The sequence below is a fragment of the Centrocercus urophasianus genome, unplaced genomic scaffold (genome assembly GCF_019232065.1).
Source record: "Centrocercus urophasianus isolate 14NV4802_14NV808 unplaced genomic scaffold, USGS_Curo_1.0 seq_13, whole genome shotgun sequence".
In the NCBI taxonomy this organism is placed as follows: domain Eukaryota; kingdom Metazoa; phylum Chordata; class Aves; order Galliformes; family Phasianidae; genus Centrocercus; species Centrocercus urophasianus.
In genome coordinates, this window is record NW_024884475.1 from 52,266,310 (window position 1) to 52,329,483 (window position 63,174).

Here is a 63,174-nt window from a genome sequence, read left to right on the forward strand (position 1 = left end):
AGCACAGCAGGCAACACATCAGCTGCACTGATGCCACAGAACGCAAGCCAATATACTGACTGACTTTCATCTTACATTAAAATGCTGAGCACTGCATTGTTGCTGAAGAGTGCATCTCCTGTTCTGTCCCCTCCCTTCTTCAGCAGGAGCAGTAACACTTTAAAAAGGGCAGGACAACTAGCGGGAACAGCTAGGATTTTAGTTGTCACTGCTAAATCTGACAGGGATCACAGAGCAGAGCCCTCAATTTCATCTACATTATTCACTCACGCTGTATTAATTCATTCCTACCGTCTTTTACTGCTTTGGCTAACATATGTGAGTATCATATTGCACATTGCAAAGCCAAGTTTGCTTCAGACTGCAACTGCATGGAATTCGGAGAAAAGCAAGAAAAAGAGTTGGTCACTTATTCTTCTGCTAATGGCATGTCCAGGAATTGGGCATAATTAGTTCAGGGTGCCATACAGCAAAGTATTGCTGTCTCCCTGCACCACATGCATAAGTAAACCACATTTGCTTAAGTAAACTCAAACGCACAGTAGATAACTGAAGCTTTTCCCCAACCTCCCTCTTGCTTGTTCAATTTCTGAACTCTTAAGTTTTATTTCTTTTTGGAATGCCACTGCTAATGTAAAGGAAATTAAATATCAACATTTCTTTCAGCACTTTTTAATCATACACTTTGTGGCTAGAACTTACGCCGTTAGTGAATGCACATTAAACCTTAAGAGTACAACGCAGCCCTGGGAGTTCAAGAAACCAAAATAAAATAACCAGTCTTTGTCCCACTATTATTTTACGGCTACCTAGAGTGTTAGGAAACAGAAAATTAATACTGATTAATGTGTTCCTCTGATTTATTTTCAACGCAAGAATGAGCTAACAAATTGAAAACTAAATTAATTTTGATAGGAATTAAAGCTATTCCATCCAAGTTTAAACCTAAAGACAGCCAAAGTCATGTGTTAGAAAGAGATAAAGAAAAACACAGCATCTCTAAACCCACCACTTCCTCAGTTTCACGAGAGGAATGTAGATCTGCCTTGAGTCCAGCTTCCTTCAGGAGGAAAAGCAGATGACTCCTAGCAAGTCCTCAGCATTTTTCTGCTTGAGTTTAAAACCATGTAGACAGTAACCCTGCTTTAAAGTGAAACTGTGGTCCTAGAGGAAATATGAGTACAGATAGGAAATATTAGGAAGATTTATTAGGAAAAAATATTACTAAAGATTCCTTCTCAGGGAGAGTGGTTAGGTATTGGCACAGGCTGCACAGGGAGGCTATAGGGTCTGTCCCTGTAGGTGTTCAAGGAAAGGGAAGATGTGATACTAAGGGACATGGGTTGGTGGGCACTGTTCAGGTAGGTGGACAATTGGACTAGATATTTTAGTGGTCTTTTTCAACCTTAATGATTCTAGACACCTCAGAAAGAGCAACAGCACATTCCAGAAAATAAAAAAAATATCCAATGCTGATCAGAATTCTGGGTACTTCTCAGATTGCATTGGTATTTGGTGGGCTTTCAGAGCAAGGCTCTCCAAACTCTCACCAGCTGCATGTTTACTTCCTCAGTCCAACATAACTGTTGTATTGACATAAGATTCTGCCTTGACAGTTCACCCTACTGCTTGAACTGGTTAACATTATAAGCCAAAACAGCTTCTCTTTCTCATAGGAATCAAGTAATTCAGTTTTGTTCAAACACCAGTTAACAATTTAGAAGAGGGACACCATCATAGGCCTACCAGCTCAAAAAAAAAAGAAACAAACTTACGCTGCTGTCTTATGGAAATACACACCTAAGATGTGTTGGAAGAAGTGTTTCACAATGGGATGAGCAGTCCTACAACATGATTGTATTTGCTGTACACAAAGCAGCAAGAATTGTGGGAACCTGCAATATGAAGTAAGCTATGCATCAAAAGAGTGCCAACAAGTTTTTTGCTACTTCAAGGTGTAAATCAGTAAAAAAACAAAGATGCAGATGGTAAAGTAAGCTCAGATTTGTTATTTTGTGGGCGTGAAAGATACCAGCATGGATTCTTATTGAGAACCTAGAAGTTAAAAAGCAACTAAGAGGAGGAATTGTTCAGGGTTTGATTCTATTTGAAGGTATTCTCCTACAATAACTTTCTTGCTAAACTCACCCATCCTTAGAGCACAAACTTTTTTTTAATCACATGTATTACCGCAAAAATATTTAGCACAACTCTGCTTTCCCCACATCCTCTTATTAAGTAATTTGCATCTGAGTCACAATTTCTATCAGTTCTGAAACAAATTCCTCACATCTTACTGGCTTATTTTTTAAACTGTGAGGGGTTATAATAACACTAGAGTACGATGAACGAACATACACCACACCAGACCTAAACTCCATTATCATGGGGTTTATAACAGGTTTCTTTCCATACCTCCTTCTCCTTTATTATGATTTCAGTGTCAGCACCAAGTGTCAGTTGTCTGACCCTCAACTTACCCATTGCATGATCCCTCTAATACTGACTTCCTATTCAGTTTACAAGGAAAGGATGTAGCATCATCCCAGCACTTTATATTAATGCCTCTGCATGATACTCAAATGACAAACAGTGCATCTCTTATCTGAACCTGGTGGAAGGCTGAGTTTACTTTTGTAATTCAGGATGTTATCTACTAAACCTAGCAACACTGAACACAACAGCACAACTCTTCAAGGTCTCTGGGAAATGGGTATTAGTTCATTCCAAATACTGACCCACAGGAAGAGTGACAAACAGAGGAGCCTAAGGCCAGCTGGTTAATTTTACTGGGGTTTGATTCCTAGAAAAGTAGTGCATGTCACCCCCACAGCTGGGAACTGAGGCAGTGATCCACAGCTTCCCCCTGCAAGCCCTGGAGGCTCTAGTGATAAATGCCTAGTTCCATTTGTCAGTCCAAGATCTCAGTGAGGCCTGGGCAAACTTTTCTTAAAACCCTCAGTCATACCCAAGTTCCCCCATCTAAAGCTGCAGGAACATCTGCACTTAAAGTCATCCTGTTTTTTTGCTAGGTGAATTCAGTGCTCCTCTTTTTTCCATCAAAGAAGGTTCCAAATGTAACACAGAAGCCTAGACAACCTCTAAAAGCATATTTTTCTTTCCACTGTAACTGAGATATACCACCTTCCCAGCTCTCCCTGCAGGGCCAAAACGTATGTTACTGATTCATTACGGGACCGAAACAAAATAGCTTTGCTTAGCAGAGCTTTGTATTCTGCAGGATAAAGCAGAGAACAGGTAGGACTCAAAGGTCACAGAAGACATTTATTTCTAAGAAAGGAAGGTTATAAACAAGGTGTATGCTATCTATAACACCTTATTTCCTCATTCACAGCTGAATTCTTCCTCATGAGAAAATTTAGCAGGGACATTACTGTTGCGACTATGGTGAAAGCACAATAAATCCAATTGGACATTCCACTCAAGGGAGAGATCCAGGGGGGGAATGGTAGAAATTGCCAGCAGAAACAGAACTAGTTTTATGTAGACCACCCTGAAATAACTTCCCCACTTGCTGATTATGTTGTTGAGAATTGGCCAAGAATTTTGTAAGAAGTACCTAAAGTTAACTCAGAAGATCATACTCCAGAACACAAACGGCCCAAACTACAAACATTGTGCTTCAGCAGCTCAGCAACTGTTTAATTATGAAGGAAGCATGCTACTTATTCATCTTCATTAAGATTATGAAAGTCTTGACCTTTCATTTTCTACTCATGACAATGCAGCCTCAGTGTAATCAACAGTTCTTAATTGATTCCATCAAGAAAAAATAAGACTCCTCACATAAGAGATTTTGAAAGGCACAAAAATCATGTAACCATAGAATCGTTGACAGGGGCCCTGAAGGGCCATCTAGTCCAACTCCTCTACAATGAATGGGGAAACCCACAGCTCCAGAGGCTCCATCAGAGCCCCTCCAGCCTGAGTTTGAGTGACTTTAGGGATGGAGCATCTACCGACTCTCTGGTCCATCTGTGCCAGTGCCTATGAAGAGACTAACAGAACAGTCATTCTTGTTTCCCAAGAATAGCCAGCCCAAGAGCAAGTTGCCAAACTCCAACTCTTTAGATGCCTCCCTGCCAAGTCAAGAGAGCCTGTTTCAGCCCTTCATGGAAAAGCTAAGCATGGAAGATGTTAGCAGTACCATGTTGTTGATGGACTCTGCTATGAAGCAATCGCACAGAATAAGCAAAGAAGAGATTGGAGATATGAAATGTAACTGGTGGGATCACAGTAGGGTAGCACTGAAGAAGCTGACACTGAACCAGAGAGCTGTTTGTGGTAACAGAAGAAAAAATTAATGCAAACCTTCATTGACATTTCATGAGAGCAATTGGTAGCCATCAACCACATACAGACTATAAATGGGGAACTGACCACCTTCAGCCAAAAGAAAGAATAAAATCCATTAGGTCTCCTGCACATTAAGAATTAGAAACCTATACAAATAAACTATTTCTTCAACAGGCAGTGTCAGCAGCAACACTCTGAACTGCTAGTCTGCTCTGACAGCAATGAGAAATGGCAGCTACTCAAAAGACATAACCTTGACAGAACTGCAAAAAAGGCCCAAATCTGCACGCAGAGATCACCATCTGGCTGTGTGTGAGGTACACGTGGGAAACCAAAAGGTAGAGTTCTGAGGCTCTTCTGTTGGTGTAAGCCTGCAGGAACTCAATTGGAGTGGTCAGTAGAAAACCCATGAAAGATAACTGACCTTATCTTAATCTAGAGAATCTCAAAGTTATTGAGAGACAAACAGGATTAGTATTAATTTTAACAGCATTTATTAGTCTAGATTCTTCCCTTTTCCTGTGAAAATATGTTCAGATACATCTGTGTTAAAATACAGATGAGACTCCCCATAAATCCACATACACTGTGTTGAACTTCGTGATGAGCAGCAATTGAAATAAACAGTGGAGAATGGCAGAAAACAGAAGAACAGATTTGACTGGAGCCTCTAATTAACTGCTGATTCCTTCCTTCCTCCTATGCTTTAATTTCATTCCTTCAATCAGTCTAATTTTTTTCCAAATTATTCACTAGGTAAAGAAATACTTCATTCAGAAGTTAAAGTAGTGCTGATATTCTACAACAAGACAAAAGTGTTGAAACTTGCTCCAGTAAGTTCTTGATTGCTCTGATGTACGCTGCAAATACTAGAATCTCACATTAATGTGGTTTCCATTTGCAGAGTTTGCTTGAATCTAATTTAACACAAACACTTCATATAATAGTGTATGTGCTTGCTAAGAAGATCATATCTATCTTCAGTATCTTTCCAACTCCCAGTGCCTGTCTATTCGTTAATCTAGATTCTTGTTCAACTCAGTATGTTACCCATTTTGATTCTCCTAGGAGCACTGTTAATCCTCCTTCCAAAGGAGGGCATACACTTCAGATTAACTTTTGTAGGAATTCACTATGAAATGCTCACAAGCAGCCAAGGGACTTCCCAGGCTTGACGCTCGCAGATCAAATATCCTATGATTTGTTTGGTGAGACTGTTCTGAATGTTGTCCTGTCATTTACGGATCAAGTCAAACATTTAATCACAACCTCTCACATGCAAAGCTGCCGCCACTTCCTCCTTCAAATCCCTCCCTAAATGCATTTCCTTTGAAAGGCTTCCAGTACTCCTCTGCTCACCAACAACATCTGCACCCACTTTATGGTAAAGCAGTATCAGTGACTTGTGCTTAAAGTAGACTTTATGCTAACTGTAGCAGGGCCCAGTCTTCCATCTGTTTGGAGAGCATGCACTTGTCTTGAGATCATCCCCTTCCTTCTTAACAAAGCAACCAGAAACTGACACAATCCAGAATCAAATCTCGATGGCAGAACCTGTGGCCAGGTCCTGCCAGTTGGACTGCTGAAGAAAACAGCCCCCACATTTCCCTAAGAGTTTCTTAAACAAAGGAAAGAAAGTAATCTCTATTGCAATAAGAATATTTGAAAGCCTCACACAAGGAGTATTTGCAAATCTTGTGAAACAGAAAAAACAAAAATAATTAACTTTATTATGCTTCCTATTCACCAAGAAATATTTCTTCCAATTGCTTAGGGCCCATCAACATCAACTGTTGTATGAAGACCAGGTTCTTGAACTCGTTTAATTACAGTCACTTTATCCTTTCAGAGCACATTTATCTCTGTCCCCCCTCTGCTAAGCACCATGGAATTACAGTTGCTTGCTGTGGCTGGCCTGCCATTGCACTCTAACACCTGATTACCATTGACATACACAAAAATATCAATTATTACAGAGCGCGTTCTTCCTTTCACTACACGGACTTTCAGCTTCCTCAGACCCTCAGCCTCACTCCCTACATACCCACCTACCTCTCACACAGCTGGTTTTGAAACAGGCTTATGCTTTGCTTCCTGTTGCTGCTGTCACTGGACAGTAGCTGCTATGCCTGCAAGTGGGATTTGCTTGCAAGAGTGGCAGCACCAGCACTAGAGACAGTGACAAAGGAATGTATCTTTCCTAAAATGATACCCTAAAATTGTGCATTTGATTTAGGTGCACAGTATAGTACATCTGTGATGTAGGAGTCCATAAATGCACAGCAAGTTTGGTCTGACCAGAAATTCAGCTACTTACGCAGCACTGAAATTCCAGAGTAGTGTATATGTAGATGCCCAAATAAATGGCCTCTTTCTGTAAGGCTGAAAACTGCATTTACTAAATATGGAAATAGGGTATCTAAAAATAGCCACACAAGCATGAACATATTAGCCTTATTCTATAAAATGGGGGCAAGAAAATGGCAGCAACACACATCTTGCAAATAATTCTATAAAGTATCCCTTCTCTTGCCCAAAGAATCCTTGAGCAAAACAAAACCAGAAAGTACTCATGAAAATTCCCTTAGTGGAACATGAGAAAGGCACAGAAAAGATCGCTAGTGATAAGCAAGCAGCCTGTGGATGAATAGCCACTCACATTGCCAAAGGACAATAAAAATCCTGCATTGTTTTGCTAATTTTCACACTCTTCTTTTTATGGCAGAAATCATCATAGGACAGCAGAAGACAATACTACCTAATGGCAAGCGCTCAAGGAATCCCAAGCAGCAGCAGAGCGTGATAAAGCTACACAGCATCTGGAGTCTGCTACAGCAACAAGCAAATATAAAAACATAAATGGAGTTTACATTTGATCTTCATTTTTGGAAGTTCTTCAACACTGCTCCAGCAAAAGCTTTTTCAACACCTTAGTTTCAAACTGGAATCACCATTAAGCCTATCAGGTTTCTGCCCAGGCACAAAAAAATAAAAAGACAAATTCCCAGGAGCATTTCTAATTTCTCTGCTTAATTACATCCTTCAATTTTAATTTCGTTTTACCCTGCAATTTTTTTTTAACAATCTGTTTAAGGCATATTACTGAGCAGGCTAAAACCATTCACATTCAGAAATACAGATGATTTCGTTATCCAAATCCCAGCAGTCAATATTCTAGATCAGAGAAGAAAAATCCTGGTTCAGAAATTTGTACAAGACTGAAAGGCAATGCGTGTTTTTTTGGTTTTTTTTTTTTTTAAGAGCTCAAGTCGGTCTCCCAAATTACTGTAAACTGTGAGTTACTGTTTCACTCAACAAAACAGTCTTGAACATATTTTTTTTCCTCAAATTTCCCTTCTGAATGCCTACAAAAAATGTGCTACGGCTCAGTTAAAAGTATCCCTTTCTTTCTTTCCTTAGGTTTACTTATTCGGTGTGCAGCAGCATCCCCCAGCGGCCATTCTGCTTCTGCAACGAAGACGGGAATCCGGGGTTTCCAGCTTCTCCAAAACCACCGGTTTTTGCAGCAAAGAATCATAGAATTGTAGAATCATTTGAGTTGGAAGGGACCCTTAAAAGCCATCTGGTCCAACTCCCCTGCAATGAACAGGGACACCCACAGCTCCATCAGATTCTCAGAGCCCCTTCAGCTTGATCCAGGGTGTCTCCAGGGATAGAGCCTCCATCATCTCTCCGGGCAACCTGTGCCAGTACTTCACCATACTTAGAAAAAAACATCCTTACATCCAACCTAAATATCTCCTCTTTTAGTAAGGAGGACTCTGGCTCAGATATAGTTACAATAATACACAGCAGCACTTCCCTCTGAACAGAGGCTGCCATCTGAACTCCAAAAGGCAGCATGAACATCATTCTTTCTGGCAGCTGCTGAGGAAGGCAGGGTAAACTTCGCCAAATGGCCCTTCCCAAAAATCCTCGGTGGGAAAATATTCTCCAAACCTCAAATCATGTATCAGGTCTAATTCTGCACTAACTTATAGTAGGGTAATGCTATAGAATTTCTGACTTCAGTAGGAATGGAAAAGCTTTATAAGCTTTTAATAAATAAGTAATAACAAATAATAAAATAAAATAATAAATAACTCTATAAGCAATTTATAACCAAGAACCTATTTGCTCTACCAAAATAAAAGGTTTGGATGAAATTATGGAGGTACTACAGATAATTTCTAGACAGCCAACAACTTATAAGGATCTAGGGACATACTTCAGTACTTCCAGTAGATAGATTAGAGAGAATTTCATACAAAAATTATACACACTGTCAACATTTGGGCTCTAACCATCAGTTATCAGGCCAGAGGTTGGGCTCAATGGTGTGAGCAGAACCACACACCACCTTTTCAACACTCACAGAAAGGACACAGTCCCAAGTTGCTCAGCACCCACCAAGTTATCTTTGGCCATATCCAGAACCAGGCACAGCAAAAAAGACATGACAATTGCTACTCAGGGCAGCCTAAGCACCCATTTAGCTCCTCTCGAAGAGAAGATGAAATGTCAAGGCATGTGTTTGAACACTTTCTGACTCTAAACAAGTTTGTTGTTATTTCAAAACCAATTTGCCCACCTAATTCATTCAAAATTTTGATCACTGTATCTGTGCTTCCATTACTACTGAGCTTTGTTCTTCACCAAGTGTGCAGCTGCAGCAGTAAGAAAAGCAGCAAAGTAACATCCAATTTAAGCAGGAATCTTCTGCAATAGATACACCCGAGTCTTTCCTTTTTTGTTTCATACCTGTTTTGATCTTTGCTTCAGTATAATTTCTACAGCAAGCAGTAACAAAGCTGGTATTTATTTATTGAGTACTCCCTGTGTGATTGACATTTCCAACACCCTCAAGGAGACACAGGCCCTGCCTCAAGGGCCTTGCAGCCTGGAAAAACAACACAGTTTGGATTCACTGACCACACAAGAGCCCAGCATGTCAACCTTAAACAGTTCACCATCTACAACTAAATGTTTTTTAGACGATGAAGGGGCAGAAAGCCTGAGTATAAGAATAGTATTTTGGTGACGAAAAAGAAGAAAGGCAAAGTTGAATATCTAAAGGATCAAATCCTCAAAGGAAGTGAATGATACATTAATACGGAAAATTCAAAAAGTTAAAACACATATTAAAGTAACGTGGCTCCTGTATATGTGAAATGACAATGCTTACTGCTATTTTCAGGGGAAAACTCATGTTCCCATTTGTGTTTGTCCAGCTCTCTTAATATGTTTACTCAGGACATATAAAAATAAAATTTTGTGTTCAGACTTCTTAGGTGCTCACAGAACTCAAAGGGAAACAGGCCCTTCATATCCCTTCTCTCTCCACTCTGCATACATATAGGGGTTTTGATTCCGAGACAACTGTGGGGTGCTAAAAACAAACAAGAACAACAGAAGTTGTCACAGCTATTGGAAGCAACAGCACAAAACATTTCACGAGGACTAAATTTAACCCCCATCACCCTGTTCAAGCCTAGCTCAGAGCTGGAAAGAAAGCAGCAGCACGCAGTCACACATCTGTAGCTTCCTTAACAGTTCCAAACTCTCCACAGTGAATGGGAGTTCCCAGTTCCAGAAACCTTCAATCACACAATGTTAATCTCTTGTAAACATAACTGTCTCTTACATACAATCCAATCAGGAGAATACCTGTCCAGTTGATTTTTCTATACTTTTCCGTCATTAATAACTACACTTGGATTTACGCATCCTTAAGCCAGAGGGCACTTAAACACAAGATAAGCTTCAGGCACATTTCTGAAGCAGAATACTTGCTTAAATGTGAAAGTAAATACAAGAAAACAGCTGTTTTTGGGGTCGATCAGATAAGCAAACAAATGTCTTTCTGACATCAAGCAAAAAAGGAGGTTAACAGGAGCCGTAAAATCATCTGGTTACATTTCAGGTGTTACCAGTTCTTTTATCACTTATTCTTACTTCCATATTCTACAACTGCCCAAAGAGCTAACAAAAATACTCCTAAAACTGAAATCATCCAGTTAGATTTCCAAATGATGTCAATCTAGAGCTGCTTTCTTCTCAGGTAGAAAATAATGCACCAGCAAATGCTCATCTCCTTCTAGACACGTCCCAGGGCTGGGATCTCAGTTACAACTAAAGGTACATCCAACAAGGTCCAAATACACAACTTAGGATAGAATGTAGCTTGGGGAAAGGTGAAGCATGTGAGCTTGTAGCTCTGTTCTTAATATTTTAGACATCTATTTGCTTCAGGAAAGGCTGGAACTTGAACTTTATGCACTGGAAGAGCAAGCAAGAGCAGAAATAAGAAAGTGCTGGACCAGGCACAGCCTTTGCAACTGACTCAGGTCCAACAGCCAGAGACAGAGGCACTTCTGTAGCTGATTCTCAGTCACAGCTTCACCAGAAACAAACTGGCAGCACAGAAGATTAAAAGCAGGGACATCTCACCACAGCTAAAGAAATGGCAGTCTGCTCCTCTTAACTCAGAGCAAGCATCTACTAAAAATAGTTTCATAGACTGTACCACATGGTCTTATAAAACAATTTTCCTTTGTTCCTACAGGTGTGACCTGCTTCAGCACTACTTCCAGTGCAAGGTGAAACCACACAGCATAAGCTGCTCTTAGAAGATAGCAAAGACCCATTTTCACTTCTATTCAAAGCAAAAGCATCACACCACAAGTAAACTGATCTTTGGACATGAAAACTTGCAGTTTATGTTAGAAAAATATGATGCGCTTCAAAGCAAATCACTGACTTTTACTATTTTATGTCGCTGGATAGTAAACTCTGCAGCATTAGCAAAAGATGTACTTAAAAGCAGCATTTACTCCACTCCTTCCTTATTAAGAGAATTTGAAACTATAGTGCCACTGCTTATTTCAACAGAAGTTGAACATAAAAATACAGAGTTAATTTACTTCTGTGCCATGTTACACATGGATTCAGAGGCAACTGGTGGGAAGAAGTTAAAATAGGTGATAAGCCATAGTTAAAACAGTTACAAGATCAAGACTAGTAAGGCTGTCAAAACAAATAAACACTACAGGTTGTTTCAAATGGGCAGTTTACATATCTGAAAAGATTTAAACAAGTATGCCTTTCTACATTAATACTCTTAGTTATTTTTTGCTGGGCAACGACACTGTTACTTTTAGTTTTTCCTCATATATATAGCATCATAGTTCTTGACTGCAATGTTGTACAATCACTTTCTACTGTTGCAATATGAAAGCTTTCTACTAATTCCATTTCTTCACAGTGGAAGCTAAGTAATTTTTTTTTTTTTTAAAGTAATTTTAACCTGGGTTGAAAATCGTGGACATTTACTCACTAATAAATGTGACCTTAAATAAGTAGCATTTAACAGAATACCATGATTATACAACCATACTGAAAGAATAAATTGCTTACAGTTACTGAAAGGTATATATATATATTTTTTTCTTACTCACATAGAATGCTATGGCTCTATCCATAGTTAGCCCCACAGCAGAGGATGAGGCAGTCAGCACAGGATCTCACCTTGGTCAACTAGAGTACATTATATTTAATGGCTATGACATGTTTTCCAAATATTGCCAACACATCTTGTGAAAGGAATTTTTCAATTAGCTGCAGAGGGCAGCAGTCTCCTCAGATAAGTATACAGGCAATTTCAGCTTCTTACGTTGTTTCAAATGTACACAGAAAACTAGAGTTTCTAAAACATCACTGCGAAGTCACAGAGGTTTATAGTATTAAGCTGCTAATTCACAGCATGGTGCTTTTAAGTTTTAATTGTGCTTGAATGGTTTAATTATCTTTTACTTCACTCTGAATGGTTTGTTCTACAGTTCACATGAGCCTACATTACTGCCCCCATTCACACAAGAACCCCTTTGAAGCCAGTGGTATTACCATGTGACTGAGCTGCTCAAGACCTGCAGTGTACACACACAGTGGTGCTTGTGCAGTCATGTGCTGCAAGGGAGGAACCATCTTTTGACTTGAGTCTGTGCGTTTCACAGCACCCAGGTCAAGATACAGAAGGGATCAGTAACAGACATCCAGAAAAATCAACCACTTTTAGACATCAGTTTACGTATTTCCACCACATTGCTCTTTTAGAAGTAATAGCAAGATAAGCCATGGATGAAGTAGCACATCTGGAGCCACCAGAGAAATAAGTGAATTGCAATGATTTAAGATGAGTCATTGTTCCACCTTAATGGAAAACCTATAAAATATCAAACTGCCAGAGAGCAACAGATCTTTCAGGGGTTTATTAGTTTTACAGGTCTTATAAAAATTACCAGAAAGACATAAAACTTAAATAGCTCAAAACTGAAAAGCTTTCATGAGCTTAAGCTCAGCCTGTTCAGATCACAGCATAGCTACACCTCTGCAGCTGTTATGTGGCACACTAGCTGCAAAAATACACCAGACTCTCTTGCTTTTGGTTAGCTGCCTTCTAAGCCCACACAAAATCTTGTACGTAGAATTCCCCTTATAAAAAACCATGAAAATATTTAGAACTCCATATATAGTTGACTTGCAGGTTCTCTCTTAGCCACAGCATGTCTGGTGATCTCTAAGTATTGATGTTGAGGACTGAACCGTGAAGCCGATGAAAACACTGAGGATTATTACAGTAGAAACAGATACATTTATTTTCCCATGCTGCATACTCAAGAGGCTTACCAGGCATAATTGCCAGTCAGGAGAATCTAGTTAAGTAAGAATTTATGTCACACTTCCTGATTTGAAAAGATATTGTAAAAAATCAAAGACTAGACATGAAACACTGGAGCCTCATTATTATGTTACAAGATGGAATAACAGCTCTGACATTTAGTCTTGTGACCTCTCAGACTAAATCTGTAAATATATGCCATATCCAGGACTTACCAGATACAGCAGTTCACAGAGCTCATAGCCAGAGAAAAACTAGGTTGTGTATCACATACAGTCACCCTAGGATGATATAATCAGACTGTTGTTGATGCTAATGTAGTCACAGCTATCTGGACAACTACCAAGCTACTAGCAGTGACAGTCCCCTTTACTGAGTAGTCTACATAATAAGTAAAGGTATTTACTGCATAGAATGCACAGCTAAGTCCCTTGAGAGATGGTGGAAACACAGGCTGACAGATTCCATTGCTTTCTCAGCCTTTTCCATTGCAGGTACAAGCACCCAGAATAAAAATAATTAAGCACTGTTCAGATCTTGTGTAGGTAACCTGAAAATGTCAAATGCATCAGAAAAACAGCGGAAAGCCCCACTCTCTACTAAGCCTAAAATAATAAGTTATTTTGGAGTCTCAAGGTGACACAAGGAGATGGTGGCTGGCCAATCACACTCCATTAACCATAAGCCAAACCCAACTACATACCCAGAAGCAGGAGACATTAAGAGACAGCTGTAGATTCCAAAAGAATGTTTTTTCTCCTGCCTACCATCAGCTGAAGAGAGATTGAGCATATCCGGAATAGTAAAGAAAAGAGCCTCATGAAAAGTAAATCTTCACAAGGAAGTTAAGCTGTATCACAACTGATTTCCCTCTCTCTGTTAAGTTTTAGACCTTTGAATAATTAGAAATTTATTAGTGAATGAGAGTGACTGGCAGTAATATATTAATAATTAAGACAACAAAAACTCCTGAATTTAGCATTCTACTTCTGGCAAACTAGAAAGGACTTAACTGAATTTTGTTAAAGGTCAACAATGTCTTCAGTTTGGTTTAAAGTGATTATGTTTTCAGGTTTTTCCTCCTTGTAAACGTAAGTTCTGCTTTCTAAGTTTGGACATTTAATAACCTAATTTATCTAGATCATGTAAATGCCACACACTTTCACAATCCAAAAAATAAAGAACTCCTCTTCATAATACCAAAATCAAAATAAAACTACTAGAAACCAAAGCAAGATAGAAAGTACTTCAATAGAAACAGCAAACTCCTTAGCTACAACAAATGAGAACAAACCCAAACGCAACGCGAAGAAAAAAAAAAAAAAAAAAAAAAAAAAAAAAACCACCCAGTTACTCACCATTGAAAAACCTCAGATAGACAGAAATCTCCAACAAAAAGTACCCCTACTTCCATTGCTAACCCTTAAATGAGGTCTGGGAAGGGGTGGATCCTGGCTCCTCCCCTTCCAGTTACTCAGGTACATTGCATACACCTGGGCTTTCCCGGATTGGCCCTGCCTTCCCACCAAGTGCTCACTCACTGGTTCAGGCTGAGACTTAGCATTTCTGCTTCTGTAATTAAGCCTCACTAGCTGGCCAAAAGAACATGTAATCCTTTCTTATCCGTGACATAAAGTTTCCAAACTGAAATGAAATTACTCTGATTACTGCATAAAGATGCTTAGGTCTGCTGAACCTAATCTTTAAACACAGTAGTTCACATATCAGTGAACAATTATTGATTTGATTGATTTCTATTGTTTTAAATGGAGGATAAGAGTTCTGCAGACATTCATATGCACATCAAGGGAATTTCAGAGCAATACAGTGGAAAATCATAGAATCATAGAATCATAGAATCATAGAATCACCAAGGTTGGAAAAGACCTAAAAGATCACCCAGTCCAACCATTCACCTATTCCCAATAGCTCCCACTAAACCATGTCCCTCAGCACAACATCCAGCCTTTCCTTGAACACCCCCAGGGTCGGTGACTCTGCCACCTCCCTGGGCAGTCCATTCCAGTGCCTGACCACCCTTTCTGAAAAGTAATACTTCCTCATGTCCAGCCTGAATCTCCCCTGCCGTAGCTTGAAACCATTCCCTCTGGTCCTATCACTAATGACACGAGAGAAGAGGCCGACCCCCAGCTCACTATAACCTCCCTTCAGGAAGTTATAGAGAGCAATGAGGTCTCCCCTGAGCCTCCTCTTCTCCAGGCTGAACATTCCCAGCTCCTTCAGCCTCTCCTCATATGGCCTGTGTTCCAGACCCCTCACCAACTTTGTTGCCCTCCTTTGAACACGTTCCAGGGCCTCAATATCTTTCTTGCAGTGAGGGGCCCAAAACTGGACACAGTGCTCGAGGTGCGGCCTCACTAGTGCTGAATATAGGGGAACAATCACCTCTCTGCTCCTGCTTGCAACACTGTTTCTGATGCAAGCAATGTGCAATGCATATCTGTAGGAGAACTGTTGAATCACGGCTTGAACGTCTGATTGATCATCTGAGGCAAGCACTGTCAGCCAAGGAAACACAGGTGAAGGCAATTCAGCTCTGTGACCGGAAAGGGTGGAGCCTGGCTGCACCTCTCCTTGACCCCATTTAAGGGCTGACTGCTGCTGGGGAAGGCTCATTTTTTGGGGGTAGTTCTGTTTAGGCTCTTTTCTGTGAGCCTAGGTTGCAGGTGAGCATTTTTTTTTTTTGTTAGCAATTACCTATTTCCACCATGATAACCTTCTTGGTTATGTCTTATAGACTACCAGCCTGACTATACTGCTTTGTGTATTTGTTGACTGCGCAATATCACAGAACCACTAATTGTAAAGTTGGTTACTGTTTTGCCTTATTTTTGCACAAGTGGGTAGAACTTGCTTGGCCTTTTTCTTACTCCCTAGAAGCATGAAGAATTTGTGGTTTCTATAAGCTTGTTATTAAGCTAAGCAGAAGTAACAGTCTCAGTGAGACAGTTTGCATGTTATTTGCTATGTGATAGTATTTATTGCATGCATTAGTACTCAGTCCTTGCTAATGCATTTAGTTTAATTATAAATGAGCAAAAATAAAATTACTGGATTTGAGTTTACGGTAGACTTCCATTAGGGATTTTGTTCTAGCTGCTAATACATCTGGAATGAATAGCTTTAACCACTGTGCAATTGTTTGGGGGAAAAAAAAGAAATTGAATTATGTGAAAGGATTGCAAAAGCATTCAAATCTATGGGGAAAATCCAGTTGTCCCTTTTTCTAGCATGCTGTATTAGCACAATGATATATATCCCCTTATGCTTGATCAGACACTAAAATATTAAAGCAGTTACTGCAGTTTTTTGCCTAGACTGTGGTATCAAATATGTTTATGGTCTCACAGTGTAATTAGCTGCTTAGAGAAACAAGTCTTTGGAAAGGGAACACCTTTGTTAAAATACAGTTTTCCACATCCCAAAGCTCAGCAGTAGTACGATGAAGCACTCATGCACCTTTCAAAATGCTACTGAGAATGAAAAAACAAAGTAGCTGTCTTCATCTTTGAAGAATTTTGCTATAGTATATTTAATACAAATACTTTCTGGGGATGGAGGATGGTTTCTAGAGAACAGGACTGAGAACAGGGAATCTTGTTCACCCTATCACAGCAATGTAGCCTTGGGAGGATCTTCAAGAGTTTGTTTGAATCAAAGCTGGATGGCAATGGGGCTCTCCCTGCTTATGTCTAACATGCTTAGAGCCTTTCAGGTATGGGAACATCACACCATTTCCATGTCACCCAATCTTCTAGTATCTGAAGGCAAAAGATTTTTAATAATCACCTGCTTTTTGCTGCATTCTGAGCCCAATATTTCTTGCTGTATGTCATTAAAATGTAGAAAGAAAACTATTTTCAGAGTCAGATTCAACATGGCTGGAGTTCTAATGGAGATCTGTACTAGACACCTCTGCACAATGTTCCAGGTGTGCAGGCTGAGCAACTTTCCAACTGCTTCAAATAGTTTCTCCAATATTTAAGGATGCCTTGCATTGCCTTGCACGCTTTCCAATCCCTGGAGGCACTCAGGTCCAGAGTGGATGGGGCTGTGGACAGCCTGATCTGGTGGGGGGGCAAAGAGGGCAGGAGAGTGGGGCTGGGTGGTCCTAAAGGTACCTTCAGTCTTAAACCGCTCTCTGATTCTGTGATTCTATGGCTTGAACAAGTAACAGGTCTGGATTAGAAGTGTAGCGTACTGGCAAAGTAATTAACCAGCTATTTAAGGGCAAACATGGATAATAAAACTAGTAGGAAAAACAGGGCACATGTGGGGGCTGAGTTGTCCAGCACTTGTAACGAGTAAAGGTGAGTCAATGCTTTTGGCCTCAATCTTTAAGATGGCTACTGTGACCAGCAGAATGTAAGGCCCCCTTTGTAGCCCAAACACAAGAGTTTGAGTAGTGGCTGTGGCAGAGGCAGGTGGTTCAGTGTGTCACTGACTGTGGGGAGTGCGGAACTGGATGGAGCTCGTTTGGCAGCAGCGTGCAGGGGAGGCTCACCAACGTGTTCAGTTTAGAAAACAGAGTCAATAGTTTCTACGGAGAAGCTTCGTCTCGCCGGGGCCGACCTTCAGCACACCGGCGCCAGGCGGGATCAGGGCGGCCGCTGCGCGCGGAGGCCCCACCAGGGAGCGCTGTGGGCGGAGGCGTGACCGGCCGGGAGCGGCGCTCGGGCCCGGGGTGTCCGCTGCCTTCCGCCCGCTGGTGTCCCCCGGCGGCGGTGGGAGCGGAGGAGGAGCGGCTCGGAGCGAGGAAGCGCCGCCAGAAGCCATGTCTGCGCCCACCGGGCTGCCGCCTCGGCCCGCCGGTGCCGTCGCCGCTTACCCGGGCGGGCCCGTTGGCTCTCGGGAGGCCGCGGCCCCTCAGAGCGCTGCGCCGCACTGCCAGAACGGTGAGAGGCCTGCGCGGGGCCTAGCGCGGCGGGCGGGGTGGGCCCGCGGGGGCTGCGGTGCTCGAGGCGGGGTCGGGCGGGCTGCGGGATGGGGGGCTCCGGCGGGCCGCTCATCGGGGTCTGCAGTCGAGCGGGGCCGGGCCGGGCCGGGCCGGGCCGAGCGTGTCTTTGCTGGGCTGGGGCCAAAACGCGGGGCGAACTTGGGAGGAAATGCGGAGTCTGCTGGGCTCGGGGAGCAGCGGTGGGGAGGGCGTGCGTTTCTTCTGCTCCTCTCATGGTTAAATGTGTTCGAGTTCGTGGGGATTTTTTTTTTATTTTTAAGTCACTTATGTCATAAACCGGCTTTTTTGCGCTTTTTTTTTTTTTTTTTTTTTTTTTTGGTGTGTGTGTACAGGCTTTGTTCTGCACAAGCTAGTGTGTGGGGTAACGACCTACAAAATTTTGGCTTGTGAATGTGCCTCGTGTCTGAAGGGTTGCTGGGTGATAGGTTTCTCGAGTAGGCTTTGAGTAACTTGGCAGATCAGACAGAAGGCAGCGTGATGAGTGATGAGGAAGGTAGTTAAATTGTACCCGTTAGGGAGAAACCGCTGCTACAGATGCTTTTGCCGACCTTTAATATTGTAATGCTGAGACTTGTCAAAATTATGTAGAAAATTCCATCCTCGATGGCTTTTAATAAAAGCACAATGTTATGAGGACTTGGATACCTATCAGCAGTGAGCTGGAAGTGTTTCTTAGAAACAAACAGAAACCGACGTTGTTCATTCTTGTGTTTTTGTCCAAATGAAACAGCAATTTTAAATAACTCTCCATAGTGCTTATTATTTTAATTAATTAGTTCTATGTTGTAGTCATCTTCTGTCAGTCAAATAAATGTTTTTGGTTTTTTAATTCTGAGAAGTTTATATTATTCAGTAATTGTTTCATCTTTATTGTGTAACTCGCTAACTACTCCTATTACCTTTGCTCCATGTATATATAGACCTCTGAATTTGTCACTTCATGTATTTTAGCACCAGCAGCCTGAAATTCCTAAATTAGTCTATGAGTCTTTTAAGTACTACTTTTCTGAAGTTACATAATGTAACACAAGACTTGAAGCTACTTTTTATAACTGTAATAGAAGGAATAGTGAGGGGGAATAGTAACAGAAGACTGTACTAGAATTTTCTATTCTATCAAATAGAAACTGAATTTCACAAAGATTAATTTGGAATTTGATGTTACATTAGTTAAATGTAAATTACTTCAGTGAATGTAGTTAGTTCTATATTGGCTGTAAAACTGATGTTGTGTGTCCTTGCAGGTGTTTGGAGTGTTCTTTGTGTTTTAATTTCGTAACACCTGGATTTTTTCAGGTTAAGCTTTTGAAATTACTTGCAACTGATGAAAGCAGGGCTGATTTTTTTGCAGAAAGAAGCTCACTGCATGGACAGCAGTAGCAAAACGGATGATCCACTTTGTTTTTAATAGGATTTGCCCAATCGAGTAACCACGTTGATTTGAGACATTTGGGGACAATGATTTTAGCAGAACTTCAGTTTAAAAATGAAAAAAAAAAAAAAAAAAAAACCAACCCCTACTTTATTATTTTTTTCTTCTCAGTGTTCTCAATGTGATTCTATTATTAAATTCAGTGTTTAAAAAAGAAAGAGGATCTTGCTTGGCCTCTTGTTCTTCCATCAGGGGCTTTAAGATACAGTTCTTCTGCATGAAGTGTTGCAGGCTCAAAATTATAGTAGTTTTGCAGGTGGCTTTATACATAACAGGAGAATGACTCTGAATGTCAGCTTAAGAAAGTATTGCTTGTTAAATCAGTATGAAAAAGCAATATATTTGTTCCAGTAGCCATTGTTAACAGCTTAATGTATTGACATTTCTAATGCTGAGTGGATGGCTATGCTGAATTCCCTTGCTTCTCTAGAAGATCTTTGTTTATTATTATCTGCAAGTAGTTGGTAAACAAACAAACAAACAAAAAAAAACTCCAACAAACGAAACTACATTTGGTATCTCTGCCAGCGTTTTGGGATTATCAGTTTAATTATCAGGTCATTTAGCATTGTTTTGCATCCCTCTTCAGGTTTTTTGGGTAGTTACAATTATATTGGAAGAAGGGCATAAAGATATGAAATTCCTGTATTTGTTGCAGAAATGGGAAACTGATCAATTCCATCATTGAGCTGCTGTGAGAGCCCAGCAGGACTCAGTGTGCTGGGTGGTGTGTTGGCAGTGAAGGACATGCAGAGCTGAACTAGGCAGGGCAGTGCTGCCCCTTGTCCCTCTTGTAAGAGACACCCGAGGGAGCTGTGCTGCCTGCTCTCTGCAGGTGTGTAAAGAGATGGTAAAAGTTGCAGGAAGCTTGGCTGGAAAGGCAGCTTGTGTTCAAAGTCTGTATATTACACATGCTTGGCAGAAGGCTGAATTATTCAGGTAAGAAAATGTGTGTGTGAAATACAAGGGAACAGCATTAGATAAGCAGGCTAATTTTACCAGTTGACTTGGCTGTTGGTGTTAGTATAGATGGGACAGTTTTTTGTTTTTCGTGTGGCAGCACTTTTTTTCTCTGAAAAAGTGCTAAGGCTTTTGGCATCCAGCTGTTAATGCACATGTGCTTACATGTTACAGTGTTATGAGGTACAGATTTGTCTATGGCAGGAGAGATTCCCTGCTTGCTGTTGTAGAGATGGCATGTTAGCTGTACACTTGCAATGTGCAGGTAAGGCTTTCACTCCCCATACAGAATTTTCAAAAGGAAGTTGTCAGGTGTTTGGGGAGGAAGGTGCACTGCCTGAAGCACCAGCACAGGGACGTGCAATTATCCTGATTTCAAAATGACAGCAAAAGTATACCCAGATTTTCTGTGTTGAAAATGGCTCAATTATCTAGTCATCATTAAAAGCTTCAGCTACTAATTGCGCTGCAAGTTACATTCTATTCATGTTCTTTATGATCAAATGAATATAAAGCTCATTTCAGATGATGGGGATAATCTTAAAATAACAACATACTTTCAGAGGCTAAGGGTTTTGAAATCCAAAGGATCATTGATATCTTTCTGGAGTTTGTGGGATTTTCCTGTGTGCTCTTGTGTCGTTTTGTACTTGTAATAGCTGTTTCCGTTTACAAGTGTGAATAAAGATGACTTGGGCATTCTGTGATGTGGAAACTGGTATTTTGTACTGGTAATTCAATCACATCTGTGTTTTTTAAACTAGAGCTAGAGACTTCAAGGCTTTACAAGATGATTTGATATGCAACTGTTTATTTCAAGTGAGGTGCTCCTAAACCAGTTTCTAAATTACACCTGCACAGTTGATTTATTCAGCATACCACAACACAGTAAAACAAATGCGTAGAATGTGCTTCTGGAACAGCTTTCCTTGCCACCTTAAGTAGCATACCTGCTGAAAGCAGAAAGCCTTCAGGTAAATTATTTGTATATTTTTGAGTTTGCTTTGCTGTTCGAGTTCCTGTAAGCATAGTCTGTAGTTGTCAGTGGATTACTAACTGGAAAATCATTCTCTCTAAAGGAGGATAAACTACAGAACATTATAAGGTAGCTTCCACTTCGTGATAACAGTGAATCAGAAGCGCACAACTACATGCTCTTCAAAACTGTTTGTCATTTTGTTGTGTATTTAAAGCTCCAATGCTTTCTCCCCTAGGGCGTCCTGTTTCTTTACCCGGCACTCTTACATTACTGTTGTTTGTTAGCTGCTTCTACTCAGAGTTTTGGGTTATCATTTATGAAAAGGCATTTCTAATTTGATCAGAAAGTACTTTTGGATGTTATGTTCCTTGCTTACAGGATTCTGTTAACAAGTCATTATTACAGTTTCCCTGCAACCTAGTGGGAAAACACATGGATGTTACTTTGACAGCGGTGACTTCACAACTTCATTCTTCAAGAGGAGGATACATGGGAGAAGTAATACTCGCATGTTGACACAGTGAAAATAGGGAAGCAATAAGATGAATTTCTCATTTCTTGTCTGCTGTTGAATGGCACAGTATGTCACAGTTCACCAAATGCTGGGAAATAACGTCGTGCAGTGTGATATAAGCAGCAGGGCATGGCAATTTTAAGAAAGGAAATAATCCAGGGAAATGCAGGCGTGGTTCACTAGAAAACAGAAGTTAGGGGTTGGGAAAAGAAACTGAGAGAGACTTTGATATTTAGCATTGATCAATTTGAATAATAAGTAAATTTGGACCTACTTAATATTTGGTGTGTCACCATGAGCCCTTGCTGGATTGGTATGTAATTAATCTCTAATGCTGCAGAGCTGTTTGCTGGGACAGCTGAAACACTCTGATGTCAACACCTCCTCTACCTGATATAAATACCAGGCAATAAACAGAGGTGACTTGTCAGCTAATCTATGTTTTCATAAAAATGATGGTTTCTGTAAATACCAAAAAAAAAAAAAAAAAAAAAAAATGTATTAAGGAAAAAAATAACTGCTCTGAAGCACTTTATCTTGATCACCATATTGGGAATTTATTGAGACAAGTAGCCATGTTCTTGTATATTAGCATATACATCTGGCTGCAGCTTTTTGTTTTCCATAGTCAGTTTCTTGAAGGCATATTGTTGTATTCAAATAGTGAAATACTGGTTTAGGGCTTGCTGTTGCTCATTATTTACTTAAATATTTTCTTAAAGTGATCAAAATACAAATGTGATACCTAGGGATTTTGAAGTGGAAGCACCTTTTTTTTTTTTTTATAATGGAAGAGATCCATTTTTCTGGTTCTTCTGTGTGTATGCGAATGATTTTAGATGTGGTATTTTACATGCATTGTACTTGGTTCATTCATTTTGTACTGCTGATGGACATTATCTTAAATGTATGGAGAGAAAACAAGACGAAATGAGTTGCTTATTAGCTACAAAAAGCACAGAGTACATTCGCACTGCTAGCAGATGCACCGTTAATACATGAGATGCTTTCTCTTCATTTCAGGTCCTGTGCAGAGTCAAATGCAGTTCCCTGCTGGCTACGGCTCACATCCTCCGAACTACAGTGCACCCTCAGGACACTATTCCCAAGTGCCCAATAAAGCTGTTTCATCACCTTTGGATAATCAATATAGAGCCAGTTATCAGTCTCCTTACTATTCAGCACCAGCACAAAATGTTATGACGCCACTCATGGGAACCAATGTGTTGAATACACGGGAATCACAGCAGTTCTACAACAAAACTCCTCCCCGTACAGTGGGGTTGACTGAAGGACCCGTTCAAGGAGCAATACCATCTGGATCCTACTTGCATACGAGTGCTCAGCAGTCATATTCTGCATATGGTGATCACTACAACACTTCAGTCAGCTCTTCAGTTGCATCTCAGGGATTTCCCCTTAATTCTGATCATTACGCCATGCCCGTGGTTTCTAGTGCCATGTATCCTAATGTTTCCTATCCTGCAGCTACTAGCAGCATGTATGGGCAGGCATTTACCTCTCAGAGCCTTCCTGCAGCTGGACAGTTCAAGGAGACAAATACATTTTCTAGCCAGAGTACATCAGTACCTCATTCACTTCAACAGCACGTTCCTGTGGGATATAACTCTACATTATCAACTATTTCATCTGCTCAGTCCTTTCAGGACAACCTCAGCAAGAATCTCACTGGATCCGTTGCTAAAGTAAACAACCAAGTAAACAGAGGTATGGTGTTATTTAAAGCATGCACCTGGGAAGTATCAGAAATCCCATGCTTTAGTTGTTTTGTACTCGATCATTCTGTGAAATTCTATATTATAATTTTGAATTACTGGTTCTGGAAGCTTTTCTCATTTGGTTACCACACTCCTCACGGTAGCAGCTAATGCTATCACTGACATGCTTCTATTGAGAGAGACAGAAAAAAACACTACTGGGGTAGTTTAAAGGTTATTTGTTGTTATTTATTCTTTAAGTAACTTAGAGGGGAAGTCTTTCTTGCTGTTTTGAAAGAGGGTGCAATTTCTTAATTGCAAATGCACTTTTTTTATTCGATGACTGGAGATTTTTTTTTGATGTTATGACTTAAGCTTGTTCTTCATCTTTTACCAAAGTGAACACATACGCATGCTCTCTCTTCACTTCAGAAACTGAAGTGGGTTTGGGGGCAATTAGCTTGGTTTTGTTTTCAAGAAGCATATGACAGCTATTTAGGTGGTTGTAGCTGATTTTTTTTAATTTTTTTTTATTTTTTGTAAACAACGATGTTATTTTAGCATTGATGTAGCAGTAGAGAATGAGGTGTGGAGAGTGCCAGCTGAAGGCAAGTACACTCAGTCCTTGCTGGTAGCTTCAGCTTCTGCTGCTTCATGAGAAAGGTGACTACAAGTTAGTAGGGTAGGAAGTGTGGAAGGAATTTGATGTGTGTGAGGAGGGCCTACATAATGAGACATTTTGCTCTCCCTCTATATCTGAATTAACTAAATAGTGTGTGGAAGAAAATTCTGATTGTTCTTCAATACTGGTAATGTTCTGACTTGATACAGTTCTGACTTGTAAGCTGTGGAAGATGAATAGTTTTTGGATGAGATGGGTATTAGTGAGCTGTTGTTGAATGTTGCCTTCTTTATGCCGGATATTTCGGATTATAGTTCAGCACCAAAATTGGTTTTGGAGTTGCTTGTAGCTGGGGCTTCCTAAGACGAAGGAACATGGTTTTGATGATGGTAAAGCTTTGAGTAGGAGCACCAGCTTAGCTTAAATCAAGTTCATCCAATACGTGTCAGGGTTGTCTTTAGTTTCAGTGTTGTTTTGTTTTGTTTCCAAACTATGAGTGGTATCCTTCAGCTCAGTTTTGGGAGATGTAAGTTCTGCCTCTGTGTGGTACTCTGTGCATGTTTACTCAGTATTTCAAAGCCAAAACAAAATACTGTTCCCCCCCCCTCCTTCCCCCCCCTCAAAAAAAAATTAAAGAAGGAAGGGGGAGGGCTTTATAAAGCTACTGAAAATAATGGTATTTAAAGGTTAAGCATAAAAATAATTATTTCAAGGACTAAAGGTTTAAAAGTACATCTGAAAATTGAATTATCTTCAGTATAGAACCAATAGCTGAACTTCGTGAAATTCAGGTATCCTTCCAGGATACTGCAGTAGTTGTATGAAAATCATTTTTTATTTGTTCAGTATCCTTCCAGAATAGTGGCATTTGCAGTAGTCTTATGAAAACTGTTATACATTCAGACTTTTCAGTTTAATTTACAGAAGTCCTTTGTTTAAACACATATTAATTTGACTGACTTTTCTATTATTAGTTCATAGCTATTTTTGTAAAGAAGGACTGTATAATGGGTGAGATGGTGAAGCTGGCCAGACTGTGGAGCACATTATGAGCCATTGGTAGCTTGCTTTCTGTGCTTTTCAGTGTGCTTTAAAGGAGTGATTGAGATTGTAGAATCACAGAATCCTTAGAGTTGGAAGGGGCCTTTAAAGGTCATGTAGTCTAGCTCCTCTGCAATGAGCAGGGATATACACAGCTGAATCAGGTTGCCCAGGGCTTGATCCAGCCTTGCCTTGAAAGTCTCCAGGGACAGGGCATCAACTGCATCTCTGGGCAACCAGAGTTCCAGTGCCTCAGCACACTTGCTGTAAAAGGTATTTCCCTTATATTCAACTAAATCTACCCTCTTTAAGCTTGATATGTGATACGTCCTCAAAGAACTGGTAGCAATATCAAGTTTCCATTTCAAAGAGCTCTCTGCACAGTGAACTCTGTTGAGATTTGTTTGGAGCGTAGCTTCTTTTCAGTCTGAACCATTTTTCAGGTTGAAACTCAACATAGAAGTAATTCTGTGTTTGCTGACTGGGAGAAAGCAAATTAAGGTAGCAACCATTAGCAGACTGAGGGGAAAGCAATCTGGATTACTGCCAACGTTGGCACAAATACTGTTTGAATAGCAGTTTTGGTGCAGTTTCACAGTAATTTAAAAAAAATCAAGCCTGAAATGACATGGTCCCACTCTTTCTGTGGTACTGATGCAAGTATTTCAGTACATTATAGGTAGCTGTAGGTGTTTCATCAGATTGAGTTGTCACATATAATTCCATTGGATACAGATGTAACTCCAACTACCAAGTAGGATTCATGACCTACCAGCCTCTCATTTAATTTTACAGAATGACATCATTAATGAAGTCGGAATGTTGTTTTTTTGTTGTTTTTATTGGTTTGCTGGGTTTTTTGTTTGTTGTTGTTGAAGTATAGCATTCGATATCTTTGGCTTGAAATATACTGAAAACACTGATAGGTTGCCTGGTTGATGGCGGAGGCCAAACTCTTGTTTGGTCTTAGCATAATTGAGTTGCTTTTGGGGGACTGAAATGCTTTCTGAATTTCTCTGCAGTTTTATTGTAATCATTTGAAGTACTTTTAAATAGAGAATGCAGAGTGTTGGCTGTCTTAAAAAGAAAAAAAAGTTGAAACTTGAAAAAGGCTTGCCAGTTTTTGTACATCTTTGGAAAGAGTACAACATGCTAGCAATCTAAGGAAATGATAAACAGTTCATAAAAGGAAATTTTCTGGAGAACAGCATGGAGGATGAAATATTCAGGAAGAAAACAGTGACAGAAATCAGTTTCAGTCTTTTCTGTGCAAAACTGCTTGAAAATTGCTTAAAATAAGCTGAAATTCCCAAGTGTTTTTTATGACTGTTCATGCAAATAAATTTTGATTACTCTCTCCTATTGCTAGTTGGAGTACCAAGAAGACTTCTTGGCACTGTAATTTTAAATTCTGTATTCCTGCAGATACCACTGTAAGTGTGTCTAGATCAGTGCTGTTCTATGTAAACAATACACTGTATTGCTCAGGGTTTTTGTCTTTCTAGGTCAGTAGCTTTCTTTATTGTGTTTCCAGCTTATCTCAGTTGAAATTCTGATTGTCTTGGTACTTTCCAGGTAGTGTGGATCTGAATGTTTTGTCAGTCAGGATGCCCGCGTACTGGAGTCTCCTCCCATCATTGAGGGGAAAACTCCAAAGGGTGTATGGATGGGTTTCTTTGCTTTATGGATCTTGTCTGCTGTGCTGTAATCATAGGCAGGCAGCTTGACCTGGAGACACTTGAATTTCTTGGCCTCATGCATGTCTTCCCCTTATGTCAGAGACGGATCTAAAGTCCTCGCTGCCTCACTTCTGTAGGAATGTTATAATCCTGTACATATATATATACAAGACTAAAGTCTTGTATATACAACACAGATGTTTTTATCTTGTATATTTATTAACAGCTGAGATGAGGAAAGTTGTGGAGATAGGATGCTGCAAGGAGATGGTAAATCTCTCCGTAGAAATTAAATGCTAAGTTGAGGGGGGGTGGAAACAAACAAGATCCTGGCGATAGCAGCTCAGAACAGATGGATCTCTAATCTCTTCTGAAAGCTTGATGGTACTACTTTGGTAAACTTTGTCAACTGCTACTTCAAGTTGGAAATGAAAACTTGTGGTGATAGTGTATAGGAAAAATAACATTTTACCTCTGATCCACACATTTCCAAAGATTGTTTCTGTAACATATCTTTTAACTGTACATCTCTGTTGGTGCTAGGCTTTTGTAACCAAGAATCATTCCGAATCATTTGGCATGAATAAAATGTTAGCATGCAAAAATAAAGGTTTGTAGGGGAGGGGGAAGTACAGAGAATGTTGTGTCACTGAGATGGGATTTTGTATTTGTTGCAGTGTGGTGAAGGTCTTCCTTGGTGGGAGCGTTGGTGGGCTAACCAGCATTGTCCTGGAAAAGCTAATAGGAAACTTAAGTTGGTTAGCAGTCCAGCTTTGTCTCTGAAGTGTAGTACGCCATCCTGAACTGATCGGTGCTTGTGTTGCAAGGCACAGTCTGGCTACCAGTCAAGAAAAAGAGAATATTGGTATATTGGTATATTCAGATAAGGATCTACATCAGTTTGGATGAAATTTTTGGATAGCCTGTGGTTGAAAATAAGAATTTAGTATCTGGCAGGGGAGTATTGAACCTTCAGCTAGTTCAAGTGTAAACCAGTTTCAACTTAAAGCATGTGGCACTGTTAACATGCTGAGTGCTTTATGGCAGTGTTTGAAACTGTGAGCATTGCTTTATTGACTTGAAGTGTGGAAAGTACCAAAATGCCATGCAGAACTCTTGCTGCTAAAGCAAGGTAAGTATGCTACCATCACAGATCCTCCCAGGTCATCTCATTTATCTTGCTTGAGGAAGCTGTGTAGCTACCAAGGCATCATTTCTGCTGGAAGGTGCTGGTGCTTCCAAGAGGAGTCCGTGAGGCATTGTGTGGAAATGCAGGTTACAGGAAGTATATTTCAGTACAAAATGCTGTGTGCGTGTGCTTTGGAGAAGAATGTTTTAATCTAGATTTTGGTAATTGTTGCAAAATACTACATATACTGCACACTATACTTAAAATCTGCATTATAAATAGAAGTGCTATTAAGATGGGAAAAAGTATGCTGCCAATTTTGAAGATGAGTAAGAAAAACAAGAGGGTCATTTTAAACCTCATTTGCTCCCCTAAAGGAGGCAGGAGTTGTCAACTTTCTGCAGAAAGTCCTGTGAAATATCAGCTCTTTTATTGAGGAAAAAGTCTAAAGTTGTATGTACTGCATTGTTATTTGTGCAGGGGAAGCAAAGCTAAAATTACACATGCATCATTCACCGATTTCTGTACTGTAATACTCTGAAAATGTAAGCGTTTGAATTTTGTTTGTGCTTAATTTCTGTGTTGGTATGCTGAGTCATGGAGTTGGGGTCAAATCTTTTTTTTTCTTATTCACGTTTTAAACAGTTTGGTCTGTCAGAGGTTTTTAACAAGTAGTTGCTTTTAAAACGAATGATGATACAATGTTTTTGCCAATTTATAAACAAAGAGTGATTCTGTTTAACACAAACTTAATTGAACTTATATTGTCCTTATCTGATAGGAATTTCAACTGGACTGTTGAATCTTTTAAAGCATTAATCTGATTTTTTTTTTTTAAAAGCAGATTATGTCTAGTCCAGATGTTTAAAACATCAGAATTTCTGTGGAGTACTCAGGGCTGATTGAAGCAGATTGCTTAGAAATGGGTTTTGTAGCTAGGTAACCAATTGTACAATACCTGGGACCTGTGAGAGACAGGATCCTGGTCACACACAGATGACTTGCAAATTTCCTCCTTGTGAGAGGGATATGGGTAGGGAGATAGCCCTGCATTCCTCTTGCCTAGGAAGAGGAACCCCTGCAAGCATTGTGTTTGGGAAATGGAATAAAAATGCATTCATTTATCTTCTGCTTAACCTTGGTTGCACTATCTAACATTTTTGCCGTTGGTTTTCAGAGCAGTCTGTTATTTTAATGGAGTCTTTTACAGTACAAACCTTTCGTATTAAAGACGACGACCATCTTTTTCATAAATACTTGTGCAAAGGCATCTCTGTGAAGTACTGTGTTGTTGCTGTGGTTGTGAAATCAACATTAAATATAATTGCTTTTATTGTGTATTTGCTTGCGTAAATACAAAAAAAAACCAAAAGTGTTCCTACTTTCTGCTGTTGTTTTCAGGTGGCATTGATTCTTCACAGCCCGTGCAGTCTGTGAGCCAGAGCGTTCAGCTTACCAAGCCTGGGGTTGGGGCACCTGCTTCCTCTGCTCTGATATCCTCAGTGAGGACGCCGGCCCCAGGCCTATCTTCACAGCCACGATCCTCACCCTCCATTACACAGTCACCGGACTCAGCCCTTCAGGAAGGTACTAAAAGGGAATGGGGAATTGTAATACAGACCTCTGCCCTGTTCCACGTGTGGATTTGGATGCTGGAAGCTTCATTGCTCTTTTGCATTTGTCTCACTAGTCGACTTCTCCCATCTTGTCAAGCTCCTTTAGTGTTTGTGACACTCTGGTTCTGTTTGTTTTTTACTTTTCTTTTCCCTCTTGTGTTTGATTTCCTCTGGTTATGTATTGTCACTGGCTTTGCCTGCCTTATTGTCAGTTGCATGTCTCTTCCTTTCAAAGTATTTCGCTTAGTTCCATTAAAGAGTTGTTCACAATCCTGATATCCTGGAAGAGAGGCTTGAAAGTATCTTTTGTAATAAATCTGTTGCAAAATCAGATATAAACTAGCAATAGTGTAGCTGTTTTCGTAAAACCTGCTGCAAGCTCCTGTGGAAAGCTACTGCAGGAGCTACTGATGGAGCCACAGTGTTTTGAGTTGCCTTTTAGGCTGTTTAATATCTATGTTCCTACTATTCTTAACCTAATGTATTGCAGTGTTTTATTTCTTGCTGTGTAATTTCAGAATTTTAAATTCTTATGGAAAAATAACTCATTGTGCAGAGTGGAAGTAGACGCTGGTTTTATTCAGAACAGGGTGATATAGTTAGCCTTCAAAATAATTCTCAAAACTGTAGTGTTTGGCAATCACAGCGTGCTTTTCATTTCTAACTTTAAGAGTACTGACATCCATGTGTAAACTTCTCCTTCTCTTCCATTTCTTCCTTTTTGCCTATGCAGCGAGGAACATAAAGAAATAATTTCTGTGAAGAAGATGGAATCAATTCACAAAGATAATTATTCATTGCTACTAAGTGCTACATACAGTGTACTGTTTCCAGGAAAATAACTCAGAGCTGTGCTTGATTCTTGCACGGTTCTGTAGATTGCTTTGGTACTGGGTAGAATTTAGTTGTACTGCAGTTGTGTTTGCTAGAAAAAAAAAAAACAACACTGCTTAACTTCTAAAGAAACAGCATGACCCTGTTGCAGATGAGAAAAAGGACTTAGTTGTTTAATTTTGCTTGCCTTAATGTGCTATGTATATATAGCAGATTATCTATCTATATACGTACATGTTTTCTGCAGTGATTCCTAAGTAATGTATCACATGTTCATGTGGAATTAAATGCGGATCACTGTGGTCACTGCTGAGCTCTGCACTAAATTCAAAATCATATATGTAAGTTAAGGTTTGTGCTGTATGTAGCTGGATGAGCACTCTTCACAACCAGTGCTGTGCTTGTACATATGACAGGAATATGTAGCTAAGTCATTGGGTGCTTGCAATGAGCTAATTGTATTTACATTATTGTAATCAATAATTTATCTGTCTCTCATCAAATGCAAATTTCTACTTTTTTGTAAGTACTAGAAGACTTTGTAAACATTTTTCAATTAGTTTCTGTTGTAGGAGTCTGAAATGCATAATGTATTCTTGGAATACCTTTTTAGCACCAGTTAAGTGTGATAACTTCTTTTGTAGAAATTTATCTACTGAAGAAATTGAACATATCTTCTGAATATTTCTCTGGGTTCTTAGAAATTTACACGTGTTTCTCATACAGTGGTGAAATGGACTGATTTTTATCCTAACAGTAGCGTTGTCTACATGGGAATGTTCTGGAAATAAGATTTGCATTCGTTCAAGTCTCTAGTGTCTTTGTTTTAAGCCCTTGTGTGGGCATTCTTATGTAGCATTTAAATATGGCAATTGCTTAGTTGGGTAAGTTCTTCCAGGGGGGTGAAAAAAAACACCTAAAATGTATTCAAGGATGTTTCGTCTTAAATGTCCATACAGATGTAATGCAGATAAAATAATCTTCTTGGAAATGGCATCCTAGGGATGGACTTTTGTGTGCATATATCCTATCTGGATGTTTTTTATGTACTCTCTTATGTTCTGTGTTGTTGAGAGGAACTGATAAGTAACTGAAAATAATACAAAGCTAAGATAAAGAAGAGAGTTCACTTAGTAAAAATTACTATTTGCAGTATTACAGTGTTCTTATCCTCATAGCATGTGCATTGAAAATATGAGGCTTATGCAACTGAAGACCTTTAAAATATAGTCTATTTTTGCATGTCCTTATTTCATTTTCATTCTTGGTGAGGCCTCTATTATGAAACTTAACCTACATAAGCATACAGTTTTTTTTAAAGTGTTCTATTATATGAGTGGTTGTTATTTAAAATATCTAGATAGCTGGCTTATTTCACAGACAGATGATTTCTTAGTATAGTTTAGCACTTTCCTTCCTTTTTTAAGCAAGGAATTTTTAGGACTGGAAGACTTAAATTATTGGCTACGTAGACGGCACTAATCAGAATGATTAGTTATGATCACACTTGAATTGCTGTGTCAGCCACCCGTGCCTGTCCCTCAGTTGCCTTCTCCCATGTGCTGGCCTACTGGCTGTGCCACTGCCCTGTGAACCAAAGTGAGGGGTTTCTGCATCTGAGATTGACTTTTTAAATGGAGTTATTTTTCAACCAGATCAGATGATGCATTTGTTTGCATCATTGAACAGTTGTGCTGGTAGAACGCAGCAGTATCCTAAAGGCAGAAATTTGTACTACTGCTGGCAACAAAAATAATGTTCCGAGCTGGTAAGGTGAGAGTTCAGCCAGCCCTGCTTCCAGACTTCATAATGACCTCATAGTTTCTCATTACTAAATTACTGTCATTCACATATTTTCATTTATCTTCAGTATTCTTTCTGAACCACGTGTTGTCTTTGTGTATGAACCAGTGACAGGAAAAGGAACAGTTCTAGAAATACGAGTGTATTTACTTGTTTTTTTTTTTTCCCAGCATTTTATAAAGATTCCAAAGGGGGCATAGTAGAATGACTAATTCATTCCTTTCCTTTCATTTGTCCGTGCTTGGAATTTTTGCATTGGTGTGCTCTTTTCAGGTAGATCTACTTTCCATCCTCCTCTGTCTGTGATATTTGTTAGGAATCTGTCTTTGCACTCACATGCTGTGCTGAGCTTTTGTTGTGACCTCTGTTTCTGTCACACTTCGTAACTTGTCTCGTTACCAATCCCTGTTCTGATTTTTTACTTATTGCATGTCAGTGATCTTAAGTTGATTTTTCTCCTTCACCATGATTTAATTGTTCTGTCTTATTCATCAGGAGTTCTCCTGTGCCTGAGAGAATGACGTGGTCTCTTCAGCTGTATTCTCTTTTGGGGCAAAGAAAGTTTTTTTTGTTGTGTTTTTTTTTTTTTTGTATCATTATCAAGTGCATCTGGTAGCCTTCACAGGAGATGAGGAGACGAAACAGTGGTGCTAGCTGTACAGAGAAACTAAAACATTATACTGTGGTTGTCTTCACTGCTTCCTAGTTATTGAGAAAAAACTCGATTGGAGTTGTAAGATTGTGATGTGCTAAATGAAGGGAAATAATGTCAGTCACTTTGTGCACTAAACTCTGTGTGAAAGGTACAGCTTCCCAAGAATGCTGTGATACACCTTTGCTCTGTTTTCTTTTTACACTCACTGTGCATAGATGCCCTTCGCCTTGACTCTTGTTTTCCTTTAGTGAAATTGAAGCAGTGCTTTGAGGCTGCTTACGTGAGGAAAAAAGAAAAGAAAAAAGGCATGTACCTGATATTTTAATTAAAATAAAGGTTGATGTAGTAGGTTTGAGTTTGCAGTTGGGGTTAATAAATACTGTGATGGTTTCAGATTGTTTAAGTTGTCATGTCAAGTTGTCATGAAGCCATGTCAGTTTTGTAGTGCTATGTAGTGTGAAGATAAAAAACGGTCCAGTGTAATGGTGACATTGTTTCTGTGGGGAGTGAAATCCTAAACTCCTGAGTTTGGAAGATTAAGATTTTGCTATAGTGGTCAACCAGATTGCTGGGAGGGGAAATTATGTTTCTTTTTGGTGTGTCTCTTTCTGGCTGCAAGCCTGTTTCAAAAACTGTCCTAACCCTGTCCCACAGCAAAGGAAATTTAAGAGTTCTTGGAAATGTTTAGACTTAATTAGTAACATTGTGTATTCATTATAAAATACTGCAGCGTGCTTTACTCTTTTTAAAGTGATACGTGCATGTGCTGTTTTTGTGTATTGTTCACATATGTTTGTTTTAAATACCGTACGTGTCTGGTTTGGAGTTGTCTATGAGTTGTCATCAGATCTTAAACGTGAATGGTAATTTTTAAGTATATGGGTCTACAAGCTTGAATTTAGGCACTAATTCTAAAATAACACTAAGTTTTCAGGTTTGCCTAGTTTAAATTTCACTGAAAGTGTTGCTGAAGTCTACGTTTGAATTCTTATTCCCTGTAACAGCAGTGTGTTTCATTAATTTCTGACAGCTTTCACACTTTGAAAGTGAATGCCTCCTGCTTTAAAGGGCAACTGTGCCAAGTAGAAGTTGAGTATCAATGCCTTCATAACATAATTCAAAATTATCTGAGAAGGAACACATTTATGTATAGGTGTTGCTTTTTGTAGACATTCCAGGCCAAACTGCTGTTAACCATCTATGCAGAAAGTCTATGTGTACATAATTTACACACACAGATGCGAAACTTTCTGCTAACTTCTGTGTTACTAATACCTCACTGGCTCACTAAAAACTGCTTCTGCTGTATACTTCATAGATCAACTGTGGGTCTAGTTCTCTAGATCGTATAGGGTTGTACATTCAACTGTTTGCATGTTGGGATTTTCTCTGGAATGGCTAATATCTCTCACTTTTATTGCAATGATTTGTGACTTTTGTTTCTCATCTTTCCTGTCTGTCTGATTCTTATGTTTGTGCTTTCCACTTCACAGGCATGCAGTATGGTGGATATGTTAATAATCAAGCTAGCACTGCACCAACTCCCTTGTCATCAAGTTCAGATGATGAGGAAGAGGATGAGGAGGATGAGGAAGCAGGTTGGCTTTAGCTTTACACCAGTATCTTATTCCCTTCCTACTCAAGTTTTGTTCCATATTTCTCTCCCCTGAAATTATTTTTCTTTATTTGAGACAGAAAGTCATTTTGACTCAGTATGTATCACGTTAACTAGAGAATTCCCATACATTAAGTACTATTGCAAACAGAAGGGAGTTTGGTAGTGGTCATCAAATGTTCTTTTCATATTAATATTATGTTTGTTTCTTTTCATATTAAGATCCAGATGTTTAATGTATCTCACTGGGTAATATTCTCAGCTTAGAAGACTCACTGAGTTTTAGTATTTATATTTGAAGTAGGTTTTAAATCACCAAGTGAAGATACCAACATATGGAACTCTAGACTGATAACAGTTTATTTTGCAAATAAAGCAACTGCATGCTACTTTTTATAATATTAAACAGGACTTACCTGGTTATCCATTCCATATATAGGAAAACCTTACAATTAAGGTAGTAAAGTATAAAAATATTGGAAATTTTTAAGTTTGGGTTTTTTAAGACAGTAAACTAATCTATTTCATTTTTCTTTCTTCTTTCATTACATTTCTGCAGCTCAGAGACATAGGTTCAGTTTTAACCTGCTTGCTTTGTGGCAACCTAAATGCAGTTACTGTTTTTTAGGAAGCAGTTTCTCCTGCTTGATTGAAATGTTAGGCTTTTGGCTGCAAGGATTTTGTCTGTATTTGACAGAATTGTCTGGTTTTCAAATTCAGTGTGTTGTGTTTCTTGAACGGCAGCTGTTCCTTCCAAAGAAAGCTCAAAGAAAAGTTTGCTTTGGCGGCTGTGAGGCAGATGCTGTTTGAACTTTGCTTTCTGAAGAATAGAGGGTTTTTTTTTGTGCTGGGCTTTCTACTGAGTTTTCTGCAGAAAACTGTGTTTGCCTAATCCCCTCCCCACCTCCGAGCTTCTTTTACCACAACCTTTTTTTACTTATTTTGCTCCCAAGCCCTACTAGAGACTAAATTCTCTTATTCTCTACTATCCTAAATTGTGAAGATCTGTATTTCCATTAAAGCTTGTGGTCTTTGAACTATCATCATTTTCAAAACTCAGAAGAGTGCAAGGGCATCTAGACTCAAAGCATAAGCTGCCTAACTAACAAGTTTCCTCTTTTATGCCCTGTCACCAGGGGTTGACATATATCCTGACAGATTGCGAGCTCTGGCTGTGCCAGTGGTTTTACAAAAAACAGGTGTGTTGTACATCTGGTTGTCTGTTTTTCTGTAGGTTTTCAAAGCTTTTTTGTACTGGGGCCTTTGACTATCATGCTAACTGTGTGAAAGCTTAAGTTATTTTGATGAAAATAACTAGATAATCTTAAAAGCATGTTGTAAGTATCACTTCTGTCCGAATAGTGTCTATAATTATTATTATTTTTTAATTCTAAAAATTTTTTTCCCCTTTTTCCTAGCATCCTCTGGTCTGGTGCTTAAAGTACTAAAATAAATGAACAGCTGTTGGAGCTTATTTTAAGTATAGGCAGCTATTTAATTTTATGGCAGTTCTTGTGTTCTTTATTGAGGGAAAATGGTAAAATTTTAGATGCATGTAGTCACCTTAGAGTCCAGAGGTATTTCTGATCTGCAGGGAACTGCACACCTCATTGTTTTTGTAGTAAACCACATAGTTCCCAGTGGACAGTGAGGTGTGTATTAATTCTTGTCCTCATTGGTACCCTGACTATTCTGAGAATGTGTTACAAAAATGTCAACAGTCTTAAGAAGGAAAGACCTTATGTGTAAGCTCTTCAGTAATTATATGGGATACTCTGAAGGGAATTCATGTTATTTTCTTAGGCAGATCCTGTTTGTGCTTCAGAATATCTGAGGTCGTAGTTTAGCTAGAACATCTCTGTATGTCAAAATTGCTGCTTGTTTTTATTGATACTGTTTTCTGTTTAGTAGAAATAGGACTAAGATGCATTATTTTTATTTCCAGCATGCGCTTGAAATATTTTCTTATTTTCTCTGTTTGTCAGTTTGTTTTCTCTTGCCCTCCAGGGAGAGCTTGGGAAGCATATAATGTTATTTTTTGTAACTCATTCTATCATTAATATCGTCTAAGGATAGAGAATATTTGATTTTATGTGCAACTGCATTCCAGATAGATTTCTTTTAGTGAGTACAGTTTATTGTGGAGAAAAATGTCTAACTGGTGACACGGTGGTTAAATGGGAGATCTTGAAGTTGTCTTGTGTGTTCAGAGTTGTGTGTATATCTTCTTGGTATTCTTTTGAAATGCAGAACAAGCTCTTCTGGTCAGATGAAAAACAACTTACTTAAACTCTTAAGTAAATTTCGTTGACCTAGTAAAAGCGTATTTTGACTTCTTAGTAGTAGGACAAAGCAAAGCTGTGCCACACACAAAATCTTGAATCCGGTTTCCTTTCGTTTCTAGAACACAAAACAAACAGCAAAACCAACAAAAGCTCAACCATGTTGGTACATTGGTTCAGTTTGGCCTGAAGTGGGGATGGTGCGTGATCACTCTGAAGATGATGGGAGACTTCTGTTGTTAGCAGTTGTTTAGGAAATTGTAGCAGTCTGTTTTTAAAATGTTGTACATCGCTTTGTTTCATGTGATTCAGAAAGAATAATCTCTTGGAAGAATTTTTTTGGTTTCAAGAAACAACTTTTTTGCATTGCTTTTGTCCTACCACGTGTCTCTCTTTTGCCATTTGTTTTGTGTTAGTTCCTAAAAATACGTTGATTATTCATCTCTTCTTTCCTCTCCTTTTTGCAGTGGTAATAGCTTTCAAGTCTTAGGCCATGGTGTTTGTTGTTGTGTGGTTGTTAGGTTTTGGTTGTTGTTTTTTTTTTTGGTAATAAATCTTCACGGTTCCTTACCAGAGTTTTTAGAAAAAAATGTCTCAAAGATTTACTATTTGAGTCACCTAAGTTTTTGTTTTCTCTTTTTTTTTTTCTTAGCACTTGATAGTTCTTCTACTACTAGCAGTGCATCTCCTGTTCTGAACAATTATGATGCCCTGGAAGGAGGTGGCTATCCAGGTAATCCATGTGTTGTTGCATATGAATAATTCTGAATTGTTTGTTTAAATTTACTAAAGTCTCTGCTGTCTGTGATTCTTTTCCCTTTCTGATGTTGATTGTTGTCCATCATTGAACAGGGGAGAGGAATTCCTTTATAGGAACTGGGGTAGCCTTCAGAGAGATCAAGCCTTGCTTTTTCAATCACTTCTCACAGATTTAACAGTGAAGTTTGAGTAACAATTAAGAAAAATTTCTCTGTATCACAGGCCATAGTTTCCATCATAATATTGAGGGCAGTGCTGAAAGTGTGCTCTGTGTGAAAGCAGTTATCTTTCTCTAAGTTATGCTGTGTGCCTGATTGTGTAGGCTTAGCAGCTGATAATAGCTGAGATGCACCATGTGAAGTTTTGAGAGATCAAAGATAGCAGTTGGCAGAGATGGCTGGATCAGGTTATTTTCTTTTTATTCTTCTACATGCAAAGAAGATTTGAAAAACATAGATGGTATGCTGCTTATTTTAATCTTCAGAAATATCAGGAATGTCAGGTTTATTTTATGTGATCTGAAGGTTACCTCAGTCTTCAAATCCGTCATTTTGGGAGCAGGTGGCAAGGGTGCTTGTAGGTATGTTAGTCAATATTATGTTATATATTTTTATATTATAAATAATGGATTAATTTTGGGGATCTGACCATCTAAGAATGTCACAGTAGTTTGCTCAGTCTATGGGTTCTTGTGTAAAGCAAAATCTGTCAGCTAAAATCTTGATACTGCTCTCCCTGTTTGGTCTGGTTGGTGCAGTAAAGGCACAAGAGACATGACTGCAGGAGTATGAATTTTAATTTTTCAGATAATAACCAAGCATTTTAGTCTTGTTGAAGAGTTATTCTGAAAATGGCTTATTCCTTATGCTTCCTTCAAAGAGTAGCAGGATTAACTTTTATTCTTTTTATTTTTACACCACCCATCTGAACTGTTTGAACCAAATCCAGATTCTTCAAGATTGTTTTTTTTGGGCGATTCATATGCCACTTCTCTTCAGATTTTACCAAGACTAAATTCTTCTAAGTCTTATCTCATATTCAGAAGCATTAAATTCGGAAGAATAGTGTTGTTGGTTTTGGTTGTTGGGTTTTTTTTGTTTGTTTTTGTTCTTTTTTAACAATAGTTAAATTTTTTATGGATTGAGGGCTGTGTATTTACTTTCATTTTAACTTTTAACAATCCTGACTCCAAAGCTCTGCTGCAGGAATAGGAAAGAGGGCTTGGATTTCTTCAAGAAAAGCACTATGTCTATATATAGGCATTAGTACTTTCACCTCAATGGTGTGTGTTAAGAGTATTCGTAAGTGGCTGCAGAAGAGACTAAGTATCAGTAGTAAATCCTGGAATATAACGTACAGAAGTGTATGAGGGTGGCTTTTGTTTTGTTGGTTTTTTTTCCTTTTTTAATTGAAAAACTTGTTTTAAAAGCTGTGGAGTTTGGGTTTTTTTTTTTGTTTGTTTTGGTTTGTTTTTGGTTTTTTTCAGAATGACATCTGGAAGTTTTGGATAATAGATACATGGTCTATGGTCATCTTCCCATGTATAACCCGTTTTTGGCATCAGCTGCAGTAGATTTAGTTGCTAATGGCTTATTTACATGCGATCAATGCAAAAAAAATCTTGCTGGATAATGCAAAAATTATAAATGGGAAAAATGTTGCTTGTTAAAATGCATTCAGGAGTTGATGTCTTAACTAAGAAATTGAAATTCTACTGAATATCTGAGGGGTATTTTTGTCCTTCCAGAGACACGCTCTGTGACCAGCAGCCCAGTTCCTACTCCACCAGCCCCTCAAACATCCAAAACTTCCAAGCCCTTTGGTTATGGATATCCAACACTGCAACCTGCCTACCAAAATACAGCACCGCCTACTCCTGTGCAGCCCACTAATCCAAGCCACCATCCTGGGTTTCAGCATTATCCGCAGGTTCATATTTTTATTTTGAAAGTTACTTGATGTAACAAGAAGTCTTTTCTGAATATTTCTTTTTAACATTTTATGTTTGTAATTTGTGAATGAGTAAATGTTGAGTGTCACGCTGATCTAGCTCTGAGTTCCTTGGAAGGCTTTTGAACTGAATTTTGAAGTGTGTTGCCAAGTAATTAAGCACAGCCGCTTCGCTTTTGCTAATTAATCCAGTTATTAATAGCAGCTACAATTTTACGATTTATTGTTCTAAAGATCTATACTTCATTGATGGAAACAATAGGGAAGGCCCACTTACACCACTGAACCATCTTACAAGTAAGGTGTTGCCTGGAGTCCAGATGAAAGAGCTCCTCAAAACTGGGGTGCATGATGTGGCTGGCTGCTTGCTTCTGTTCTAATCTCCTGGGTACCAGAGAGCACCAAAGACCCAAACAGTTGTGTACCCAGTTCTCATTAGCAGTGCTAAGATGTGTGTAAAGGCATGTAGAAAAACAAGCCCACTGATTTGTATACGCTGCTTTTTCTGTAATAATGCTCAGCAAGCAAATGTCACCAAAGCTATTGTTGTCAGTGATCAGAATTCCTTATTGAGCTAAGCATAATACCTTAAGGAAGCATGTAGTAGCCACAAAGCCTTCCTTGGTTACAAAGGTAGTGTAAAATATGATATATAGAGAAAATGCTTAATTTTCAATTGAAAAAAATCATTCTATTCAGTGTAGATTTGTCTACATATTTTTATGTTTTTGTGTTTTTTAGGAAAATCAAATGCCTCTTGAGCATCCATTATTGATTTGGAAAACTTACAGTTTTGTGATCTCTTTTAAAAGTGTTAGTCTTTTTTATTATGATAGCTTAGTTTTAATTTAAATGTCTTACGTAATGAATCTGAAGTTGTTTTAAATTAAAACCGCTGGGCTTTAAAGGTACCTGGTTTTATCTTCCTAAGTTTTCAAGAACGTTGTAGTGTCCTTTCATAAAAGTGGCAAGGCTTATTATGAAATTCTAGACTTCTTTGAGGAGACACAAGGAGAAGAGAGCATCTTAAATTCAGTCTCCAGTCATATATCACGTGTTGTATAGTGAAGAGAGAGCTAGGTTCTTTTCAAGAGCACACAGCAAGAAGGATAAAAAATTGCTGGATGTGAGAGGAGAAATTCCAGTTGTACGTATAAAATGAAAGTTCTCCAGAATGGGATTGGGGAAGCATTAAAACAGGTTGTGCTATGAAGTCTTCTATCCCCTTGAGCACTTTCAGAATTTACCTGGCCAAGACTGTGAGCATTCTTGTTAGCCCTGCTTGATGAGAGTGTTTTGGACTGCCAGAACTGACATGCCTTCTAACCTAACCTTTTCTCTTCTTCTGTGGTGGTTACTATATTTAAAAATAAATATATTTATGTATGTTTAAAATGTTTTTCTTTACTTTGGATGAATTTCACTAACATCTTCAAAGAGGGAAGAAATCTCCTCAGTCTTTCTAGTTAGGTATTTCTCTGTATCCTGGAAAGCTTAAAGCTTTCAGCTGTCACTTCCAGTGACAGTTTGTATATTGTGTTTGAATTTGGTCCCGGGAAACATATTCTAAATCACTGCTGTGAAACGATATTCTTGTTTGTCTGGTTTTGTTGTTATAACTACTGTTGGTATCCTTTTTAATAGAGCTCTGGAAGAAGAAAAATTACAAGAAGATTTAAGATAGTTATGTAAATGTAACTGTGTGTTTATCAGTTTGCAATGCTCTTGGGGCGTTTCGTTTTTTTCTTTTTTTCAGCAATATCCAGGTGTGAACCAGCTGTCCTCTTCCTTAGGAGGGTTAAGTCTGCAGCATTCTCAGCAGCCAGAAGGCTTGAGGCCTGTAAACCTTACACAGGATAGAAATATTTTACCTGTATCTTCAGTTCCAGCTCCTGTGCCGAACTTGAATTCTGATCTTAGGAAATTAAACTGCAGTCCGGAGTAAGTATACTGTGTCTATGTGCTATGTGCTTCAGTGACGGCTTACTTATTTTTTGATGTTACAAATAATTTAAAGCAGGCTACTGTTTTGAAATCTTTGTAATAGTATAATTCCCTTCACTCAAAAATAAGTTTGTCATCTGCATCTTTATGCAAAATAGGAAGTTGTCCTGCCATCAGAATGCTTTATATGCAGTATGAGTGTAGCTTAAAACACAAAGAAACCTGCTGCATCTTTGCCTTGTGTTATCTGTCTTTAAATAAATAAAAGAATAAACTGTATGTTCAACCACTGTAATACTGCAATTATGATGAATAATTTTACCTCCAATTAACATCCATCTGCTATTTCAAGTCAGGTGCATCTCAATATAGTGAAAATTACTTTCCCCCAGGCACTTTAATTCTAATTAGAAAAGGATATATATTCTTTGCTCCAGATTGACTCGTATGGCTGCCCTGTTGGCAATGCACTGTCCCACCAGAAAATAGGTCAGAAATGAGGATATAATCAGTCTTAGGCATGTACAGTACTGCTGACGCTTTGGATTTCTTTAGCACTACTTCTAATTTGAAATCAGTCCTGTACTTTGTATTGCATGAATATAAAAGGTTTTGATCGTCTCGGTATTTTACGTACTCTTCTGCTGCCTTCTTTTACATAAATTTTGCTTTCTTGGACTAGTGAATGCTCGATTCCTTCTTTAGTTCCCTTGTTAAAACAAAATACGATTTTGAGAATGAATAAAACCTGTCATTTTAAATTAAATGTATTTAAAGCAGTTCTTTCTTTGTTTCAAGTTTGTTTTGCTGTATATGTATTACAGAACTACTTAAGTGATGTAGGGGAGTCTACTTCAATTCTTCTGAAAGTTTTTTTTTAATTCCTTTTCCATTACTCTTTAAATCAGCTTTGTAAAATACAAGTTTTCTTAAATGTCAGGGTTCTTTAAAATCAGGAGTTAACACAGTGTTTTTAGCATGTTTAAAACAAAATCATTTTCAATGAAATGCTTTTATTTCTTTTCAGTTCATTTCGATGTACATTGACAAATATTCCACAGACGCAGGCTTTGTTAAATAAAGCTAAACTTCCTCTGGGTTTGCTGCTACATCCCTTCAGAGACTTAACGGTAAAGTAGCTTACTTTTTTAGTGTATTTATTTAATATATTCTAATATCCTTTTTGGATCAGACAGAATAAGATAAAATGACCTGTAATTACTAAATATAACAGAAGGTGCTGAAAAAAAAAAAGTTTGGGAATCAAAAGAGAGAATTTAAATCTTGAAATTGCTGCCTCATTGAAATTGATAAGGGAAAAGCTTGGGACTTGCCCTCCTTTTTTTTTTTTTTCCTTATTGTTGAAATGGCGAACAAAGATTTGTTTGCCGGTGGTTTTCTGGAGCTCTGAATTGAAGTTTGGAGTGTGAGGATCAAAGCTATGGGATGCTTTTTGAAAAGGTGTTCACAGTGCTTTCTTGAAAGGCAATGCTAACATGACAGCATTTATTGTGCCAGTAATACAGGCAATAGATGCTACACACAATATAAGATTGAAAGGTAGAAACTATGTTAAAACTGTTGAGCTGCTGTTCCATTCCATCTAGCTTGTTTATAATTATGTAAAAAGGTTGACAAGTTATCTGATACAGCCTTCTTTTATTTCTGGGAATTTTTTAGCATGTAAGGTTTGCTGTCTGAGCATCCGTGGTCACAATTTGTCCTTTAATAACAAATCTTACTGTAGTTAGCCTTATTACTATGGCTGACTAATTTTATTTGAAGTAGTGTAGCATCTGAGATTAATGAGTTTGGATTAAGATAATTGAAATTATTACTTCTGATCTTAAAGAGATTTTTAATAGGCATTGTCACACACTGTGAAAATGGTCTAGAAAAGATCATGAAAAATGATAGAATGTCTTTTGAAGCTTTTATACACTGTGCTGCACAATAATGGTCTTCATAAAATGTATTAGCTACCTTTGTAACAACTTTCTATTCTTTTGTTTTAGCAATTACCAGTGATAACATCAAGCACAATAGTGAGGTGCAGGTCCTGCAGGACATACATCAACCCTTTTGTTTCTTTCATTGATCAAAGGAGGTGGAAATGTAATTTATGTTATAGAGTTAATGATGGTAAGTTTTGTAACAGAAGAAGCTTGCATTAATATAATATATTTCTAGTATTTGCATTGTATCACTCCGTGGGATATTCTTAAATAGATTAAAATGATAGTAATCTGAAGATGTTTGTTTAAGTATCTGAATTTTGTCAGTTATTGTGCATTTCTTAAGAAAAAATCATTTTGCAATTCTGTGGGAGACTGAGAATGTAATCAAATTACCCCGGCTTACTTGTGTAATAAAATCAATTTACACCACCAACTGCCATTGTAACGTGCAACTGGACGGATGATGACAGCTAAATACTGTGTGCAATCTAAGCCTGATATTATGATAAGCAGTAGAGATTGAAGCTTGTTGTGAAAGACTCAATTTGCATTCCTTCTTTTAACGTTTGGGTTATTTTACTGTTGAAAATGAAGCTTTTTTCATTTCTAGTTTTTTAACTTTGATATATGGGATGCTTTTTGTCTTGTATCCTTAATGCGAATATTTTTCCTATTAATTATTGAAATCTGTCTGTGTTCATTTCAGTAATTGTTTTTATTTGCTAGCAAGCATATAAATTCTGGAAACTTCTTTTTTTCCTAGTCCCTGAAGAATTTATGTATAATCCTCTGACGCGATCTTATGGAGAGCCGCACAAACGGCCAGAGGTCCAAAATTCTACAGTGGAGTTCATTGCTTCCTCTGACTATATGGTAATAAATAAATTGTTGTGGTGAGCTTCCACAGAATTGCACGTTAATATAAATGCACTTGAAGTTAACGTTGAACATGGCATGTTGCTCAGGTGATATGTAGTGATTTTCCTATAAAGGTACTCCAAGACCAGAGAACACTTAAAGCTCACATTTTTTTTGAGTTTTGGCAAATGTATATATTCAATCCAGTGCACTTTAACATTACACAGTCTGTTTTGATTGTGGTACAGTGCGGTTTCTGGATTTTCCCTTTTAGTGAAGAGGTTTTGAAAAGCTGGTTGTGAAATAACAAGAGAGCTGGGTTCAAATTATTATTATGTTTCTAACCAGTAATCAACCTATGATTGCTGTAATAGTAGTCTTGTCTTAAGAATGATAAACAAAGCTTGGAAATTGGCCCTGTTCATAATGACAGTGTTAATTGCAGCAAAAGTAAATTGCTCTTTTGAAATGGAATTGGAGCACTGTGGCCGATATGTTTGGGAATGAATAAGTAGAGCTTGCTATGTAGTTGTAAATAGACTGTTATTAGCACGGATTAATGTATCGTGTTGTCCACATTCTGAAAGACCAATGAGTTTAGAAAAGTAAATTCTGTATCTGGGAGAAAAACTTGATGCTAGAGTTTAGTGTTGGAAGGAGAGTCTAACAAATTGTTTTTTTGTTCTGAAACATAATGTTGTATACTGTTGCAAATAAGGAGTGTTAACCACTGGGAATTATTTTTATATAAGAATTTATTCACCTGGCTGTTAGTTAATTTTATTCTTTGGTACGATGTGTAGCTTGCATTATTTTAAATATTCCCTTTGTCACCCTTCTATTGACTGAAGTTCTTTAACATTTCTTTAACTATGATTTTTGTGTTTCTTTTTTTTTTGTTTTTTTTTTTTTCACTTTGTAGCTTCGTCCTCCTCAGCCTGCGGTGTATTTATTTGTTCTAGATGTCTCTCATAATGCAGTGGATGCTGGATATTTGACAATAGTCTGCAATTCATTGCTGGAAAACCTGGACAAGTAAGAATATAAGTAATCTCTTAAAATTAGCTAATAAGTGTTTACGAATTGTAGTAACCTAAAGTTTTGAAGACAACTTGCATATGATGTTTAAAAGTGCTGTCCCTCAGGGACAGAAGTTCACAAGATTCTGAAATGAAACGTTCACGTCTTAAAAACAGGAACAGCGGTAATAACAGTACAATAAAATAGCGCAACTGAGAAGTGTCTTCCCATTTTGTGGTTAAAGGTGAATCTGTGAAGAATATAGAGCTGTAATTTCTAAGAATATGAACAAAGATGTAAAATGCTCATTTATAATTAGGAACAACAAAAATAGTTCAATGACAGATTTTGGCCAGCCTTCAGATGCTGAAACAGCTGAGGTGCTGCATAATGAAATGTTGTAACGGCTAGTGTGAAGCTGCCTAGTTGAATTGTACAGTCAGTTTGGGTTTTTTACATCAGTTAGCTGTGTCTATCTGTGCCACCTTCTGTACGTCCCTCATTTTTGCACTAGAACAACATCTGGAATTTTTGTTGGTGCTTTTTGTGGGAGGACCGATGAACTTCACTGTGCTCGTGCGTCTCAAAAAATGATACGCATCGTATGGAAACCTTTCTTTGGAAATTCTTTTCCACAGCATCTTATTAGGAAACTTAAAATTTTCATTTTTGATAAAGGCACCAACACATACATAAAATTCTTCACTTACAAATACTATATTAGTCTTTGTTCAGAGTCTCATTTTTAGGAAAAATCATAAAATGTCATGTGTTTGTAATGCCGTACATAAGAATATGGGCCAACCTCCCCATTTAATACGAGACCCAGGGCCCCGTCCAATCTGGCCTTGCACACCTCTGGGGACAGGGCATCCACAACCTCTCTGGGCCTGTTCCAGCACCTCATTATTCTCTGCAAAGAACTTCTCTCTGACATCCAACCTAAATCTTCCCTCCTGCAACTTAAAACCATTTCCCCTTGCCCTGCAGTTATCAACCCTCTCGAAGAGTTGATTCCCCTCCTGTTTGTAGGCTCTCTTTAGGTACTGAAAGGATGCATTGAGGTCATCCCGCAGCTTTCTTTTCTCCAGGCTGTACAAGCCCAGCTTCCTCAGCCTGTCTTCGTAGGGGACTGTCCTTTTCTGTTTTCTTCTCACCTTCGTAAGTGAACTGATGAACTTTAGCAGAAGCTTTACATATATGTATGTTCTTTATGAGTGAGAAACGTAGAGCCTAATGGTTGTCTTTTTCTTCTGCTAATGCTTAGGCTGCCTGGAGACTCAAGAACAAGAATAGGATTCATAACATTTGACAGCACTGTTCAGTTTTACAACTTGCAAGAAGGTTTATCTCAGCCTCAGATGCTCATTGTTTCAGATATTGATGGTAAGTCCCAAGAAAGCGGAGACATAAATTTTTGTATTTTGTCCCTCTAACAGAAAGATTTGAGTCTCTTGAATATTCCAGTGTTAGGTGAATTTTATTGAATTTATAGGGAATATATTTTTGAAAAATAATCATATGCTATCTACTGAATACTTGATGCTTAAAAAGTGAAAATCAAACATTAACTTGGCTTTGAATAAAGCAAGCTTTGTAAAGGTTACTTATCTCTCAGAAAAGTAGACCTTATTTGGTGGCAGTTACAGCAGTGAGCAATGAAATGTTTTGTTCTATGTTAATGTTGTTGTTTCCTTATTAACTTTTTTCCCTTTTTTCTACAGATATTTTCCTACCTACACCAGATGGCTTACTAGTAAACCTCCATGAAAGCAAAGAGGTATGGTTACTCAAAATTAGCTTATCACAGTTAAGCAGTTAAATATTCATAATGAAAGTTCCTTTTAAAGTTTGAATTCAGGACTATCTGCATAATGTGTAAATGTAATGTTACTTCCTAGCTATAAAAAATATTACACTTCATTTGGCACGTTGTTTTTTAGCGTTACTATTTTGTTTCCCCCTATCGAAGCTAAGCTATTTGGTATTGATTGTTACGGCAAAACAACTTGTTAGAAATAGCAGAAAATCTGAAGCTTGCAAATCTCATAAACAGCTTTTAATCTGTCTTTGCAGCTAATAAAAGATCTGTTGAATGCATTGCCAAATATGTTCACTAATACAAGAGAAACGCACAGCGCCTTGGGCTCTGCTCTTCAGGCTGCATTTAAACTGATGTCTCCAACGGGAGGTCGGATATCTGTTTTTCAAACTCAGTTACCATCCTTGGGCGCAGGGCTTTTGCATTCCAGAGAAGATCCCAATCAAAGGTCGAGCACAAAGGTATAAAAGCTTAGGTATACATCTCAGGAGTCTAATGACTGGACATGTCTCTCTGACTTGCAGAGCTTGCAGATCATTATTGCAGTTCACTAAATTTGAAATGCACAGAGTTAACGAATGTGTGCGGTCACTAATTTAAGCATACATTTGTGGTACTGCACGTGAACTGTTCTTTGGGCCTTTGGTCTAGAACTTTTCTTAATAAGGAAAAGAAAGCATGTGCATCTTCTAATCCATTTGTCATCAGCTTGGGCTTTGAGTGTACATAAGAGGAATGTATTGACCTGTACACTTCAAACATGATTTCTTAATGTATTTATAAGGCCGACAACAATATCTACTAGTTTATTGTAATTATATTAACTTTTATTTGCATGAGTGTGTAAACTTCTCTAAAAGAATTATAACTGCTTATAAAGGTGAACTAAAGTAACATGCAACATAAAATTTTATTTAAAAATGCCTATAAAGAATTGCGTAGAGGTAACTTTTGCTATTAAACAGTACGTCTATTGTTTCTTAATGTCTTAAGGGAGCACATTCAGTGGTCTAATTGTTTCCTGTGTAATTTTTCACCAAAGGTGGTCCAGCATCTTGGTCCAGCAACAGATTTCTATAAAAAGTTGGCATTGGACTGCTCAGGCCAGCAGACTGCTGTGGATTTATTTCTCTTAAGTTCACAATATTCTGATCTAGCTTCCCTTGGTAAGGAGTACCTAACACATGTATTTATTCCTTCCATAGTGTTTGTTTGTTTGTTTTATTCTTTAATTGTGTCACTCATTTGGCACTTCTGTAAATGCAGCTAATGCTGCTGAGGCGTTGACTTTGAAGTTGATATCAGTAAAGAACAGGAGTATTGGATTAGTGTCATCAAAGATAATTTATTCTGAGATCTCAGGTTTAAACCAGGAAGTACCTTTCTACTCAAAAACAGAAAGCAGTCTGACGGCAGGAAATGAATGAAGTTTAATCAGAGAGGAGAGCTGTGAGCTGTTCTCACCTTTCTGTACTAAGCCAAAATTTGTCTGTGCACAGCTTTGATAGTGCAGACAAACAGTATTTGGATGTGCACTCCTGTCTTAGTTGCTGAAGGTAGTTGGGGATGTTGAAGTAAATGGTCACTGCGTGTTGAAGTGACTTAATATTAATGTCTTCAGTGAACTGAGTCACAGACAGTTCTTGTCATACAGATGTAGTTCACATCGGGAAAAAGGTCAGTAGAGATGTGGCTTGCAGAACATTGTATGCAATTTTTACGTCTTGGTTTACTTCTTCACCGTATCTTTTTGTTCTTCACAGCTTGCATGTCCAAGTACTCTGCAGGATGCATCTATTATTACCCATCTTTCCACCATAGCCATAATCCTGCTCAGGCTGAAAAACTGCAGAAAGACCTTAAAAGATACCTTACCAGGAAGATAGGATTTGAGGCGGTTATGCGCATAAGATGTACAAAAGGTATATTAAGATACTGTTACATATGAGAAAGTTGATGTAAACATTTGAACTGTTATTTTGAATGTGCTTATCTTTCACGGAAGAGTAAGATACTGGCAACCTCCACAGCAGCTGTTGCATTAGCTTTTTCCATTTGGGTAATGGGGTCTTTTTTTTTTTTTTTTTTTTTTTTTTCTTTGTTTAGTTAAGATTGTGCCATTTCAGTTTCAATTTAGTTGAAATGTATAGTGTAAGAGCAGTAGTCAGTTTGGAGTGTCAGAATTGAACACGAAATCTACAGGACCACTCTGAAATGTCTGATGAGTGTAATAATTGATTCTGCTTAATATTTGGTGTAAATATTTTCAGTATATATTTCCCTGTTTTTAAACATAGAGTGCCTGTGGGTTTTAAATATTTACCAGAATTTTTCACACTGTTAACTGTACTGTCTGAATTATTTGATCTACTTGTAGGTCTCTCAATACACACTTTTCATGGGAACTTTTTTGTCCGATCTACTGACTTACTGTCTCTCGCCAACGTCAATCCTGATGCTGGGTTTGCAGTACAAATGTCCATTGAGGAGAGTCTGACTGACACATCTTTAGCTTGTTTTCAAACTGCTCTTTTGTACACTTCCAGCAAAGGTAATGAGATTCAAATGAATTTGCCACTGTTTGCGCTTGTTTTGTTTTCACTATGATGTTTGTATAGCTAGTTGCACAGGTCTTTGTTTGTCTTCGTAGCCTAGGGGAATCTTGTCAAAATTAAGGAGCCTGCTTGGCAGTTAGTCACATTCAGTAAGTCTTCACAAACACTATTTTGCTGGAGGTTGGTAGTTTATCTCCATTTTAAGTAAAGTGATCTTGCTGAAGAATTTTATTTAAAAGTCATACTACTGTTTTAAGCAGTAACGTGTTTGACATTTCATGCGGAATCAGAGCTAGGAGAGTGATGGACCTGAGCCAGTTTCTAGTATTTTGAGTGGGCATAAAGAATAGCAGCCACTTTCTGTTGTGGAAGATGTCTTCCCAAAATTTTGGAATGGAAAGCTACGTACTTCGTCTGTAGGATCAAAACACAGTTTACTGCTTTGTTATGAACCTGTTCTGACTCATAAGTTAAATACTTCAGAGCATTTCTGAATTAAAGACAAGGGTAGGAGATGATGATACAGCAAATTCCCTGACTAGTGTTCTTTTTACGAAGAGCTTGTATCTCAGATGAGAGGAAATACGATCTCCTGTTGTATATCGTCTGCTGCCAATGAATACTGTGTGATGATTCCTACTTTTTTTTTTGTAGGTGAACGTCGAATTCGAGTGCACACACTTTGCTTGCCTGTAGTAAATTCACTGACTGATGTGTATGCAGGAGCTGATGTACAAGCAGTTGTATGCCTCTTAGCAAACATGGGTGAGTACAGGTCAGAAAGATTAAAATATCTTTTCTCCTGTTCTCTTTAAACAAATTCGTGAATGAAGCCTGGCTATTCCTTTTCCTGTTGGTTTTCCTGTGCTTGAAAAAGAAAGGAACAAGATGAGAGTACTTCTGATGTTCTCTTCTATGCGTTAGTTTCCTGTCATTGCTGGGTTGAGGAGCCTTGCTGATCTCCTACTTGCTGGTCACCAGTTGCTACTTCAGTGGCAGAATGATCTCTGCCATGGAATGTGTATGGCTCTGTAGGATTCTAGTGTATGGCAAATAAATCAGAAAAAAATAAACAGTACTTCTGTATGTTCTTGTAAATGTGCATTCAGTCCAGCAGGTGGCTTCCTCCAACCAAAAGATTTGTAGCCCTTTCTTAGCAGAGAAAAGTGAAGTTCAAGTTGCCCTATCCATTGTGCCATTGAAGTGATGGGAGAACATGCATCTGTATACCACAGATTAAACATATTATTAGATCTCCTCAAGAACTGAAATGAGAAAGTACAGATCAGCGTGGTGCTTTTTTTTTTTTTTTTTTTTTTTTTTTTTTTCTCTCCTTAGAGCATCATGAAAGGGATCTTTTCTCTATGGAAAATGGAGCAAATGAATTAAACTCTACTAACTTCTTTTATCCTTCTATCCAACAGCTGTGGATCGCTCAGTTTCATCTAGTCTTCCAGACGCAAGAGATGCCTTAGTTAATGCTGTGGTAGACTCTTTGTCAGCATATATGTCAACTGCCTCAAACCTGCAGCAGTCTATGCTGATAGCACCAAATTCCCTCAAGTTGTTTCCACTCTATGTTTTAGCTCTTCTCAAACAGGTGTGTGTAAGTTAGAGCTATTGATGTTTGATTCATGGTTCAGTTTGAGTAATTTTTCACCTAGATCAAGCAGTGTCTGTCTTATGCTATAATTATCCAAAACTGTATATATAGTTTAATTATATATGTATATGTTTAATTAAACATGAAGGATCAAAACAAAAATTAGCTTATTTAAATTATTAGTGCTGGAACAGTTTTTTTTTTACTTGAATTTGTAGTTTTTAATCGATTTTTTTTTTTTTTTTTTTTTACTATGTGTGTATATATAGTATATAAAAAATACATAGTAACAGTAATTCTTAGGTTCTTGGCAACTAATTAATGGTACCTAAAGGGATTCTCGTAAGCCATTTACTAGTAATTCATTTTATTTTATGAAGAAGAAAACCAATAGTTTTCAGTACATATTCTTTGTACTTTCACGTACTAAGAAGGAAAATTAGTTACTGAGGAAAAAGGGAATATTTTAAAGTTATTGTAAAATTAGTTACTGGTTTTTTGGTTTTTTTTAAGAAATGTCTTCATTCTTTCTTAAAGAACTCATTACTTGCATATAATGAGAGCTTACCATACACAGGCTTTTATGTTTGATAAAAGTCTTAGCTTTAAGAGTGTTGTTTGATAGTTGAATGTTCTTTCTTATTACAAACAAAGCTTTCTGTAAGTTCAGTTGTAAATCGTACTGAAATCATTTTTTCTTTGATGTAGCGGTGACTTTAGTGACTAATGTACTGATTAGGTCTTTTTAACCATTACGTCAGTTAGAATGAGGAAAAAATGACCATTTGATATCAGAAGAATCCGTGTAAAAGACAGATTAGAAGTAATAGGGGCTGTGGAAATAGTTCAGTGCAGTTATAGAGTTATCTCCATTAACAATAATAAAAAAGCCTGAAATAAAGGAAAACTGAAACTGAAAGAAAAAAAATGACTGGCATGCATAGCTTTGGTAGAGAAGTGAATTTGCATTTTGATTATAGGAATATTGTTCTCCTTTCAGTCAGGCGCTTTCTCCGTCGTGTTGTTTCTCACAGCAGTAGTTTACCAGTTGTTCCTAAAAAGAGCTGAAATGTTAGTAGTAAGGAGAGTTATAAAATGAAAGTTATCCTATGATTACCTACTTTCTGCTACAAAATGTGGAAGTGTATTTCCATCCTGGAGCTTTTCCTTAACATTTTATTTTTAGTAATATAAAATCAGATTTAATCTTATCCTTGCAAGTATCATTTTCGAACCCTACTGGGTTCTTACCTTCCTGTGGTCATTGTGTCAGTGAGTAAGTCAGTAAGGCTTGTCAGGAATGAAAATGAGAAATGCCAACTGTGTACAAATGTTACATGAAATAGAGGCATTTTTAAAAATCCTTCTTTTTCATCTATAAGAAGGGATAAGTGACTAATTTTGTAATTATATTCTATTCGAGTTGCATTTGAAGGAATTTTCCAGCATAGTACTAGTATTTCATTTTAAAAATAGGTTTTTAAAATGATTTATTTTGTTAAAAAAGGTTTTTAACGTCTGAGACAGGTATGCTTGACTCTACCGGAATTTGGGAAATAGGCTGTTTAGGTGTGACATAAAACACGGGAATTATTTGAGTAACAATGTTTTTTTGCTTTTTTTTTTTTTTCCACAGAAAGCTTTTAGAACAGGCACTAGTACGCGCTTAGATGATCGTGTTTATGCAATGTGCCAGATAAAGAGTCAGCCTCTTGTCCACATGATGAAAATGATACATCCCAACCTGTACAGAATAGACAAGTTGATTGAAGAGGTAACGTATGAAGCCTAACGTGTAACATTTTCAAGCTGTAATGGAGCGTCTTTTAAGCTTTAATGTGTTACAGTAATTCATCTGAGAGTCTTAACAGTTAACAGGATTGTAAACCAGGCGTTTTTCACATGCGTGCTAAGGAAAACTTTTGTTTTTCTTCATCTTGTTTCAGTGACTACAATAATTCCACGGTTTTCAATCATATAAAGGAAGCAGAGATTCTATGCTTTAGATGCATATTCAGTGTGTTTTAGTTTTAGAGTTGTCTGAGGAGAAATGGATGAAATATAATGAGTACATAATATTTTTCTTGTGTGCTGAAACCAGATCAAGATGGCTGGTTTAACCAGCTTTCAGACGTTTCTGTGCTGTGGATGAAGTCTAGACTATCAAGATCAGTCCGATTAAATATTTTAAGAAGAAAACTAGTTTTTAATTATGTGCCCTTTACAGAGGTGGTTTAGGAAATGAATTCAGTGGTAAGAAGTAAGATGAGATTTCACTTATAAGCAAAGGCAGCTGTAACTGAAAGTAAGTTAGTTTTGTTTTTAATTGTTTTCTTGAGGTGATCAGTCATGCTTAGTTACAGCCCTTACACTAGCTTTGCAAAAAAAAGAACGTGACATGTAAGTGTTCATTTTTAAGTATCATACAAACCTGTATAGGCAATTGAGTACTTGCTCTGGCAATTAATATTGTTCAGCACAACGTGTAAGCTATTTACCTTGTCAAACTGTCTTTTAAATTATTCCATAAATTCACAGTATTCTTCAGCAGTATTGACTTGTCAGGCTTTTCAGATTTTTATTTTTTGTTCCCCCTATTTAAGAAGTGAACTTCAAGTAGCCCTATCGAGATCGTTTCCGCACAAGTGCCATTAACAACACTGCATTTCAGAGTCTGAGTGCTGTAAAAAAGCAAAACAAAGACAACCAACAGCAGCAATCTTTTTTGGGAGATTCAATTTTATTTGCAAAGGATTTCAGATTAGTCGCTTCCAGTGGAACAGTAAAGCATAGGGTCTGTTTAACCTACTGATGTTAGTTAAGCCTCATGTTAAATTACGTAAAGGAGTGTTAATCTGCTGTTTAATATTGGCTCACTTTGAAATATTTATGTGAATTGCTGCTCTTAAATCTCTTTCTGTAGAAAATTGTAAGCTTTAAAAAAAATTGCAAATTTTTCTGTTAATACTCAATTCTTGGACTATTAAGCATAGTATGGAACTTCTACAAGTGAACTGCAGTAGCTTAATTTTCATGTTTGCATATAAATCCTGATTTCTTTTGTATTATAATATGGAATTTTTATTTATTTATTTGTTTGTTTGTTTGTAGTCTTGTTCTGTGTGGGGATGTGTTTATCCTCCAGAATGTGTTGCTCCTTATTCACTAAATGTTTCACAGGTTTCTTCATAGCTATTTAGCTTTATCCCATTTTAATCTGAAATATGGCTGGATGTTGTTTTGGCTCGTTGGTTTAAGTTTTTTTCAGCATTGCTCTGGCTTAATGAACTTATCATCTAAAAAAAAAAGAATAATATAAAGCAAGCTTTGGTTAAATGACAAGTTAGAATTTGTTGATACAAGTGCGATCATATAGATTTAATGTAGCATTTTTTACATGAGAATGCTCAAAATGTTGCTGGAGATTACCTGTGCTTTTTCCTCTTTTGGCACATCTGGTTAAGACAAAATAATGATGTACGATTTTTTTTTTATATTACTGTGTTACTGCCTGTTGTTTTCTTTACAGAGTACAATACATGTGAATGACAGAGTTGTTCCTCAGCCTCCTCTTCAGAAGTTATCTGCAGAGAAGTTGACAAGAGAAGGAGCTTTCCTTATGGATTGTGGTTCAGTAAGTTACTAGTTTTATATATTCAAGGTGCACTCCGAATTGTTAAAAGCAGTCAGTTTTCAACAATAGTTCCAGTGTAAAGCTTTCATATTTTGCCCTCTGGAACATCTATAATACAGATTGTATATTAAGTTGCAAAATGTTCCTTTTTTCACACTAAATAAATTGGCCAAGAGTTTGTATCGACTCTTTTTTCTGACAATAATGTATTTCCATTTTCAAAAGTTTATTTTAATGGATATTAAACTGCAGGGGCTAAAGTCTGTCTAACAAAGCACTTAGCCATCGAGGGGGGCGCTTTCTCAGTTATGCACAACTCTCAGTGGTTTTATGGTATGTGGCTCACATGAGGTAAGAGTTGCAAGAACAGGGGAGTTGTAGGACTTGATTAAAACCTGTAAATACAGTTGAAGTTAATCTTAGGAATTACCCAAAAAACGCTTACTGGTACCAAATGGAGTGCTACTCCTGTAATGCGATAAAATATTGCACTGCTCTAATGGCACTGTAGAAGGAAAGCACTTGAGGGTTTGGGAGCTAAGTGTGAATGTCAAACTAGTTGCTCTCTCCTTACGTCAGCAATAATTGCTTCAGTGTGTTTTGATACATGCTGCTTTGTGTAACTTGTTGAGAGTGGAAGTTCGTGTGCAGAATTGGATCCGGTGTGCGACTTTAGTAAGATCTAGGTTTTCTATTTTATGAGGTAAAATGCATTAACTGTACCAACATAGACACATCCTGCATCCTTGCTCTTTCCTTATTTGCATTTTAACTTTTTTTTTTTTTTTTTTTTTTTTTACTTTTAATGATCTTACTCCAAATGGTACCAATTATTCCTAAGGTAGGGTTGAATTAATGAATATAGAAGTGGAGTGCAGCTGGTGACACAAGCTCTCAGGTGATAAATTTGCATGAATAGTGTTTCCTGGTAATATTGTAATTACGTTTCTACCTGTCTCCTTTTCTAAAATGTAGGTACTAACCTTTATTTAAACTGATTCTGATATCTTACAGAATTTTTATATTTGGATTGGAAAGAACTGTGATAACAACTTCATAAAAGATGTCCTCGGATATCCAAACTATGCGTCAATACCCCAGAGAATGGTAAGCATTTACTGATCTGTCCTGCTTAGTGCTTACATTTGGAATCTGTATTTAATCTAGTTTTTGTGCACTGTCAGTTTTTAATCATGCAATTGAGAATAAGATGTTTTTTTTTTTTTTTAATAACTCGTGTCTCACTTCTTGACAACTCGCTAGGATGCAGAAGTTGTCAAAAGCTTTTAAGGAAAGAATGTACATGTGTTCACTGAATGACAAAAATTATTCATTAACATTACTGCTTTTGGGACTTCTGTGGGATTATTTGTTTTTTTTTAATGCACGTGGGCTTACAAATACAGTGTGGAATTTTGCAGATAACTTTTCTTGGACCTTTTTTTAAGGTATTCGAGTAAAGTTCTGAATGGAATTGTTGCATTTGTGATTTCTAAAAGCTAAATCTAAATGTGTTTTTGTGGAAGCGCATAGGAAGAAATTTGCTGCTCATAGAGCTTGAATAGCATGAAGGGAAAGAACAAATGAAATTGGAAGTTATGAGAACAGGTCAGAAAGATCGGTGAGCTTTAAGACTGCTATAAAATTGAATGCTTGTTAAGGGTTTTCTATTTTGTTCATATTAGCAACTTAAAATTGTTTCCTTGTATTATAACTGGTGGTAGAATTAGTTGACGTTGTTTTCAGGAAACAAAATGAGAGGATGGTTAAGAAAGTATCAGGTGGTTAGATAGCATTTATTTTAATGAAAAACGAGAGAAAAAAACTAACACGCGAGTGTTCATCTTTGCTTTTAAACTATATCCTTTACTCATTTACTACAAAGGCAGCAGCAGAACTGTTTTTAAATGTGTGGAGTTTTTTCACCGTATTAGTCATCTTACGTTGTATCAGAGCAGGAGGCAGTGTATTTATCTCAGTGAATGACTCAAGCAAGCTGACGTTTTGTTTGGTTTTAGCTCATTCCCCATCCAATAGTCAGCTGTCATCTTTGCTTACGATTCAGATTTTGTTTCTCTGTGTTTTATTTCACCTCTTAGTAGTGCGAAAGGCAATTCAGAGGAACTTGGTCGACAGGGGAAGAAAGCAGGGAAAATGTGCAAGCAGCATTTTAAAAGGATTATTTCCTCAATGAGCTCGCTTTCTAAAATCTTTGGCACTTCAAAGGCAACTTAGGTTAAAGGTGTGTTACGTCCTGTATAACAGATAAATGCCAAAATTCTGTACTTAAGCTGAAGAGAAAATACGGCTACGTAGTACGCAGTAATTTTGTAATAGAAATGGTGGCTATTTTGTCGTTGGGTCACGTTGTGAATTTCAGGATCTGTTTATTAAGATAATTTTGATAATAAATGATAACTTCTTTCCATTTCTTTCAACCAGACGCAGCTTCCCGAGATAGATGCACTTTCTTCAGAAAGGACACGATCTTTCATATCCTGGCTTAGAGACAACAGACCTTTAAGTCCAGTTCTTCAAGTAATAAAGTAAGTATCTCATTTAGATATTGAGTAATTATTGGCGGGTTGCGTTTACAACTTGTTGTTGACAGTGATAAAAAGTTGGAGTATCTAGGTCAGAAGAAATTAAATACTGTCCCCTCTCCAGAGGATATGATGTTGTTGTCTAAAACCCCTTCACAATGGAAATCTGTAAGTTCTGGTTTTAATCTGTATCGAGTTTTAGTGTAATGTTTTCAGAGCTCATTGCCATCAACATAACTTGCAACTTGGAAAAACTAATTCATTTTTACGCTTCCATTCTGATATTGCTATGAGACACTTGAAATATCGCCTGCTTTTCTCTCACGTTATCTGTTAAAAAGATCACAGAATTATAGGGGTTAAGGGGCCTCTAGAGATCGAGCCCAACCCCCTAAGACACTCCTGCTTGACTGTATATTGCAGAATTGAGATCACTTCCCTAAGAGTTGTTTTTTAACTTTGGGTTATTTCTTCTGTAGTGCATTTAAGCTGAGTTTGAAATTCAAAAGAAGAGTTAGAAATGCAGTAGAACTTACGTCCCTATGTAAATTTACAGTAGATTTTAGTTTGCTCAATGTTAGGATTAAAAGACCTCCTTCTGTTCTTTCAGGGATGAAAGTCCTGCCAAAACAGATTTTTTTCAGCACTTAATTGAAGATCGGACAGAAGCAGCTTTCTCTTATTACGAATTCTTACTGCATATTCAACAGCAGATTTGTAAGTGAACAAAAAATAGACCAGAAAAAAAGAACCCGGCTCCAGGTAGCATTGGCCGAGAGAAGCGTACGGGACGCGGCAGAAGTGGGTGTTTGTTCTTCACGATATGTAGTAACCAGGACTGTTCTGGAAACTTTACAGCTGAAGTAGAAGTGTACGTTTCCAGAGGAATTTTCCAGATATACTTCAGTGTAAAAGTGCTAGGAGCAATGGAGCTGTTTCACTAGTAATCTTTGAATTGGTTTATACACGTTTCCAGTAGTGCAGCGGTATGGTGCTCTGTTTATTGCAAGCTGGTGAATTTATGTAGCTATGTGGGATATTTCCTAACGAAATGTACAATTAAGTAAAGCCTTTTTTCTTACGTTTGTTATGGTAGCCCTTCAAAATTCGAATTCTTAACCAAGATGTCAAAGGGCAGTGCTGTATGTTGGTTGTTTATATGAATTTCTTTTTAAAAGGAATGATTCGTATTTACTAGAGACTTCAGCAAATTCCCTGCGAAAGTTGTAGAATTTCACTAAAGTAAAATAATTGTAGAAATGAAATATATAATGTACATAAGTGTTACATTTGTAAAGAAAATGTAAAAATGTAACTAAAAAAAGACTTAGTTTAGTGTATGGAATTGTTGAGTGTTCAATGATGAATTGTTTCGGTCTCAAGTTGACTATTAAAACATGCTTAAAAAAAATCCGTGTAGAAAGAACACAACTTCTTGTTCCGTTTAATTTTTAGGCGAATTTATTTCAGATCGGCTTACTAATTAAAAATATTTTGCTTTATCGTGTCTTTTTTATATCTCTGCAAGTATCACGTTTTTGCAACTGAACTCCGACTGAACGACATGCCGTGGAGAACATGCTTACCACTTTTTCTTCACAGACATCCAAAACCGTGGAATGGTTTTAAACTGAGACAGGGGTGGTTTGGGTTAGATATGAGGAGGAAGTTTTTCACACGGGAGTGGTGACACACTGGAACAAGTCACCCAAGGAGGTTGTGGATGCCCCACCCCTGGAGGCATTCAAGGCCAGGCTGGATGTGGCTCTGGGCACCCTGGTCTGGTGGCTGGCGACCCTGCACACAGCAGAGGGTTGAAACTTGATGATCTTTGAGGTCCTTCTCAACCCAGGCCATTCTATGGTTTTCTAACCTGGAAGGGAGGAACAAACGTTGCGTAATCTGAAATGAGCTATCAATACAATGGCTAAAGTTGCTGAAACTCTCCCTGTGTGTTAACCTAAAGACATATCTGTTAACCTTATTTATTTTTTGTAAACTGCTATAGTCTCGGTTCAGGCTTCTGTACTTTATTTTGTCTGCAATTAGAGTAAACATAGGTAGTCACCCAGTCTGACCTGATGCAATTATTTCTGCTGTGATATAGAGAGGAAAAAACAAGGGAGGGGGAGAATAAATGAACTTGCAACAATGAAAGTGAAGGTATTAAAATGACTTTAAATTGCCAAATGACGTAACTGTTTCATCTTTCTGAAGCTGTCTTCTTGTTAATGTTTTATCATAACTTAATGGTGGAGTTTCAGATAGATTTAGCCGAGATTTTTAAGTTTTGATTCAAAGTTAGGATGGTGTGGTTTTCTTTTGGGTTGGTTTTGTTTGTTTTTTTTCTTTTGAGGTATAATAGAAATAATTCACAAAGCATAGTCAATCATGCGTAGTAGTTGAAACTTATTTGTTTGCTTAAGGAAATGTGACTAAAATGAAATAAGTATCCCAAGGTAATTGGTATGATTGCATTTTATTTTAAAGTGGTCTTTTGAACTATTAACATGTTGCGTAACTACCGTATCCCCTGGAAACAGACCTTGAGTAGTCAAGAGAAAAAATGTACTAGCTATGGTTTGCAAATGCTTTAAAAGCTACACTACTTAAGCTGTTCAAGTGTTATTCTGCATGTTAGCACCAACTCACTGTTTGGAGGAAATATAATGTGTGTTGTCTTTAAATGTGTTTTAAGTTGCCCAAAGATTACTTGACAAAAAAATTCTGTTTAGTAAATGATCACGTAATAAATGTCTGTGGCAATGCTGAATGTTGTTTCTAAGTCAGACCACAAGGATTTCAGTACCAACATGCTTCTTCGTAGACGACTTTGCAGTAATGAAGGCTATTTGCTGAAGAGTGGAGCATTTCAAATATCACTTGTAATTGCAAAGAGGATAAGAACATCTTTAGGTTGAAATGCCTCATGATATCTGCTTTTCATTTGTATATGTAATCACTTCTGTGGAATCACAAGGTAAAGTTCCAGCCGGAAGAGAGTAATGTAAAGGCAGGCTATTGGACCCATGTCATTCTGAGGCAATTAACATGCTTGTTACATGAAAGTTGATGGCCTGTAGATATAATTTCAAGTAGTGAAACGCATTACTGCAGCTGTTCAGCTCTTAGATGCCGAGGTCAAGCAAAGCATCAGATCATGTTCACCTCACTTGTTCAAACACTGACTATTCTATGTTTTTTTCCCCTTTATTTTAAATTTTTGGGTGGTTCTATGTGCTCGCGTGTCGCTGGCTCCTCTGTCACCGTCATGGGGATGGGAAGAGTTTTGCTGCAGTTCTGGAAGGAGAGGTCGGAGCACTCATGGACGGCTCGGGAGGGCAGAGCTTGGCACCAGTCACACTCACTCTTGGTGTGCTCTGGTGCCACATTCTCCAGCTCACTTTCATGCCGTGAGGTGCGATGGAGATCGCGTACTACGGAGATGCTCAGGTGTTACTGTGATGGTGAGCAGGTGTATAAGCGCATGTGTAGGTGTATTTGTATGCTGTGCTTTTGAGCAATAAAGAAGCTACCTCGGGGGTAAATCAGCCACTCTGAAATGTGTCGTTTTTGCTGTAATTTTTCTGTGAGGGAGCAAATTGCTATCATCAAGAGCAAGGATCCTCACCCGCCCCTTTTCCAGCTCAGCAGCCGGACAAAATCCTCAACTTCTTTGATGGCTCTGATTAGCCGTTATGCTTTCTGTATAATATTTATAGAAATCATTCGTAATTTTATCGAGTTCCCTTTTTAGGTACATGAGTTGATTTTTATAGCATAACTTTTTCTTTCTGAGAAGCACGGACACAGTTCTTCAGGCTGAGCGAAGCGCATTTTGTTTTTTTGGGCAGGCCTTATTACTGCTGCACAGAATTTTGTTCCCAGAAGGATGTGATTTGCTTTGGTAGAGTCACAGATTTGTAATGCCACAGTTATTTGGTGCGTGCTGAAACTTTGCGGCTGCCAGCTATTTTGCTTCCTCCTGGCTTGCGTGTGTTAACTCCGTGCTCAGAGAAATGCTCTGCTTGCACTGCTCTTGGAGTGTTCCTGTTACTGAGGAGTTCCTGTTACTGTATCGTTACGGAGAACAGATGTGTTAGCACAATCAAGCGGACAATTGCCATTTTTTATTGGCTGTTGACAAACAGTCTGAGTCATAAAACACTACAAGGAATGACTTTTTAATTATTTTTTAAACACAGTCAAGTTCGATACCAGTTTGACACTGCAGAGAAACTCGGATGGATTTGCATTGTGCAGCCATTCACCTACATGAGATTTCCAATTTAGTTCATGCTGTGGATATCTGTACCAGGCTGCTCGCAGGCCCCAGGGTTTTCAGCTGCTGTGGAAAACAAAGCCTGAGTTATGAGTTGCTTGTAGCTTTGTAAAACCAGGTTCCCTTGCAGTTGCACAGTCCCCTTTACCAAAATTGTTTTTGTGCTGCGTGGAGTTGCTGGTATGGCGACAGCGTCTCCTGCGAGGGGCAGGCAGGAGACTCCGTCACGAGAGAGTAAGGAGAGAACTGCAATGGGAAGACTGTTTTTTACAAAGCAGGAGTTCTGTTCAACGTCATTAATTCAGCATGTGTCATGCTTTTACGTGTGGGATTCTCTTAATTGTACATCCACGCCATAACAGTCGCATGTAAGCTACAAGATGGGTTTGCGAGCGTGCCCGTGAGAAGTGCTACAGATTTGTTTTCCTTCCATGTTAGGAAATGGTGTATGCGTGTTGCTGAGGAAAGGATTCTTCCTACTTGCAAACTGCAGCCAGTTGGGGAGCCACTGGCTTTGGTTACCTGCAGAAAGCAAGGCAGTGAGTAGTTTTGGTTTTGTTGTTCCCAGTGTCACCTCTGTCAGAAATGCTTCTTTTAGTGTTCTCAGCTGACAAACTGTTGGCTATCCCACTCTTCAATCTGTCCCTAACTTTGTCTCGCCCTTCCTGTGAATGACTTCTAGATACTCGTGTTTTCTCCTACATTGTCATAACCCTTTTAGTGTTACTCATTTCCAGTCTGTCCTTTGTTTTTAAGCAGTGTGGGAATCATCAATCTAGATGCATTGAATAGCCACAGGAGAACTTAAAATAGTTTTTTTCTTTTTTTCCTTGCTCTGTTGTTTCCTTTTGTCCCCTCCCAAGATAGTCCAGCAAGCTAGCAACTCTAGGACATCACAGGCAGCTACGTAAGAAGCGGGTTATCGTTGACTGTCTTGTGCGGTTGAGTATTCCGCTTAAACGCGCTTTGTCCCTGCTGTGTATTTGCAGCCTAAATGGATCCCGTGGAAACGGAGATATAATAGAAGCTGAAAGCTTTCCACTTCTTTTCCTTTTCTTTCTATGACATAAGTTTGCTTGATGATCCAAACCTTGTTTTCCAATTCAGAAACCTTGTGCTATAACTGGAGCATCTCACCAACATCACACGCTGTTCCTTCCAGCACTTTGGGCAAGGCTTTTTTCTGTACCTGTGAAAAGACTGATTAACTCAAAACCTTACAGAATATCTGCGAAATTGCTCTGCAAATGCCTCAGGAGCGCTGAAGATTTACTACAAATCATTGCCAGAGTGCTAATACTTAGGGCTGTTTACAAATGTAGCGCGTGTGTTAGCATTAGTCTCTTCTCATTATGCTTTTTTTTTTTTTTTTTTTTTTTTTTTTTTTTTTTTTTT

The 63,174-nt window shown here is 38.1% G+C and overlaps 1 protein-coding gene across 3 annotated transcripts; it reads left to right on the forward strand.

Annotated features, from left to right (window-relative positions):
* The first annotated feature begins 17,773 nt into the window (after positions 1-17,773).
* SEC24B (SEC24 homolog B, COPII coat complex component) lies at positions 17,774-58,999 on the forward strand. Of its 3 annotated transcripts, XM_042812283.1 has the most exons (25): positions 17,774-17,910; positions 22,881-23,585; positions 29,448-29,633; positions 34,448-34,552; positions 35,706-35,768; positions 37,504-37,584; positions 39,358-39,539; positions 41,317-41,501; positions 42,532-42,634; positions 43,520-43,646; positions 44,226-44,335; positions 45,243-45,355; positions 46,608-46,726; positions 47,065-47,120; positions 47,417-47,623; positions 48,205-48,328; positions 48,926-49,084; positions 49,540-49,713; positions 50,372-50,482; positions 51,142-51,317; positions 52,957-53,094; positions 54,850-54,954; positions 55,969-56,061; positions 57,397-57,500; positions 58,108-58,999. In XM_042812283.1, exons 1-25 carry the CDS (start codon positions 17,790-17,792, stop codon positions 58,220-58,222), a joined length of 3,762 nt encoding a protein of 1,253 aa, XP_042668217.1. In that variant the 5' UTR covers positions 17,774-17,789; the 3' UTR covers positions 58,223-58,999. The 3 variants fall into 3 exon arrangements, with proteins under 3 accessions (XP_042668217.1, XP_042668218.1, XP_042668219.1); XM_042812284.1 differs by lacking the exon at positions 35,706-35,768; XM_042812285.1 differs by lacking the exons at positions 34,448-34,552; positions 35,706-35,768.
* Positions 59,000-63,174: the final 4,175 nt, after the last annotated feature.

Bases quoted from the DNA above. Each gene is read 5' to 3' on its own strand.
- SEC24B (XM_042812283.1), top strand. From the start codon at position 17,790: ATGTCTGCGCCCACCGGGCTGCCGCCTCGGCCCGCCGGTGCCGTCGCC. The intron at 47,121-47,416 runs GTATGGTTACTC...CTGTCTTTGCAG, and splicing joins ACCTCCATGAAAGCAAAGAG to CTAATAAAAGATCTGTTGAA. The intron at 57,501-58,107 runs GTAAGTATCTCA...CTGTTCTTTCAG, and splicing joins CCAGTTCTTCAAGTAATAAA to GGATGAAAGTCCTGCCAAAA.